Genomic DNA, 72,089 nt, shown 5'->3' on the forward strand with positions numbered 1-72,089 from the left:
GTTTCATCTCCAGATTTTCATCATCCATAATGCTCAAGGGTGATTCCTCTTCAAAACTCTGTTTTGAAGAGGAAATCATCAAATTAATGTTTATAATAAATATGTAAAGTTCTTCACCATGAATCACTTCCAAAGAATATTCTGATCATCCTTTTCCAAATTCCATGTCAGCTACCCCTGCAAAAAATTGCCAAAAATTTCATCATTTTAGTCAAAAATCCAAAAAGGGAATGGGAAATACAGAGTTGCATTAAATTGTGGAAAAAGTGCCAAAAAAAAACATTGCAAAGTGGGTTTTGAAGAAACAAAAATCAAAACCATGTCTCCATGTCTTTATACTGATTTTCTCATAAGGATCAAGGTAATTTTAAATGCCAAGGTCGGAGAGAAGAATTTCAAAGTGAATTGGGTGAGCCAACGCACGTTTTGGGTAAATTTGGAGGTGTCTTGACGGGCGCGGCGCATATAGTCTAACACCCAAAAAACGCCCGAAACTCCTCCAAATAACCATTGAATTGCTTGGATGTGCCAGGTAGGGTCGACATCTCAGTGGTTCATCCATTTTTGTGTGTTCTGTGATGGTGGTTTATGGTTCCAAATGTTTGAAACAAAATTTCCAAACCCTACCTCTAAAAATCATTATGTCAATTGCTGTTAAGTGTTGCAAATTCATCATTTTGTTACCAAGGCTCCCCTTCCATCCCATCTGTCCCTTTTTCCTTCATTCCCTTTTTCCTTATACCATATCCCTTTTAATGTCATTGTTCCCTATCCCCTAAAATTACTAAACCCTTATTCCCAATTCCCTTTCACCCATTGCCCAATATAAAACCCCAAACCCTACCCTATGCAAAGTTCCCAAACCCTCCTACATTGCCCTAAATAAAATCTATCCTAATACTCCTAATCCCTTCATATTCTCCCTCCCTAACAGTCCCTTGTTACATTGCTCCCTTGGTGACAAATTTCAACCATATTACAACAATAGTCCAACACAGTCTTGTGACCAACATTCATTTCTCCAAGCAGTTTTCATAGCATCAATTATGTCATCTGATCATTCATCTAACTATGAGGTGGAAACTCAAAATGACTCACCCACGGAAAAGCATGCACCCCGGAGGCCTCATAAAAGTGGTAGATATGTTAGAGAAGAACCGACTACCCTCACAGAATTGCAGGCCTGCCCTCTTGCCGTCTCTTGTTTTTAGTTTCAGTCATGCTATGAGTTTTGTGAAAAGGTTGCAAATGTTCAATTTCACCATGACTTGGCTCGCCTATTTGTTCTACATTTACATGGTGCTCAAGTTACTTTGGCCAGTGTTACTTTCACACTTACATCGGACTCTATCTCATTAGCTACCGGCATGCCTAATATTGGAGAGCCATGGAACAAGAGACAAAAAGTTGACTGACAACATTATGAGCCATATGTTAAACCTGGTTTCTTGAGGCAGCTTAAGAGGGTGTTTCCCTTCTGATATCTTAAAGATGAATATGCCCCTCTAATGAAGTTAATTATGAAGAATTTCAGTTGTGAAGGCCGTTTCTCCCGATTATATGCTTATCAAATCAAGTTGCTCATGCATTTCACCCGGGTATGCATGATGAACATCCCATATTTCATATGCCGAAACATAGAGAGGATGACCGCCCTTGTGCAACACAAGACCCCTGAGCAGCAGTTCAACATCATTTGTCATTTTTCTCTCATCAAGATTTTGGTGGTGCATCAGCTTGATTTACAGGGTATCACTTGGGATGATTTCATCTCTCATGACTTCTTCCGAGCTTCATAGGGACCTTCAGAGACTAGGTTTGAGACAGGGGAACCTTCTCATCAGTATGAGCGCAATGAGACCACTAGTGTGCCAGTATTCATCACATATCATAGGGGAGATAGACATTTGTTTGCAGCAGCAAAGCGAGTGTTATCTCCACCTGGGGTGGAAGGGGCCACACTTTTGACATCAGCACTACCGATATAGGACAGAGGTAAGGAGCCAATGCATGATGAGGGGCCATTAGGTGAATGAGAGACCGACTTCGTTCTCCTTCATGATGATGATACAGATACGGGTCCGCAAAGTGCACAACTTAAAGAGATAATCTAGGAGCAGCAAACAGAGATCCAAGCCTTATCCCTTGACTTGGAGAGAGCTAAATGGAATATGAATTACGTAGAGAAGAGTAACAAACAACTTGAGGATCGACAAGCTGAGATAGAGTTGCAACTGATCAAGGAAAATCGGCAACACATCATGGCAGCACAAGGCAGACCTATGGAGCAAGGAGATGAGGATCGGGAGTATGTTTTAGAGAAAGTGAACATTCACTTGGAGAAGCTGTTGGAGAAGGCCAATAGGGAAAAATTGATGCTGAGGCGGATGACTTACCATTACATGTCCCGAAACTTGAGCTTCAAAGCGAGAATCAGGAGCCTAAAGGCGAAATTGAGGAAGGTGACAAAAGGACAAAAGAGGCAAAAAGAGTGAGATCGGCTCCGAATCTTGGGTGAGGCCTCTTTGGCCCAGCATGACATTTTATGGATAGGGTACAACCCAAATTTCAAGAAATTTGGAGCACATTTTTGCATTTTGAAATTTTTGCACAAAAAACAAGGTTTTTCTCCCTGTGCATCGCGCCACCTGGTGCACACTTTTGATAGGGAGCTCCAAATGACAAAAAGTTTATATTTTTGGATTTTCCGTGGAAAATCATGACTGCTAGTGCATGGCCAAGAAGTTTGGGCAAGTTTTGAGTCCTCAGGAGGTCAAAAACACCCAAAAAATGACCTCTCTGCCCCTATTTTGACACACAGGAAGTAGTCTTGGGAGATTGAAGTTCTGGAGGGGCAAATGACATCCAAATTGAAAAATTTTACTTGGGTTGGAAAGTAGATAGGAAGGGATTTCCAAAAAGCACACTTGGGCTCAATTTTGACTTCAGGAAGTGCCTCAAAACCATCTCCAAATTGGCGCGACGCATACATCTTTTGGCACGGCGCACAGAGACCCAAAGGCCAAATCACTTTTGCTCTGCAAGAATTCGATTTGTTTCAGTGAGATTTTCTCCAAGTAAGTTTGTCAAATCCTGTTCAAAGATTTTCTGGCTATGGTACCATGGTTTAGAAGCAAAGACAGTTGAAAGTGAATATTGGTGCGTGGGTGAGTTAAACGAAAATTGTTGGTGGGCCTGTTCATTAAACAATATATGTTTTCTCTTCATTAAAGGCGCATCTTATTTAAAAGCCATGTTATTAAACTGATAGTTATGATTCAAATGGCCAAAAGGAAGGCGAACAGTCACCCCCGGAAGATCTACGTTACATTTTTGTTTTTTTTAATTGGCCATCAGAGAAATTAAATATAACGCTGCTCCTGTTACTGATGGTTGGATTTTCATTTCCGTTTGTAATGATTAAACAATCCCCCAACTTGGGTCGATCGAATTTCTCATGGTAAAGTTTATTTGTTGTATTGAAAGTCATTTGTAAAGGGTTGGAGTTTCTAGGAATAACGTGGAGAAAAACTCAGCACTTCATTGTACAATTTTGGCTTGGAAATTAATAGAATGATACAGCTCTGATTCATGAGATCCCTGTGGTGTGAGTTTAGCAAATGTTTTTTTCTTTCTATGTTTCATATGTATTTTGTTATGTTTACCATCCATTCATAATCATTTCTGGTTGAATGCTCTTAAGTAGAAGAGGTAGAATTCAGTTTATGCTCTGCCTTGTAAAGCATTCATATTTTGTATATCTTCTTCTGTCTGAAAAGGATTCATGTGTATGCCCTTTTCAGCTTTTCTCAATAGTATTTCCACTCCAATTTATTTAAATCTGATTTCTAAACCTCCCGCCTATCTTGCCTCATGAAATATCCTGTGTCTTTGATTTAATTTCCCATCTCATGCGGTCCTTTGGTCCCACGCAGCCCAGAAAATTCAGTCATTCAAAAATCACCTTTTTCCATATCTATTTACTAGCCTAAAATCAGTTTTTAGTTTAAGGCATCTCAGACCATATTGTTTATTTCTCACTGAGCATGACCCGAAGAGACCCCTCTCCTATTCTGGTAGGGCTAGCTACCAGACTGAGCGTGGTTTGTGGTTACCCTGAAATTTTGCCTTCTCTCAGCCTAAGGGAGATTTAGGCTCTAACATAGTGGCGACTCCACTGGGGAAGAAATTCTTTATTTGTTAGTCTTCTTCGTTGCGTAAACGGTAGGATTAACCTAAAAACACCCCAATACTTCTGATAATTCTAAGCTTCCGGATGATAAGTTTAGGATTTGATAGGCTGAGTAAGTTGTTCATGTCCTTTTGATTTTTTGAAAATAGCACAGTGGCTTCAAGAAGATATACCAGAGCTAATCCAGATCCAGATCCTCCTCATATCTACGAAAATCCAAATTTGATTCCAAGACTTCTTCGTCAAGAGAGCTCTATAACTCCCGTGTTCAAATCCCATTCATGTCCTGACATTTTTGAGTATCTTGAAGAGCTTGATTTTGATGAGCAGTTTGAAATATCATTGTTTGAGACCAAATCCAAAAGGGATGTTGACTCTACTGTCCCCAATCCGCAGTTTCTTGTAGACCTAGAAACTGAAAGGGCTAACCGGTCAATTGATGATTATATTGTGACACAGCTTCAAACTCCAATTGTTAATTCCCTACAAGATGCACACACTACTCCAACACCTCCAAGACCAAACCCACCAAGAATGATGGCTACTCGTTTTGCACCTCTTGTGCTGCCTCAAGTTTTAGATGATATGCCTGCAGATTATCAAAGCAAAATCCCTTTGTTTGATGGTGCTCCTAACAGCATTACCGCTCAGCAACATGTGGACAAAATGGAATATTTCTGTGACCTTCATGAAATCGATGCAGAAAATGTGACAATGAGACTTTTTGTACAAACATTTATGGGTGAAGTTAGGAAATGGTTCAGAGGTTTTCCGGCTGCATGTATCACTACCTTGGCCGACTTGCAAAGACAATTTTTAGACCGCTGGGAAGTGAAAAAGAATCCTCTTCAAATTCTGGCTGAATATGAGCAAATCAAACGAAACACTGGTGAGTCGGTCCAAGACTACTGCATTAGATTCAATTCTGTTTATAATGAAATTCCCGATCATCTAAGGCCACCTGTGGGACTAGCCATGATGAAGTTTCCAGATGGTTTTGATGTTGACATGGCTTATCAACTAAGAGAGAGAGAGCTGGCCATAATGGAAGACATGCAGAAAATCGCGGTTAGCGTTGAAGCAGATCTATTGACCAAGAGGGCTAGAGCAAAAGCAGAAAAGAAGGTCACAGTAAAAGAAGAGTCTTCCTCGATGGATCAATTACTCCAGAAGGTAGAGCAGATGCTTGAAAGGGTGAAACTTGAAAAACCTGAGCCACAGGTTAGAAATTCTAACTTCCATGGCCAGCAGCAGCCACAATATAGAATAAGGAAGAGAGATTAGTGAGCCTAAGATCAGACAGCACAGCAGCCAATACAGCCACCTCTGTAGCAAAATTTTGTGCATGGACCAGAGTCTGATGAGGAAGGGAAGGTAATAGGGAAGAGAACCACTTCTTTACTTCTGATGATTTGCCTATTTACATTACTAAAGATGAGGAGTATGCAGAAAGTTTAGCTGCACACAAAGACGCAGATTTCATTCTAGCAAGTGACACATTTTTGGAAGAAGAATCAGATGAGTATCAAATAGGCTATATGAATGCTCTGTTCGCTCAACAGTGGAAATATTCACTTAGAAACAGAGATGTGCCGGTTAACCTAATTCAGAAAAGGAAGGAAGTTTAAGCATCAAAGAATGATTCATAAGTTGCACAAAAGAAAGGCAAAGAGGCACTTGATCCTGATAGCAGAAAATCACCATCAGCAGAAAAATCAAATCAGCAAATTGTATCGAGAGAAAAGGAAAAGAAAGAAGTCCCAGTCAAAGAGGTAGAAAAGACTTCCGCTTTTAGTTTAGAGAATGAAATTTCTAAATTGAAGATATCCATTCCCTTGACTGAAATAATGAGGAACAACAGTTATAGAGGGAAAGTTTCTAAAATTTTGAATTGTGATCCAATGTTTGATATGGTGAATGTCGAAGATGATCAACTCGAAATGATTTTTGGGCCAACATTGAATGGTGAGTCTCCAGATAGTGATGTGCCATATTTTTATATCAGTTTAAGTTTGCATGATTTTGTGTTACATAATGCCATGTTTGATTCCAGAGCTTCTCACAATCTGATGCCAAAGGCTATCATGGATAAGTTGGGTTTGGATGTCACCCGGAAATACCATGATCTCCATTCATTTGATTCCAACAAAGCAAGTTGTATCGGGTTCATCAAACACTTGGTTGTGAGTCTGGATCAAATCTCAATAAAGAATGTTTTGATGGATATTGTTGTAGCATATATTCCTCCCAGGTTCGGCATGCTTCTTTCCATGTCTTGGGCAGCAAAATTGAAAGGGACACTACAACTAGATTTTTCCTATGCAACAATTCCGGTGCTTGGCCAGATGAGAAAACTGTATCGGGAACAAAAAATGAAATACATGATTACAAGCAAGGAGAAACCAATTAATCATCCGATTAATTATGTACATACAGATTTAGAGTCTTTTGTTTTGTATTCAGATAGTTTCAATGATATTGATGGTTAGTTAGTAGAAGCAGAAAGTATTCCAGAAATAGCAGCAAATTTCAGAGAAGTTTTAAAGAAAGAAGGATAAGAACATCAGAACATTGTTTAGCAATCAGCTTAAGGTAATGGACACCAAGCAGGAAAAACAGAGCCAGCAGAATTTCAGCACTTGGAAGAAGAGAAAGAAGGTTTTTGGACGATGGATTTCAATGGTGCAGTGGGAAATGATGGTGCTGGAATTGGTATTTGGGTACACAGTCCTTTCTCCGCCCCGAACAAAGTGCCTAGTAATGTGCGAGTATGTTCTTACAAGTTAGCTTTTGATTGTTCGAACAATGAAGCTAATTATGAAGCTTTGATTGCTGGCCTAAAAATTCTAAGAAAGTTGAATGCTAAGAGGATTGCAGTACATGGCGACTCTGAATTGGTGATTAAGCAGGTCAGAGGAGAATATCAAGCAAAGCATCCTTGGATGCGGGCTTACCAGAATGCAGTTCTAGACATCCTAAAATTATTTTTAGAATATACCTTGACATGTGTGCCTCGTGTTCAAAATATCATTGTTGATGTTCTTGCTAAGGTAGCCAGTAGTTTGAAGATTCCAATGAACTCCGGTAATAAATTCGAAATCCATGTCAAGCATCGTCCGACTGTCCCCGACAATCAGAGATATTGGCAAGTTTTCCAAGATGATGAGGAGATTGATGATTTTCTACAAAACAAAGGTAAGTTCAAAGAAACCTCAATTGATGTAGAAAATGATGATGGTAAAGATGAGGTGCAGATCAATCAAATGGACGTGTTGCAGCTAAAGGATAACATTATTCCTAAAGGCTTGATACCTTTATAATAACTCTTTGATCAAGATGACGTAGCTCGCAAACCAACATTACAACCAACAGAGAAGGGTGTTGAAGAGGTCAATATTGGAACATCTACTAATCCCAAAATGGTAGCTACAAAAGATAAAAGCCAAATATATCAGCTTGCTCTCTTCATTTGCTGATGTGTTTGCTTGGGACTATTCTGACCTGAAGACATACAATACCAGTATAATTCAACACACTATACCCATTAAGCCTAATCAAAAACATTTCAGACAGAAGCTAAGAAGGCTAAATCCAAAACAGTTGTCATCAATTGAAAAGGAGATAAATAGGTTGTACAAATCAGAAATCATTGTTCCCATCAGATTTTCAGACTGGATCTCTAATTTGGTGCCCATACGAAAGAAGACAAGTGAGATTCTCTTGTGCATTGATTTTAAGAATCTCAATAAAGTTTCATTGAAAGATAACTATCCACTGCCCAAAATGGATCATATACTTCAGCGAGTAGTTGGAGCATCTCGTATGTCACTACTCGATGGTTATTCTGGATATAACCAAATTTCTATCCATGAAGATGATCGAGACAAGACAGCGTTAGCCACTCCGTGGGGAACTTTTCATTATGCTAAAATGCCTTTTGGTTTGAAGAACGCGGGTGCAACCTTTCAGCGGGCAATGGACTTGGCTTTCGCAAATGAGAAGGATGTCTTTTTGGTTGTTTACCTTGATGATCTGACAGTGTTTTCCAAATCAGATGAAGAACACATGTATCATCTAAAAATTGTTTTTCAAAAGTGCAGAAAATATGACCTATCGCTGAATCTGAAAAAGAGCTTGTTTGCCATGGAGGAAGGCAAACTACTTGGGCACATTATCTCAAAAGATGGCATTCATGTTGATCCAACACATGTAGAAGCGATTCAGCAAATCGATCTACCCTGGAATAAGAAGGAGATTCAATCTTTCAATGGTAAAATGAATTTTTTACACCGCTTTGTACCTAATCTTGCTGAACACCTAAGAGAGATTACAAACATGCTTAAGAAGGACAGCCAAGTGAAGTGGATGGAAGAGGTTGTAAAATATTTCAATTTAGTCAAATTGGCTCTTTCTTCAGCTCTAGTTCTAATCAGCCCAGAATACACTCAGGATTTTATATTTTTTTCATTCGCTTCGGAGCATACTATGGCAGCTGTGTTGATGTAGAAAAAAGATGATCATGAAAGACCAATTGCTTTCTTTAGCCGAGCTATAAGAGATGCAGCCTTAAAGTACAACATCATTGAGAAGCAAGCCCTCACACCTGTGAAAGCATTGAAATATTTTCAGGTATACATTCTGCATTCTCATATTTTGTCTTATGTTCCTAACGTTGTTGTGAAAGATGTTTTAGTGCAAACAGATCTTGAACGAAGACGAGGCAAGTGGATTGCAGCTTTGTTGGAGTATGATGTGGAAATAAAGCCCACAAAGCTTGTCAAAGGACAGGGATTGGCAAAGTTAATGGCCGAATAAAACTTGCACGCCTTAGACATAAATCTGATCGCTGCTATGTCCGATGAGAATGAGGAAGGTTCGTCAATTCAGGTATCTGAAATGTTTGCTCTTTCTTCGTGGTATTCAGATATCATATATGTGCTTCAGAATTTGTCACCACCACCTGGCATGACTAGAAACAAAAGTAGAACTCTCAAATTAAAGGTTGCTAAGTTTTGCATTCTAAATTCTGCACTTTATTGGGAAGATCCCAGTGGTGTTCTGTTGAATTGCTTGGTGGAAGAAGAGGCAAAGCAGGTCATGGAGGATTTCCATGAAGGAGATTGTGGTGGTCACCTTTTTTGGAAAACAACAGCAAATAAAGTTCTGAGAGCGGGATACTATTGGCCGACATTGTTTGCTGATGTATATAAGGTTGTCAAGAGCTATCATAAATGTCAGATTTTTTAAGGAAGGCAGAAATTACAGCCTTCGTCGCTTAAGCCCATTGAGGCGAGTGCCCCTTTTTAGCAATGGGGGTTGGATTTCATTGGTGAAATTCATCCCACTTCTTCTAGTAAGCATCGGTGGATTCTCACGGCAACAAAAATTTCACGAAATGGATTGAAGCAATTCCCACCAGACAAGCTACAAATGCAGTAATTATTTCATTCCTTGAAAATAACATCTTGTCTCACTTTGGTTGCCCGAATAAGTTAATCACTTATAATGCAGCAACTTTCAAATAAAAAAGGATGGTAGAGTTTTGTCATAAATATCACATCATTTTGGGTCACTCAACTGCCTGTCATCCGCAAGGAAATGGGTTGGTGAAGTCTTCTAAGAAATCTTTAGTCAACATCATTAAGAAGCTATCGAAAATCAACAAGAAGAGCTGGCATAAGAAGTTGGTCAATGCACTTTGGGCAGATCGGGTCAGTCAAAAGAAATCCATTGGTATGTCCCCCTTTGAGCTTCTGTATGGAGTTGATACAGTGTTTCCTACCTCTCTCGAAGCTCTGGTAGTCAAACTTCTTCAGGAGGCCGGCAGCGAAGACGACCCTATGCAGAAAAGATTGGATCAAATGGTCCATTTGCAACAGACCAAAGAAGAAGTTTTGCAAAACACGTCCAAGTTGCAGGAGAAGATCAAGAAAATTTATGACAGAAAAGCAAAGGCAGACAAATTTCAGTTGGATGATGTGGTGCTAAAGTGGGATGCAAGGAATGAGGAAAAGGGTAAGCACGATAAATTCGAGAATCTCTGGAAAGGTCCCTTCAAGATTGCAGCATATCGGGGTCAGAATGCCTTTCTTCTGAAGGAAATGAATGGGGAAGATTGTCCAGGAGGGCCAATCAATGGTCGACTGCTCAAGCGGTACCATTTCTGAGTTGTTTATGCTGCTTCCATTGTCACTGTAAATACCATTTTATTTCAGTTTTGGTTTGAGTTTATCTAGTCAGTCTTCGAGTCATTTTAAGTCCAAATTTCAGTCAGTTTGAGTCAAGTTTCAGTCAATAAATGAGTCAGGAGTTTTATTTTGTTTGTCGAAATAATGACTCCATAGCCCAATGGACGAAGGCACTATCTGCTCTCCCAAAGATCTGCCGTTCTTCGCACCTCCGAGGAGCTACCATCCATTGGAGCCAATGTTAGAGTTAGTCTTGTCAGTCCTCCATCGGAGATCAAAACTCTTTCTGAATTTCATTTTTAGGTGTCTCGCTCCATTCACTCAGCTGCATTCTGCTAAGGGGCATGCCATAATCTGACGAAAGGGTCTTGTCAGTCATTACCCCTCATGCTTTGTACCTGCTGGCTCAGGCCCGTTATCAAAGTTCATTAAATGATAGTCAATATTTGGTCTTTTGATGGGCAAAAAATCATGTCATTCATAGGTCTAGGGTTTCATAAGTCATGTTTTCAAAGTACCCAATAATGCCAGCAGGCCAGAGGGAGGTTCAACAAGTTTCATCTCCAAATTTTCATCATCCATAATGCTCAAGGGTGATTCCTCTTCAAAACTCTATTTTGAAGAGGAAATCGTCAAATTAATGTTTATAATAAATATTTAAAGTTCTCCACCATGAAGTACTTCAAAATCAGATTCTGATCATCCTTTGTCAAATTCCATGTCAGCTACCCCTGCAAAAAATTTCCAAAAATTTCATCATTTTAGTCAAAAATCCAAAAACGGAATGGGAAATACAGAGTTGCATTAAATTGTGGAAAATGTGCCAAAACAAAACATTGCAAAAGTGGGTTTTGAAGAAGCAAAAATCAAAACCATGTCTCCATGTATTTATATTGATTTTCTCATAAGGATCAAGGTCATTTTAAATGCCAAGTTCCGAGAGAAGCATTTCAAAGTGGATTGGGTGAGCCGGCGCATGTTTTGGGTAAAGTTGGAGGTGTCTTGACGGGCGCGGCGCATAAAGTAGGTGGTGTGGCACACTGCGCCAGCGCGGCGCATTGCGCACGATCCTCCAGTGCAATTTTTAACTCGCGCGACGCACCAGTAGCGTGCGGCACATACAGTCTAACACCCAAAAAACGCCCGAAATTCCTCCAAATCACCATTGAATTGCTTGGACGTGCCAGGTAGGGTCGACATCTCAGTGGTTCATCCATTTTTGTGTGTTGTGTGATGGTGGTTTATGGTTCCAAATGTTTGAAACAAAATTTCCAAACCCTACCTCTAAAAATCATTATGTCAATTGCTGTTAAGGGTTGCAAATTCATCAGTTTGTTACTAAGGCTCCCCTTCCATCCCATCTGTCCCTTTTTCCTTCATTCCATTTTTCCTTATACCATATCCCTTTGGATGTCATTGTTCCCTATCCCCTAAAATTACTAAACCCTTATCCCCAATTCCCTTTCACCCATTGCCCAATATAAAACCCCAAACCCTACCCTATGCAAAGTTCCCAAACCCTCCTACATTGCCCTAAATAAAATCTATCCTAATACTCCTAATCCCTTCATATTCTCCCTCCCTAACAGTCCCTTGTTACATTGCTCCCTTGGTGACAGATTTCAACCATATTACAACAGCAGTCCAACACAGTCCTGCGACCAGCATTCATTTCTCCAAGCAGTTTTCATAGCATCAATTATGTCATCTGATCATTCATCCGACTATGAGGTGGAAACTCAAAATGACTCACCCACAGAAAAACATGCACCCCGGAGGCCTCATAAAAGTGGCAGACATGTTAGAGAAGAACCGACTACCCTCACAGAATTGCAGGCCTGCCCTCTTGCCGTCTCTTGTTTTCAGTTTCAATCATGCTATGAGTTTTGTGGAAAGGTTGCAAATTTTCAATTTCACCATGACTTGGCTCGCCTATTTGTTCTACATTTACATGGTGCTCAAGTTACTTTGGCCGGTGTTACTTTCACACTTACACCGGACTCTATCTCATTAGCTATCGGCATGCGTAATATTGGAGAGCCATGGAACAAGAGACAAAAAGTTGACTGACAGCATTATGAGCCATATGTTAAACTTGGTTTCTTGAGGCAGCTTAAGAGGGTGTTTCCCTTCTGATATCTTAAAGATGAATATGCCCCTCTAATGAAGTTAATTATGAAGTATTTCAGTTGTGAAGGCCGTTTCTCCCAGTTATATGCTTACCACATCAGGTTGCTCATGCATTTCACCCGGGTACGCATGATGAACATCCCATATTTCATATGTCGAAACATAGAGAGGATGAATGCCCCTGTGCAACAGAAGACCCCTGAGCAACAGTTCAACAACATTTGTCATTTTGCTCTCATCAAGATTTTGGTGGTGCATCAGCTTGATTTACAGGGTATCGCTTGGGATGATTTCATCTCTCGTGACTTCTTCCGAGCTTCACGGGGACCTTCAGAGACTAGGTTTGAGACAGGGGAACCTTCTCATCAGTATGAGTGCCATGAGACCGCTAGTGTGCCAGTATTCATCACATATTAGAGGGGAGCTAGACATTTGTTTGCAGCAGCAAAGCGAGTGTTATCTCCACCCAGGGTGGAAGGGGCCTCGCTTTCGACATCAGCACTACAGATATAGGATAGAGGTAAGGATCCAATGCATGATGAGGAGCCATCAAGTGAATGAGAGACCGACTTCGTTCTCCTTCATGATGATGATACAGATATGCGTCCGCAAAGTGCACAGCTTAAAGAGATCATCCGAGAGCAGCAAACAGAGATCCAAGCCTTATCCCTTGACTTGGAGAGAGCTAAACGGAATATGAAATACCTGGAGCAAAGAAACAAATAACTTGAGGATTGGAAAGCTGAGATAGAGTTGCAACTCATCAAGGAAAACCGGCAACACATCATGGCAGCACAAGGCAGACCTATGGAGCAAAGAGATGAGGACCAGGAGTATGTTTTAGAGAAAATGAACATTCACTTGGAGAAGCTGTTGGAGAAGGCCAATAGGGAAAAAAGTGATGCTGAGGTGCATGAATTACCATTACATCGCCCAAAACTTGAGCTTCAAAGCGAGAATCAGGAGCCTAAAGGCGAAATTGAGGAAGGTGACAAAAGGACAAAAGAGGCAAAAAGAGCGAGATCAGCTCCGAATCTTGGCCGAGGCCTCTTTGGCCTAGCATGACATGTGATGAAGAGGGTAGAACCTAAATTTCAAGAAATTTGGAGCACATTTTTGCATTTTGAAATTTTTGCACAAAAAACAGGGTTTTTCTCCCTGTGCGTCGCGCCACCTGGCTCGTGCTTTTGATAGGGATCTGCAAATGAAAAAAAAATTATATTTTTGGATTTTCTATGGAAAATCATGACTGCTGGTGCATGGCCAAGAAGTTTGGGCAAGTTTTGAGTCCTCAGGAGGTCAAAAACACCCAAAAAATGACCTCTCTGTCGCTATTTTGACACACAGGAAGCAGTCTTGGGATATTTCCATTTTGGAGGGGCAAATGACATCCAAATTAAAAATTTTCACTTGGGTTGGAAAGTAGACAGCTATGGATTTCCAACAAGCACACTTGAGCTCAATTTGGACGTCAGAAAGTGCCTCAAAACCATCTCCAAATTGGCGCAACGCATACATCTTTTTGCGCAGCGCACAGAGACCCAAAGGCCAAATCACTTCTGCTCTGGAAGAATTCGATTTGTTTCAGTGCGATTTTCTCCAAGTAAGTTTTTCAAAGCCTATTCAACAATTTTTTGGCTATGGTACTGTGGTTTAGAAGCAAAGACAGTTGAAAGTGAATATTGGCACGTGGGTGAGTTAAACGAAAATTGCTGGTGGGCCCGTTCATTAAACAATATATGTTTTCTCTTCATTAAAGGCACATCTTATTTAAAATCCATGTTATTAAACTGATAGTTATGATTCAAACGGAAAAAAGGAAGGCGAACAGTCGCCCCCAGAAGATCTATGCTACATTTTTATTTTTTTTAATTCGCCATCAGAGAAATTAAATATAACACTGCTCCTGTTACTGATGGTTGGCTTTTCATCTCCGTTTGTAATGATTAAAAAATCCCCCAACTTGGGTCGATCGACTTTCTCATGGCAAAGCTTATTTATTGAATTGAAATTCATTTGTAAAGGGTTGGAGTTTCTGGGAATAGCATGGAGAAAAATGCAACACTTCGATTGTACAGTTTTGGCTTGGAAATTAATAGAATGATATAGCTCTGATTCATGAGATCCCTATGGTGTGAGTTTAGCAAATGTGTTTTTCTTTCTATGTTTCATATGTATTTCGTTATGTTTACGATCCATTCATAATCATTTCTAGTTGAATGCTCTTAAGTAGAAGAGGTAGAATTCAGTTTATGCTCTGCCTTGTAAAGCATTCATATTTTGTATATCTTCTTCTTCTGAAAAGGATTCATGTGTATGCCCTTTTTAGCTTTTCTCAATAGTATTTCCACTCCATTTTATTTAAATCTGATTGCTAAACCTCCCACCTATCAATGAGATATTGCAATGATCAATGAGAGAAGAATATGTTCAAGATAAGAATATGTTCAAGTTTACAATAGAATGGTTAAAAAAAATGAAATGAGCAACAAACCATTAAATAACATCATTATCTAGGAAAGTCATTTTAAAGAAAAAACCCCACATTTTGAAGCATACTCAATGTATATTTGAGGAACTAAATGGTCGTAATATATTGTAGTCTTCTTTTTCTCAATAAGAATGCTCATTAGTGAGCTCCTTCTTACTAGACTCTTTATATCGAATAGGACATGTACTATGCACTCCAAGACTACAATAGGCATGTGGAGCTACACATGGTATGATTCTATATTCTAAAGATTGTACAACGAATTATCTTACAAAAAAATACCACAAGACATTAAGAGATTTCACATACAAATTGCCATGATAAAATACCATGGATTAATCAATATCATGAGTGCATAATCTCACCATTGATTTTTTCCCAGTCTATCCGAATTACTTTATGAATGAGTCAAGGTTAACTATACATACAACACAATATTTTATAAGAAGTTTGAGATTTGTAATTACACCGATAGGAATATCTATTTTCAAATAGGGCTTCCAGAATTTTAAATAATTATTAATAATTATCATGTTTAAGCCTATAGTAACATTTGTTTTGAAATAGAGCTTCATAATTATATGGATGGTATAGATTTAACCACCATGAAATATTCTATAATGTTCATAGTAGTAGTCACGATAAAAATAATTGAAATATTGAGGAAGAAGTTGAAGGGGCATTTGACATTGAAGAAGAATTGATTAGGGCTCTATATGCACTATGGAAGACTAGAAGGAAGAACAAATGGTTGAAGGAACAATCAGAAGATACAAAATTATGAAGTGGAGGTGAAAATGAAAGCTTTGTGGTTTTTTTCCATGCTCGTTCATACACTGTAGGGCAAAGGGCTCATTTAGGGTTTTGTCCCGCAGTCCGAAGGTGGGATCGAGGGAACTATATAGTCTAAAAACAACACAACTTTTATGGATCTGGTGTTGTCATTACGGTATACTCTCCTGAGAAGGTTGTATCGGAAGTATTTACCATATCCTGCAGGGGTATCAACATCTTACTCGTTAGAGATTCAAAGATTCGCGACATGGAGATTAATGATGTTGATTACTCTAAGGAACCATATGAGGGAATCCCAATTTGGTCAGTTCCTCCACCTTAGCATTCTGAGTCGGTAACTGTTGTCACAACTAGAACTCTGGTGGCTGGAGGTTCTCCTTCTTTTACCGACTATGCGGGTTTCTCCCCTTTCTTCTAAAATTTAGGAAGAAAGGCGGTGGGGTTCCAAAATCATGAGGCATTAGGGTTTTTGGGTGCTCTATCAGAAGGCAATGGATGGCAACCATCTCTAGGTCTGGACATCTCTACGGCTCGGATCTCACTTGATGCCCTAAATTTTGTAAAGGGATGTTTTTATTAGTCTTTTAGAAAAGGGCTAACAGAAGGGGGGGTTAACACATATGTAGCCTTAATTACCCTCAGCACACAATTTCTCTTTGGAGGTGGAAACTTAGGGTTTCATGTGCAGGAATGTGGGTCTTTGGGAGTAGCCAATGGGTTCCATCTAGACCATCTCGCATCGAGTTTCCAGACTGAACCTCAACCGACATCTGTGTATTTGTAGGGACAATGCTCACAGTCATGTGCCTTTCCTATTGACAGTGAAAATACTGGGGCACAGAACCAATAGGCCGACGGAAATCTTGTTGAATGAGTAAATCAGAAGAAGACTAAGAAATCGGAAAGTACCAAAGTAAAAGAAATGGATAGAGCACTGGTCCTCAGAGACGATCTTAAATTTGATGAGATCATGGATACTACCGAAAGAGTTTTGGCGGGTAGGGTTAGGGGACGAAGATACATGATTGCTCATTTGGTACAGGAAAACTGGAGTAAGGACCTAAAAACACTTCTGGAGATACATGTCTTTTCGCGAGGGTGGTTTGCACTCAAATTCAATAATCCAAAGAAATTTTGTTGGGTAAGTGCTAGCCACTAGTATATTGAGCAAGCCCCCATTCATTTTAAGCGACGGTCACCACTCTTTGATTCGAAGAGTGAGAATTTGGGCTGGACCCATTTGGCTCAAAATGTCAGGTCTCTCTATGCATCTCTAGACGAAGGATATATTTTGGCGTATATGAGATGATCTGGGTAAGTTTATGGACTATGATAAATCCCTTTTGGAGACTATTATTATGACATGTGCTTGTGTGCTCGTCTCACTGGATACTAGAGAGGGTTTAATGGAAAATATAATTTTGCAGTATAAGGGATATACTCATAATCAGAAATTGGATTATGAGGGAGTGTCATTTCGATGTCATCATTATCATGAAGTTGGGTGTATCTATAGGGAGTTCCCACTGGTTCAAAAAATCCATGGTTATAGGGTTGTAGGTGGCTTGACAGGCTAAACGATCTTGGATGAAATGGTGACAACTAGGAATATGGATCAAAGGTGGATGAATTTGTGTGAAGGGAAGCAGGTCACATAGGAGATGGATAACATAATTAGTTCTTAGGAGGCTCGGGTCAATATTCCTTATCATATTCTCGAAAGGGCTTATGGTTAATCACTTTCAATGACGGTTATCCCCCCCATCCTCTTATTATTAATAGTCTCAATGAAAATTCTTTGCTTGCACAATTATATGTTTCCAATATGGAGTCCATGATAGGAAGGGTCTCTTTGTCACATGTTGGGGTTATCCACTGTCTGATTGAACCAGACATTATATGTTGCCCTCCTCCCAGCCCATCCATATCCATTCATGATGATACATTGGCTGATTCATGTAGAGTGTCGCGATATAATTTGTGATCTAGATCAAAATAACGGTCACATGAAAATGATCTGAAGGAAGCAAAGGGGGGTTTAGGTAATTCATCGCCATCCAAACTTCTCAAAATCCCTTAGGGTAGAAAATCTCATATATCCAAATCCATTCATCAGGCTAGTCAAGATATTGTTGTTGGTCACTGACTTTCCTTAGATAGGATCCTTATAGCATGACAATCCCTAACCCATGTTCATAAATGAAGGTATTCTGTTTTAATTGTAGGGGTTTGTCTAGTCAATCGAAAAAAACTAGCCTTAAAATAGTTGTTACATGGGGACAGACTTGATGTGATTTTCTTACAAGAGACTTTAGGTGGTAGTATGGAAATTGAAAATGTATTAAGAGGGATGCTTCACAACTAGGAATTTATTGCATTAGATGTCAAAGGGAGATTGAGGGAGTTCGAAAGAGGGATAAACCATAAAACTATGAATATTTTGAAAACTTAGGGATGTGAGAACTTATTAGTTGTTGACATTTTTTCTGAAGAACTTGGAGTGGATATTAGAATGATTAATTTCTATGGGTCATGTGTGGATTTTTGGAATAGATTAATGAAAAAATCCTTTATGCACTAGACAAATCTTGGGATTGGTGGGGATTTAAAATTATCTTTGGGAATATCAGATATTTGGGGGTTTCATTCTCAACAGGATCAACTATCAAATTTTTTTGCTCACTGGATCAAAAACAATCATCTCCTTGACATTGTATTAATAAAGATCATGCCTACCTAGAGAAATTGTAGGATAGGAGATCAAGTGATTGCTAGAAGAATTGATCGATTTCTAATAAGAGATTATTTTCTGGAAAATATTCAACTCTTCAAGCAATGGGTAGGGTCTGGGGGAGTATCTGGTCACTCCTAATTATTTAGAGCTGGTTCGATAGTCTAGGAAACCAAAAACCCCTTTCAAGTTCAATGCTACATGGTTGAAGGAGTGGGGTTTTATTGAAATAGTTAGAAACAATTGGAGACATGTGGAAGCACATGAATGGGGATCTACAACGAGATGGTTTGAAGAGAATATGATTTGACCAAATAAAAATGATGGAATGGGTGAAACTTAAGAGAAAGAAAGATGAGGAAGACCTTAATAGAATTGCAGAAGAAATCAAACAACTAGAGATGCCTGGTGGAGGAGGATATGATAGTATTGAATCTAAAATGTAGCTTATTTAGCAAGAATTAAAAAAGAATAAATTTCTCAGGGATAGGGAGGAGACTTGGAGGCTTCGAAGCCGAGCCATATGGCTCCAAGCGAGGGATGACAATACAAAATTATTCCAACAATATGCCAAGGGACGGAGGGCAACCAATACCATATGGGAACTATTAGATGCTCATGGTTGGAAAGCCTCTTCTTACAACGTGCTGGAAAGAATGGGGGTAAGTCATTTTCAATCCATATTTCAAGCCCAACAGGATCACTCTCTCCCTGAAATCATCCAAACTGCATCTTTTTTCCCCGATAAATAGATGATGATGTTTAATGAACTAATGGCTCTAGTAACATTGGGCGAATTGGAATCAATTCTTCACTAGTTCAATAAAGACAAAATACCTGGGCTAGATGGATGGCCAGTTGAATTCTTTCTAGAATTTTATCCCCTAATTGGAGGAGATATTATACAAGTAGTGGAAAAATGTAGATCCTATCTCACCAGATTTCAAAAGAGTAGTTTGCATTTTTGGAAAATTGACAGATTCATGAAGCTATAGGAGTTGCACAAGAAGTGATGCATAGCCTAAAGACAAGGAAACTAAAGGGCATGATATTAAAGATTGATTTGGGAAAATCATATGATAAATCAAAATGGCTTTATATCAGGATGTTACTCACTCATTTGGGTTTTCATATCAATTTTATAAATTGGGTCATGTGTTGTTCACATCAGCTTCCTTTGTTGTGTTGGTGAATGGTGTTGCTACTAATTTTTTCCATACAGAAAGAGGACTCAGGCAGGGATGTCCTCTCTTCCTGTTACTATTCTTACTTATAATGGAGGGTCTTAGTAGAATTATATCAAATGAAAAAGCTAGAGGTGACTTCAAAGGAACATGTATCATTGGTGATCTGCCGCTAATGCCCCTTCTCTTTGTAGATAATGTTTTGATATTTCTTGATGGATCAAAAAATGATGCTACTGCTTTGTATCAAATCAAATAATTATTTAAAAATCCATGAGAATGGAAATAAATACACTTAAATCAACTATTAAAGTTGTTGGTTTCTCCAGAGATGAAATTTCATTCATGAGGGAAAAATATCCTTTTCAGTTGGTCAATATGGAGGATAGTATAAAATATCTGGGTTTTAGGATGAAACCCAATGATTACAGGAAGAAAAATTGGATGTGGTTGATAGAGAATATAGAAAAATGGATCAATTTATTGTGTCACAACTAGTTATCTGGGGCGAGGAGACTAGTACTGATCAAATCTATGATGGAAGAAATTCCAGTCTTTTGGATGCCTCTTTGCTAGATTCCTAAAGGCATGCTAAACATGATTTGGAGGAAATTTTGTGGATATATATGGCGTAGGGAAAAGGATGGCAAGGTATTTTCTTGGATTAAATGGGAACGTATTTCTTTACAAAAAAGGTGGGGTGGCTGGGGCATCAAGGATTTCTATACTTTTTCTAGGGTTTTGGCTACAAAAGTGGGTTGTAGATTGATTACGACTACTAGTATATGGACAAGGATTATTGTAAGGAAGTAAACCTATCTCCTATCTCTTATTGAATGGATTCGACTCCAGAAAATTTATAAATCTAATGTATCCAACATATGGAAAGTGGTGTTGGCATCATTGAACATTATTGAATCTAAATTGTCTTAGAGAATTGGATCAAGGGAACAGGCTTTGATAGGAACTGATACTTGGTCTAGCAACAGTGAAAGGTATGTACTTCCACCCGAGGTCATAAATTATCTAAATAGGCAAGGGATAAAAATAATTAATCATATATCAAGTCCAAAATCTACATCCATATGGGAGCAGGGCTAGATGACAGCTCATGATCTAAGCATACCAGATCAATGGCTATAGAACTAGCAGGTTTTTACAAATTCATTATCAAATTCACATGTTTGGATCATTGACAGGCATGATGAATTGATATGGGTACACTACAAAAGAGGTATATACACTCCCAAAGAGGGATATCTCATTGCATATAAGTATAAGGAACCAGAGGAAAAGAGCTAGTGGTGGAATAATATCTGGAAGTTAAAAATTTCCCCAAAAGCTAGACTTTTATTATGGTGTATTCTCATTAACAAAATTCCTACAGAGGATAACTTAAAGAAAAGGGCCCTCCAGGGACCTTCATGGTGTGCTTTACATCAAAATCATGAAGAAATAGTAGCACACCTTCTCATATCGTGTTGAGCAGTATAAGGTATTTGGAATCGAGCTTATCAATATCTTGATATCAGGTATAGACGGAGAGGAGGATCAGTAATTGATGCATGGCAGGAATGGTGCCAGGAGACCAAATCCAAAAAATTATGCAGTTTTCCTAGCCTTATTTGTTAGGCGGTGTGGATAGGAAAAACAAAAAGGTCTTCAAAGAGCAGTTATACAATCCTAAAAAACTAGGTGTCCGTCTACTCGCCATATGTGGTCTCATCCCTGAAGACCCACCCACTGGTAGAATTTGGGTGATCACGATCGAGGACATTGATCATTCAAAGCCCTGAGCATATTTCGATGGTGAGGCAAATGCAAATATCAGTGGTGGAGGAGCCATTCTGTACCTGTGCAAAAATTATTATTTCAAAATGAGTTTTTGCTTTCGAGCAGGTACAAATAACTTCCCTAAGTTATTAAAATTAAAATTACTCCTATTTTTCATTCTAGAGAAGGGATGTGGAAATATGCAACTATTTGGGGACTCAAAACTTGTCATTGACTCGTTCAATCAGAAAACTCATTCTCACACACAAAATCTTAAAAATTTATTGGAAGAGACTCATATGGTAATAGGCCAATTTGATTACATTGTATGTTCACACATTTAGAGAGAGGGAAACACCATTTCTGATCAGTTATCCAAGAAAGGGGTGTACCCGGTACATTGATGATTAAAGAGCATAGCGGGGAGGATTTCTACTAGTACTATCACCGTCCTTTTTTTAGATTATATTGCACAAACATCATGATTGCATACAGATCCACGAGATAAATTTTGATGAGAATAGGTAGCTATAAAGAATCTTCACATGAATTTTACTTATGATCCATCTTATCTCATGTTATGTGTTTAATTTTTGAACTGTTGTATAATTTGCACATACTCTTTTTTGGACAATGCTACGCTCCATTGGAGGTACTATATGTCTGAATGTTAATATTTTGATCTCATGTCGGAAAATTGGAATTATTTGATTTTGTATCGATGGATATGCATGAATGCATCTACTAGATGTAATTTTCATTTTATATTTTAATGGAAATTATGATTTTTCCTTTGGGAAAAGAAAGTAGTCACAAATCACAAATTGATATTTTTATTAATACTAGTTATGTAATTTATGTTATTTTAATTAAATTAATTAATAAAAAATGTCATATGAATACGGAATTGTTTTTTTTGGCATATGGTATTAGTAAGCCATGGTGTTCAACCATTGTATTGTAACAAAGTCTATTCACATGTCAAGAATCTCCATCATAGAGTGGTGGTTACACATATTTTTAAATGTATATTTTTTAAATATTTATTAATCATAATAATAATTAAAAATAAAGTTATAATTAAATTAATTTTTATAATTTTCTTTAATCATGGAAATGTGAAATATGTCACAAGAAAATTGATTTCGTAGTAGAAAAACGATGAGGTGTTCTTGGAGCTCTGCAACCCTAATGGTCACGCGGCCATGAGGTAGGCGACGCAGAAAACCTCGAAAACGAGCAGACAGGCACCACAAAAATGACAGAGGAAGTCAGGATGGGAGAGATCCCCTCCTACAGAGATGCAACGGTAAGGGAGGGAACAAGCAACAACAAACTAGAGGAAGAGAAGAGGACACCAAGACTAGTGCTAGGAGCAAGATGGTAGGCAGGAAGCAAAGGAAAATGCTTACCATGCACAACCGAAAAACCGAGATTTGTTATCCCTATCAACAAAATCGAGCATTATAGAAGTTACATGAAGTACCATGCATAAATATGCAAGTTCATCGGCGTCTAGCCATCTAAGAAAGACCTGAAAAGATGGATACAGTAGAAATGGCAACCCCACGACCACATAGAGCTGAAGCTAGGCGCACGTGGATTCTTTACGGTAATCTTCTCAAACCTACAAGATAAAGACAAAGTGTTTGAAAATGGTCCATATTTTCATAATAATGCAGGTTTATTTATGAGGTACTAGGAGGAATGCTATAACCCGGACAAAGAAAAATTCCTAGCAGCGCCCGTGTGGGTAAGATTGTTTGGATTACCCATGGATTTTTGGGACCCAGAGATCCTGGAAGGAATAGGGAATACTATAGGTAGCTTTGTTAAAATAGCAGAATCAACTAAGAAAGGAAGATATACATCCTATGCAAGAATCTGCGTATATATGAACATTGCGAATCCTATACCAGGAGCAGTAGAACTAGAATACCACGAAGAGGTGTGGCAGCAGGCACTAGACTACAAACACATCCCTTTTAGATGTAGAAAATGCCATGAATATGGGCACCTCTACAAGGAATTCCCCCTTAATGCTGAGGAGGAAGAACGAAAGACCAAGCAACAAAGGAAAAGCACAGAAGATAATGAAGGGTTCCAAGAGATAAAAAAACAGGAAAAGACCTGCAAAGGAAACCCCTAAGGATGGAAGAAAAGAACAACTAGTCAAAACAAATAAGGCAAATAGGTTTGAAATCCTGCAGGTAGAAGAAGAAGATTCAGAGATCCGAATAATGGACTATCAAGAGGAAAAAGAACAGGAAGGCAGACTAAGTCAAGACAGGAACAACACTAAACATAAAACCCAAAGAGAAACAGGGGAAAAGGTAGGAAAAGAAAAGGAGGATAAACATGAAAATGAATTAATGGAAATAGATATCAACAAAGGGGAAGACCCAACAAAAGAAGAAGAAATTATGAGGAAACTTCTGGACAAATGGAGGCATTTGGATGAGAGGTTTATCCCAGAAGAGGATAAAAAATTATACAAGGAAATCTTCCAAAAATATAAAGAAAAATAGGAGCAAGGAAACACAGGCATGAATGAGCAACTAGGAATACAACCTGAAAACAACCAAGAACAACAAAGTAAAGGTAAAGGAGGGAAAAAAAGAGGAAGAAAGAATCTCCAAGAGTCAATACAAGTAATGGGAGAAATGCTAGTTAATATGGGAAGAGTAGTACCGCTCTCAGCAGTCTTCCACCAAACCACCCCACCTACCCAATGATAATTACATCCTGGAATATTAGGGGTCTTAACAGCAAGGGTAAGCAGAGATACCTAGCAGAAAGGATTAAAAGAGAAAAACCTCAAATCATGCTGCTTCAAGAAACAAAAATAACTGGGGGAAAATGGAGGAGATTCTCAAAAAAATTAAGCCTACTTATGAGTGCATGACACTTGATGCAAAAGGGAGTGCAGGGGGAATCACAATCTTGTGGAACCCTGCAGAAGTTACTGCAGACCACTGGATAGGAATGAAGAGGATCTTCTCAGGGAGATTCAGACTGATATGTCATAGAGATGGGTTCTTAGTATCGGCGGTTTACGGGCCTCATATAACGGTGGAAAGAGAGGCCTTCCTCACACATCTGCAACGGTTGGGAAACATGCACACAGAAAAACTGTGGGTGATAGCGGGAGATTTTAATATGATCACTTCAAAAGAGGAAAAGAAGGGAGGACTACAACGGGAGGACGCAGACATGGAAAGATTTAGGGAAACCCAGGCATCCCTAAAAATGATTGATATAAACACCATTAATGGAAAATACACCTGGAATAATAGAAGAGGAGGCAGCAGGCAAATAGCTTCCAGATTGGACAGGTTCTTAGCAAGAGAACAATTTCTTGGGAAAGACATATTTTATGAAGAAACTATCCTACCATGCCAAGGATCAGACGATTGGCCCATAAAACTAGAAATTGCCATGAATAATCAAAACCAAAAGAGGTCGTTCAGGTTTGAAGCCTTTTGGCTACGAGACCCAACCTTCATAGAAAAAATGGAGAACTGGTGGCAAATTAGTGAGGAGGAAATAAAAGGAAAGAACAAGATTCACACACTCCAATTAAGATTAAAGGAATTAAAAGGAAAAATCAAGAACTGGAATAGAGAAGAATTTGGCAACATTCAAAAGGACCAAGAAAAGCTGCAAACATACATGAAAAGGATACAATAGAAAATTATAGAAGGGAGAACAGAGGAACTAGTGTAGGAAGAAGGAGGGGTTTTAAACAGACTGGAGGAACAAAGAAAACAACAGGAAATTCTATGGAGACAAAATTCAAGAGTATAGTGGCTGAAAGAGGGGGACAGAAACACAAAATTCTTCCACATAGCCATGTAGCAGGACTGGAAGCAGAATATAATTTTTTTCCTTAAGAGATACTTGAGGCAACAAGGTAACTTAGAAAGAGGAAATGGAAAGACTACTGATACAGCACTTCAAAGGCATATTGACGGAGACACAAAGCAATATAGAAGAGGAGATAGCAAAAATAAGTCAATACATTCCTAAATAGGTGAATAGGGAGCAAAACATGGCCCTCATAAGGGTAATCACTGAAAAAGAGGTAGAGGAGACAGTGAAGACAATGGCCAAGAAAAAAGCCCCAAGTCCGGATGGATTTACAGCAGAATTTTTCCAAACAACCTGGAGTTTTATGAAGCAAGACATAGTAAATGCAGTGGAAGAATCAAGATGCAATAAAAGAATGCACCCAACATGGAACGCAACCTTCCTAGCATTGATACCAAAACTAGAAAAGGCGGATGAACCCCAGGGTTTTAGACCAATAGCATTATGTAATGTCATATACAAAATTCTAGCCACCATAATGGTGAAAAGATTACAATCAATACTCCCAGAACTGATAGCAAAAGAACAAACAGGGTTTTTGAAAGGGAGACAGATAGTGGATGGAATGATAGTCGCACAAGAGGTGATTCACTCACTGAAGAATTCGAAACACAAAGGAATGATGATCAAACTCGACCTAGCAAAAGCTTACGACAAACTCAGCTGGGAATACCTCCAGAGAATCTTAAAAGCTTATGGGTTCGATGAAAGATGGACAGAATGGATAATGTCCATGATATCCACTCCAAGTATGTCCATACTACTGAATGGAACACCTACAGAAACCTTCAAGTCATCCCGTAGGCTCAGACAAGGAGACCCACTGTCACCGTTCTTGTTCATAATAGCAGTGGATGGTTTGGGCAGATTAATAAAAGCAAGAGTAAGCAGTGGAAAACTTAAAGGCCTTAGATTATGGGGAGAAAAATTAACTATTACACATCAAAAATTTGTAGATGATGTAATGATGTATAGTCAAGCTAATCTTAAGGAAGCGAAGAAACTACTGGAAATCCTTGAAGAGTTTACAAATGCATCAGGAACTGAGATAAACAAGGATAAAACAGAAATATTCTTCTTCAATACCCCAATGTTGTCACAAGCATTCCTAGCCAGAATAATGGGGTTCAAAATTGGGAAGTTCCCTACCAAATATCTCGGAGTACAGCTGAGCGACAAGCAGAATAGAATAGCGAGCTAGGGAGGCCTGATAAGGAAAATCCAGAAAAGAATGGATAACTGGACATTCAGAACGCTAAATATACCAAGTCGGCTTATCCTCTTGAAGTCAGTCCTCCAAGCTATGCCAATATATCAAATGGCCAGTCAAACTATCCCAAAAACTATATGTTAGAAAATGGTGGAAATTTTCAAAAAAATTCTATGGCAAGGAACAAGCAAAACTAAAAAGTGGGCGCTGCTCTCATGGAAATGGCTGAGAAAATCTGTTACAGAAGGGGGTTTAGGGTTGAGGGATCCTTACATATTAAACCAAGTCATGGGTGAAAAACTATGGTGGAGGTGGATTCAAGGAGGAGAAGACCTATGGAAAACGTTATGGGAAAAGAAATACGAGATGGAAAGGTCACCCGAAGGAAAACTCCGAAGCCAATCAGAAAAGAAAGGCTCAGCCATTTGGAATCTAGCAAGGTTAAATAGGGACCTGATAAGAGAACACAGTTTTTGGGAAATTAGGGAGGGCAACAAAGCAAACTTCTGGCAGGAGGCGTGGCAGTAGCGAGAAACCCTCAACCAGCAACCTCAACTCCAAGACATTCAACAGTTCACCACCCAAATGGAGGAAGATGTAGTTAGAAACTACTGGCTGCCTGAACAGGACGGTTACTAGAGAAAATGGAAAATGAAAAATGACTGGCAGGAAGCACCAGAAACAGAACAATGGGAAAATTACCAAAAGGAAATGGAGACAAGGAAAATTGTAGTCAAAGACGGTCGAGATATAATAAGGTGGGGAAAACACATCAAAGGAATGTTTACAATAACAAAAGGATATCATATAAAGGCTGGAAGAACTAGCAACCAAGACATAAAAAAATGGGATAGAATCTGGCAATTAAAAACTTGGCCAAAAGTGGCGTTATTTACTTGGACATTGCTGCACGGGCGAGCCTTAACCTGGGACCAATTGAGAAGGAAGGGGATGCATGGACCTTCATGCTACGCCCTATGCCAGGACCAAGAAGAAACTATGGAGCATGTGGAAAACTCCTGTAGCATCAGCAACAACCTATGGCAAAACCACCATCAGCTCTTCGAGATTAGTGATAGGAAAACTGGTAGCATAACCACAACAGTAGAGAAATGGAGGAGCAAGCCATACCGCAACATAATCTTGAACCGAGCCTAGAATCTCTCCATAGGATTCCTCCTGTGGAACCTATGGAAGGCAAGAAATCGAGTGATATTCAGGGAAGACGAAAAAGCCAAAGAGGAAATATGGAGTCAAGCCATAAAGAACATAAGAGAAACAATAATCCTTGAAAAATAGAACGAGGAAGATTGGAAGACTGACGCAACAGAGACACACATTATGAACCGCCTGCAAATCAAAGCAAGCACAACATGCATGACAGGAAGAGAACATAAGGTAGGTAATGCAAGAGCCAAAGACCGCTATAGGAACCCGCCACAGGGATTCACCAAGCTAAACTTCGATGGCGCGGAAAAAGGAAACCTAAGGGAGGCTGGAATAGGAGGGATATTCAGAGATGATGGAGTAAAAATCTATCGGGTCTGTGCGATGGATTGTGGAATTGCCTCCAACAATGAGGCAGAATTCCACGCACTGAACAGGGGGTTAGAAATAGTGATCAGGGAAGGGTACCAAAGCCTGCAGATAGAAGGCGACTTGATGCTAGTGATAGAAACAGTCAAACAACTACAGCAGGGAGTGCTAGCAGAGAAACTAAGTAAAAGTTGGTGGACGACATGGATAGTAATAGAAATAAGCCTTCAATTGAGGAAGGTAGCCTACACCATACCTTCTCATGTGAAGCGCAAAGGAAATGCTCCTGTAGATCACCTTGCAAATTGGGGATGTCGAAAAGGAGAGCAACAATTGGACGTGAGCACGGAAGAACTTCATTAGAAAGAGGAAATGGGACAATTGATCAAGATAATAGAACAAGACAGGTGCCAAAGTGAGCATCTAGAGAATTCCCCTGGATTTGACGGGAGTAGAGAAGGACAAGGGCAGATGCAAGAGGGACAGAACAGGACAGAAACAGAACAACACAGGACAGACGAAAGACTGGAGCCTGGTAGGATGATGGAGGGGGGTAGAGGAAGGACAACCCATGAGAACACGGGGGTAGAGATGGCAAGGAATGGAAGAGGAGAGGGTAGGACAACAAATCTGAGGATGGGCAGTGAGTTAATGCCAAGTGATAGAGTGGAGTCAGTGACTCGACAGCAAGAGCAGCCGGGAGAGGGAAGAAGTAAATGAAGGATGGTGGACAGGACAGGAGGGCAGCATCCCAAGGCAGGCGAGAAGGGAGGCATGCCAAGGCAGGAGGGAAGGGAGGACAACTTGCGGTAAAATCACGAAGGGGTAACGAAAAAAGGATAAAGCCTAAGGAAGAGGGAAACCAGGCATATTGCATGTGGATGAGAAAGGAGAAAGGTGGTGAGAACGAAAGAGAAAACAACAAGTGGGAGTAGAAGGTGGTAGAGAAACATAGAACAGTAAAAGGGTATGTGACATTTCTCACCCCAACCTATGAAAAAGTAATCAGTCTAAGTCATAGAGTAGGAATGAAGAATGTTATGCAGATCTGGGTTGATAATAGCAATTGTCATAGAAATCCTAGAAAAATGAAAGGAAATTACCATGAGGAGCTCCTGGGCTTCAAGGACGGAGAGAAAGGTAAGAGAAAGGGTGAGGAGTAAGAGAGCAATGGCTTGTAGAACCTAATTTCACCTGACTCCCATCGTAGAATAGAGATCCTAGTCAATCATAGTCTAGGAAAAGGAAGAAGGCATGTTGCATTGAGAAACGACAGACGGGATAGGAAAATCCAAAATCCCGGGGGGATGGAGGTGCACCTCATGGAGAGGGGCGAAACCATAGCTAGCCAAAATGTGGCTAACCATGATGAAAGATCCATAACAAAGAGAGGGGCCTGCAACCCAATTCACACAAGGAGAAAACTTTCGAGAAAGAAAAAGCACTCGAACCAGGAAAGGGCTTTTCGTATGAATTGGGCAAATCCAAGTAAACATGGGTACCCCAAAACCAAAAGAACTATAACGGCCATAGCTATTCCTATCAAGGAAGGGAACTCGAGTTTAGAAACTCAGAGGGTGGGTAACCAAAGGAGTGGAAAGAAGGGGGGGGGGCGCAGAAAACCCCTGTACAAAAATGAAAACTTAATTGATAGGACTGACAATTGTGTGTATTCTGTTATAGGTCTCGCCTTAGCATAGGCAAGACTATGAATCAGAACAAAAAGCAACAGGCAAAGAGAGCTAAAGGCCAAGAGGAAAGAAGAATGGTGCCCAAGAGAAGTAAGAGGATGATTAAAAGAGAAGAAGGCACCAACAGTAAAGGAAAGAAAAGGGATAGGAAGACTGATAGTGAGAAAATGGAGAAAATCATAGACTCCTATATGGAAGGAAACCTGAAGGAGGTTAGAGACCAAATTTTGAGCTGGGAAAGAGACTTAAGAAACACCCTCAAGTGCAGAGACCTTCCTATGGAAGAATGGGAAGGAATGTTGCAGGACCTAGGGACATCAAATGGTAGGCAATCGTTGTTCAAAAAGAGTCTGTAGCAATACTGGATCATGAAACACGTCGTAGTCCACGCTATGACTCTTCACCAAGAACACATGGAAGGTGAAGTTCTAGACAAATAGGAAAGAAGCAAGGAGACAGACCTAGTTCGGGCAAAAATTCTCAAATATATCACAACTATACAGATCCAAACCTATAGGAATAATCCCGCACTGGGCCGAATCGAGCAGACTCTGTCAAAGATTAAATGGAAACTAACAGAGGAACGTGAGCTTCCAGGCCCCGGGTAAAGGCTTCAGGCTCTGGTGCAAAGGATTCAGTTTAGATAACATCCTTTGATCAGGATTAATATAGTTTAGAGTCTAAGTTTTGTCTTTGAATTCTGTTTTAGATGCAAAAAATAAGTAATTATGTTATGATCTGTAGATACAATAGTAGAGACAAGCATTCTAGAAGTAGATGGTTTCTGATGAACTTATTCAAATTTTGGAATGGTTATAATGTTGACTGGTGGTCACCTGGTTTCCTTCGGGCAAGTGACTAACCGGAGGATATGGATGTAAAACATTTTCTAAAAAATTAAATACAGAGAGCTCTACAATGTTTACAAAAAAATGGAGAAATATATCACAATAAAAGTATTGATACCCATAGACATTTACCATCCATTTAATCTATATTATTGCCCTCTCATTTAGCCCAATTTTAAGAATTTGAACATAATAAGCTTAAGACATTTTGAAGAAATTAATATTTAAAACTTTTTTGGGAATGCATGGTGGAGCACTATTATAGTTATTTGTCACTCCTAATATGGATTGATGACCAAACATAGACATATTTGTGAGATACAAATTTTCCTCAATACCTTGAACTCTTCCGACCCATAATAGCATATAAATATTAATATGAAACCCTTTAAATCAATATAAATGTTGACAACTTTGACATCTAAGTTGATCTACTCAATGAAGATCACTTCTGTCATTTAAATTCATAAGGTATTAAATACATAAGATATGGATGGGAAAATCATATAAATCTAATATTCATAAGAAGAGAAACAATACATCGACCAAGTTTTCCTAAGGTATTAAATACATAAGATATGAATGGGAAAATCATATAAATCTAATATTCATAAGAAGAGAAACAATACATCGACCAAGTTTTGTTACGTTATTCTTCTCATACTACGTCTCGCCTAAGTTGTTTTGTGAATAGCTAAAATGGCTCTAAATCATCAAGACTAATTGAATGGTTAATTGAATGGTTTTATATAGTTTTTTTTACTTGAGCATTTAAGATGGAAAATAATTTTTGGGACATATTCATTAGCATATTTCATGATTAGCTTTCAAGAGCGAGTGTTCGGTACATTGTACTGAGTAGTTCAATACGACCACATCATGATCTACATTATGGCCATAATTGGAGACTATTCCATACATTATTAGGGGAAAATATGACCACTTTTGATTCACTATTAAATATTTCTGGTTGTAACATCCCTCCATTATATGGAAAACTTGGCTAACCTAAGCTTAGAAAAGCTAGGTCTGATGTGTAACAAGGAAAGTAAATACATTATTATTAAATAAATAAAATAATTTAATCACTTGGAAAAATGAGACACCAAGAGATGAGATTCTTGCCAAATCCCATTGGTGAATGGGAAGGGATAATTCTTTCATGATAAGGCTTCTAGATCCAATTCTAGATAATCTTAATGGATTGGAGATAAATATCCATTAAGCTACTTAGCTGGAGAAAGATGCTAAGTTAAGAAAAACATAAAAGCCTTGTGGGAGAGAAAGGCAATATTTTATGAGGAAAAGCCTCGCGGGAGATAAAGGCAAGCTTTTCTGGGAAAATCCTAAGCAAATGGATAAAGAAGATCCATAAAAGTGAGAGGCTACTAATGGAAACCATATCATGAAGAGGGTATTAAATACCCTTTGAAGATATCAACAAGAGGCAGTTGATCCATGGCAAGAACTCTTGGCTCGTGGGTGAACTAGAGAAAGTTGATTCTAGGTTGGGTGGCAATGCTCGGTTTTCTAAGTGACGTTATTTCCATTTTTCTTGTCGGATTCCATTTCGTGGGATGTACTGTATGTTGTTTCTTACCCTATATATTTTTGAATTGTCTCAACATATATGTATAGCTGCATGTGTGATCCTTGTGTAGGAGGATGATTGAATAATGATGCATGAGACAACTAGGTATGATGAATAATTATTTTTTTAAGATTATCATCGTATAGCCAGTGGTTCAGGTTATTCATGCTAGGCCTTTTGCACCATGAATTTCATCCACTAAACGTTGTCTTGACTATTTATTCACTATGAGTCATATTGCATAATATATATGTCAATGATACTTTCGACTATCATAGTAGGACTATGAACATGTTATATGGCAAAGCTAGCTACAATATATTTATGACATTGTCTCCATTAATTCTTGTGTTGAATCCTTAAAGGAAGGAAACTCGAATGCAGGATCTTGAATGATCATGATTGATTCTTTCCTCTGCGATGTGATGTATAGAATTTCCCATGTTAACTTGGTTTTTGAGATGACTATATATAGATGCATGTGACAACTATTGCATATAATCCAAGCTAAATTTAGTGAAAGAACATTATGTGGTTTTTAATATTCTGTCAAGGAGGTATCTACCAATAATATGTGGTTTTTAATATGGTTTCAAGGAGGTACGTGACAAATGATATCAGAGCTCTAAGTTCCAATGTTGTGGCCTATAGGCCAATTCACCTCTATAAGATATAAATGAATTGTAGGTCCTAAACTAGGTTTACACAATAAAGAATTTCAATGAAGGGTTCCGTTATAAATTTCTATAAGGCAAATGTTTCAGAATTCATAACAGTTGAAATTAAAATGATTTATTTTGACAGTGTGAAACATAAAGTTTGACATGGAAAAATAGATATGTTTGTTGACCAAGAAGACACAACAAACCCAACCTTCTCTAATCTAGTCATCCATGCACTAATCTAGTCACTAAAATTATTCCAAATAAACAAGTAATGAAACAACATCGTGGCTAATTCATATCATATTGAGTCATACTTAACTACACCCTATGTACCTCAACTAGAAGTTGTGAAATCCAAAATTTGTTTCAACCAATGTGTTAATAATAATTCATTAAGATGAGTCTGGTTTGAGTAGCACATCCTCATTTCATCATTTGATTGGAAGTGTATTCTCATAGTTGTGTTTTGAAATCAACCTGGGTGCACGGATTTAGAATCTCATGGAAGATTAGTTTTTTTTCATCTCTTGCTAGCTCTTGTAATGGAGGAGAATAAAAAAAAAAAAATATTCACCAAGGAGATTCAAGGATAGTTTTAATTAGACGTGGATAAATTTTAGAGAGATTTCTCTACTTAAATTAGTTTCTAGTTAATCTCAATAATTCCAGTGGGAGACATGTTCTACATAAAGAATTGCAGTGATAGCCTAGCTGTGCACCTCCTACAGGTTTTGTATTAATCATTAAATGCATAGGGAGTGCCCTCGAGCGCTCCTCCCTTCACTTGTCGCTGGCGAGGTTGGCGCTGAATTAATGACTAGGGTTGACCATTGATGGGATGAGGTGTAAAGTGTGTTGGCATGACCATTTATGCAGTAAGGCCGAGAATTTTCCACTCTCCATGTGCTGGTGAGAGAGTAGCGCCTTTCTCAAGCTAAATCCATGCTCACGAGATTTACAAAAAGGAAAAACCCCATGCCTTTGAGCCTTAAGGAATGCTTTAGGAGCATGTTTTATTGGTATATCTAAGCAACAACACTTTTCGAATTAAAGGTATAGAGAAAATAAATTAAAAATTGTTGTTTCCCTTTTGATCCATAATACTGCTTGTCTCCGTGGCTTATTCGCAGATCTGGAGGCGTGCGTCACCCATAAAGTAGTCAGTATTGTTAACATGTCTGATCAATTGATTGGAAGGTTCTCACACAGCTTCTCGATCAATTGGAAGAGCCAACAGATGATAAGCATATCTATTTCCCTCTGGGGGAGAGTACTTTTCACAAGTACTGACATCTGCAATTAATCATGTCTCATTTATGTTGGCATGGATTAAGTTTTCTCTCTGTTAAGTTCTTCTCAATACATGCTTGCAGTATCTTATAAACATACATATGAGAGCCAAAGAGTGATAGTGGCCCAAGACCTCTCCCAAATCCTTTTACATTCTCCCACAATTTCTCCTACCAAGGTGATCGAGATGACCTCCATTATCTCTTGTTCGATCTACCTCAGCATAGATGTCGGCATTGGCAGTGCACTAGCATGGATCTCTGATGAACATGGAAATATTTTAGGTTGAACCAGCAGTCCTTTACATGTATGGAAGGAGGGAAACTATATGGAGGTAACGAAAGTAACAACTACATAGCTCGTGTTTCAACATCAACATCTTTAGTACCTTTTTTCCTCTATGTAATCTGATAATAATTTGTTGATGTTAAAACGGTTAATCCATATCAACTTGTATAACAAGAAAAATTTCTTGTGTTAAAATCTATAGAAATTTGTTGACAGCTAGTTGTTGATATTGTCACCCTATCCAAATTAGCAATCATCAACAGATATATGGCATGCAGTTTGTGCAGCAACCAGAGCAGCATGCAAATTGGCAAAAGTGTCTGGTGAAAACATTCCAATGTGGGTTTTACTGCTATGTGCTCTCTTGTTGTTGTGGGTGCGGATGACTCTCATGTTACTGTTTCTTAGAGTGGTGATGCAAGATGAAATGTAATAGTTTGGATGGATCATAGAGTTGTAGAACAGGCAGAGCGGGTCAATGCATGCAATCCACCTGTGTTACAGTATGTTTGTGGTGCACTTTCCCCAGAAATGGAACCTCCTAAGGTATGATGTGATACAAATTGCATTGAATGTTAGGAGTAGCTACTTAACTAATGTTTCTTCTACTCATACACTTTCTGAACATTGAATCTACAAAATATCATGAGGATTAGAGTCTAATTTGCATGGGAATCTTGTGATATATATATTAAGTCATTTGGTCTCTCGCACTAATGGTGTAGCTAGTGATACATTTCTGAATCAATTATCATAAATGTATTTATTTACACATTGGTGTAAAATCCATGATGCTCTTGGAGTGATTCACAAAAGGGTTTTTTAATAAAACAGGTTTATCTTTTCTTATTTGACTCTAGAAATCAGACAAGATTATTCGATTTCTATCTTCATGAAGAGGCATTGAAGTAGTGGATAATTGGTGGAATCTGTTACCATACAATTTCGCTGCTAAGGGAATGAGACTATTATAACACCAAACATGCTATAACAATACATTGCACTACTTTTTTCAACATTGTAGTGAGCATATCAGTTCTAAAAGAAAGGTAATCTTGTTTACAATTTCAACAATAAATATGTTCCTAAACCACTAAATGCAAGCTATCACGCAAAATTTAAGGATTTCATTTGTTAGGGTTGTAAAATATTCCAACCATTTTGTGTACCTAAAATTTTTTACAACATCCAAGAAGCAAGAATTATAGCATACACGGTTATGTTGTTGTGTATCGTGAGGAGAAAAGAAGAGTTGTAGGGTCTTAAAATAAACTTTCTGAGGTTTCAATCAAATCACTCAAGGCTATTAATATAGATCTGGGTGATTTCTAATAGTGGTATTTGGTCAACCAAAGGGGGGACAACCTTGTAATTCCTTTATATACACACAAATTTATTGATATTCAGGATCTCAGGATCAATCTAACAAAAGTCAAGTAAAAATAACTCTTGCAAGTGTAAATATGATACAATGAATTTGAATGAAAATAATGTAGAGAAGGTGTACATCAAATATTGCATCGCATGGTGTGACTCAATAGAAAACTATTTTGGTTGCCCTATAATTGTAATGATATTGAACACTCCCGGTGGCATAGATTCAAACTGTGGATCATTCTTTTAACACTTTGTGATTCACGTTGCGTGCTATTGGAGGAACCTTAGAATATCGGTAGTTTGTATTGAACATATATGACATTTGTTGTCTCTATATACTATCCGGTGTGGCTATATTTTGTGGTGGGATCATGATATATAGGACAATGACATCAATCTAGATATTAGTGATCGCATAGATAATAGTTTCTAGACTAGAGATTCTCATCGCTCTTCAATAAACCCATTATGCAGAATTATTGTAATTACAGTAATCGATATACTCTCCCAATGGTTCGAAGACAGTTGAGTTTGAAAGTTTAGATTTAATCCTTGCACTTTAACTTAAGTCTAAGTGTGGTATTTCATACACCATGGCGGATAGCTATAGTAGCACTATGGAGAGGAGAAAACTGGAAAGGTTAGATGGGAATAAACAATTCTGCATTGTGGTTATATAAAATATAACTTTGCAGTGATGTGGTGGAATTGAGAGTAATACAATGAAATAACGACAAATAACATGTTGATTAATTTTCATACGTACAAATGGACAAATTGGTCACTGTTTTATTTTTCCTAATTATTAAGTGTTGGGAATTGTGTTGAAGGTAAATTTTTATTTCATTATATGTTCCCCAAAACTTAAGTTATAGTTGAATTGTCTTGGAAGGGCACAAGGACACTATACCATAATGTAAAAGTGGTTTAAAATACTTTACATGATAGACCTTGTTCATAGTTGAGCTTGATAAATGAACAAATTGTAGGGTATGATTATTGTATTAAAATTTTTGATGAGGAATTCTAGTGATATGGCCATTATGGGTTATAAATATACATGTAAGTGTTGAAAAGAGTAATGAGGAATAAAGAAAGTTGAATACTACGTTTAATTGTGTACCAATAGGTCTCTTCTGTTATACCATCACCATATTACTTTACTCATATTAAAATTAAAATTATGAGTTGCACAATTGTTATGCAAGGACACATCTTAATAGAATGAATAGGATACTTATAAAACGAAAAAGATAAAACGAAAAGTGTCATTTCCATAGATCATGGTCAACATGAAGAAATATTTAAAATAAAAGTATATAAATGGACACTATATAAATCTCCAGAAATTGATGGTTAATTAAGTGGGTTACCATCCTAAAATAAATTCTGAAGATTTTACTCATGGAAGATATGTCCTTGTAACCTACCGAGACTACGTAATTTTATTATTGTGATGATTGGTACATCTACATGTAATGATGCAGTTCATTTTTGATATGGTTTTGCCAATAAATGAATTATTTAATCCACCCTTAGTGGGAAAATGATCCACATATACACTATTGGAGGGAACTAAACCTTACCAAGGTATTATTCTGATATTCAAAAGCAATATGCGTAATTAATTGGACATGCATAGTTTGGAACTTTCAAGTTCCATTGAGTAAAGAAATATCTCAATAATTATAACTAAAGTAGATAAGAGACACAAATTATATTCCAATCTGGATGGAACTAGGGTCAAAGTTGTGAAGGAAATGCAAAAATGCAGTACAACTCACTGTATGCATGTTGTAGGAGACATCATACATTAATAAATTTTGACTCTAATAAGAAGGTCAATGGGACTGACACCAAAAGTACATGTAGTATAAATACATAATGGGAGTGTAAAACAAACTCCTGGTGCTTCTCGGTTAATAGCAGAAAGACAATATTAAGCTTAAGAGCACATACTCTAAGGCTCACTGAAATTCTAATGTGTAAAAATTTGCAACTTAAAGTGTGAAACCTCAAACTACACAACCGTAATGTACATATATGTTTAGCTATAGATGGGGTTATGTTAACATCTCTCAAATAAGAACCTTTCAAAAAATATGCTTCCAGTAAAATGATGGAAGATATTACAAATGTACTTCTTGTGGAAATTGATAAGGTAAAAATGATCAATGTGTTTCTACTTTATAGGAATAAAGTATACTTGCAGATTGGAGATGGTGGTGCTTAATGCATTAGAACAATTCAGAGGAGCCTAATGATTAATAGGAATTGTACACTAGATTCAGAACATGACTGGTCTGAATTAATAAACCAATCTTTATTAAACCAAAAAGTTTTGCAGTAATACAACTTAAGATAATCAAAATATCTTAGGGTGGTAGTAAAATAATGAATGCATCAAGTAAAATGGAACATATAAAATTTTCTAGACGAGGAAGAAGGAGGATAACAAATCATGCAACAACTTGGTGCTAATTTAAAAAGATGATGGCTAAGTGGCACTGTAATCAGGATTGTTGTGCACAAAGATATTGGGTATCTGGCAATCTATTCAAACAATCTGGAATAGGTCTTCCAGTTAGATTGCATTAATATTGTTGTTTGGTTCTGAATAGGACAACATAACAAGTAGTGCAGAAATGACGCATGAATTCAGGGTAATTGATAAATGAGTTATATTATCTTGTAGTCGAGGGGTGATTTAAGGTTTAAGGTGAGGTGTAAACATATATATGACCTAGGTTCACACTTGGGTACGCATAGTGCCTAAAAACTTGGAGGGTGTGAAATTGAGAATATTGTAACCTTCATTTATAACTCATGTATGGGAAATGTATGTATTTGCATAGTGATTGCTCAATTGGTTTTAGGCATACATTGAATTATTCATGGCCAACAAGGTGTTGGAAGAAGTGTAAAAAGAGCAATAATAAATCATATGGCATGATTAGTTAAGTGTGGAGTACTCTGAGTACCAAACACTTATTTTCTTGGTTAAAGACAAAGTTAAGGTTGTTATTAGACTTCAAATATAACATTGAAGTCCATACTAGACTAACTATCACAGTCAATAGTTTGCTTTATGATTAAGCGGAGGTCATATTTTGGTGTTGTTAAAACCTTGTCTAAGTGATAGATTTAATCCCAAATCTCAAAGTTATGGTATGATAAAGTTTTAGTATGCATGATTACCTCTATGGTACTATTTTGTTGAAATTGTACTGCAACCACAAGATACATGAAAATTATTAGCTAAATAAAAGCACTTGAATACTTTGACATAAGAATTATTTACGTATGATCTGGTTGCAGAAATTGAACAGGTCCATGGAATTCCTTATTCTCCAGTCGACAAACCAATCATAGTTTGATCAGACTTTCCTAAAGGTAATATGAATAATTGAAGGAATTTTTGGCATAATACTAACATGGTTGAAAACATGTGGATGAAGGATATGTCATGTAGGTGATGTTATGGACATTAATATTGGGTACATGTGTACATGTGGTACTATGTACAAACGGTACATATGATATTGGTATGGATGCACATATTGCATGATAATATATGACATGTATAGTTGTGTGTGTGTAATGTACACCATGTGTAGGTGCACATGATAGAAGATAAGGAACTGGGTGATTGTTTGGTATGGCAACTAACCCAGAGTGCATATAGAAGAAAGAAGATAAGAAGTGATTCAAGGATAAGTATCAGTGTTTTATTTTTGTTTTGTATGCATGTGATTATGATTCTGATCTATGTGGATTACATATGATCTATAATTGATGGGTACATATGATTTATAGTTTATGGTTATTTTGAGCTAACCTAATGTGATATTTTTATACCTGTTGATTTGTCAAATGTGCTAGTTTCACTTGTTGTGACTAATTCAGGGAAACTGTAAGAAGCAAGTGTTCGGCAAAAACACAAAGGAATTGGAGGAATGCATTAGAAGAACATGCATTTTCTTTAAGTACAATGAACATGAGTAATCATATTTAAATTGTGGGCAACATAACCCACAGTTACTCAAATAGTAGTACTGTATATCAAGTTATGATATTAACTATGGTAAAAAAAGTTGAGTTTTTGCATCTTAAATCTCTCACAAAATTGATTTAAGAAAATGTTACAGGTAACAATGGAAGGAGATTTTTTGGTAGAACTGTTTTGTAACCGATATAAAATGGAAGACCTGATTCAGGTAGCAAGGCCATGTGAGTATGTAAAGTAAGAAATAACTACCTGTGAATGAGAAATAATGTTGTAAAATGCAGTAATACACCGAGGACGGTGTAAATTTAAGGGGGGAAGTATGTAACACCCCTCCATTGTATGTAAAACTCGACTAACCTAAGCTTAGAAAATCTAGGTCTGATGTCTAACAAAGAAAGTAAATACTTTATTATTAAATAAATAAAATAATTTAATTACTTGGAAAAAACGAGACACCAAGAGATGAGATTCTTGCCAAATCCCATTGGTGAATGGAAAAGGATAATTCTTTCATGATAATACTTCTAGATCCAATTATAGATAAGATTAATGGATTGGAGATAAATATCCATTAAGATACTTAGTTGGAGAAAGATGCTAAGTTAAGAAAAAGAAAACATAAAATCCTTGCGGGAGAGCAAGGAAATCTTTTATGAGGAAAAGCCTCGCGGGAGATAAAAGCGAGCTTTTCTCAGAAAAGTCTAGGCAAATGGATAAAAAAATCCATAAAAGAGGGACACCGCTAATGGACACCATATCATGAAAGAGGGTATTAAATACCCATTGAAGAGATCAACAAGAGGGATTTGATCCATGTTAAGAACTCTAGGCTCAGGGGTGAACTGGAGGAAGTCGATTCTAGGTTGGGTGGCAGTGCTCGGTTTTCCAAGTGACATTATTTCCATTTCTCTTGTCAGATTCCATTGCATGGGATGTACTGTATGTTGTTCCTTACCCTGTATATTGTCGAATTGTCTCAACACATATGTATAGTTGCATGTGTGATACTTGTGTAGGAGGATGATTGAATAATGATGCATGAGACAACTAGGTATGATGAATAATTATGTTTTTAAGGTTTCCATCGTATAGCCGATGGTTTAGGTTATTCATGCTAGGCCTTTTGCACCATGAATTGCATCCACTAAAGGTCGTCTTAACTATTTATTCACTATGATTCATATTGCATAAGATATATGTCAGTGATACTTTCAACTATGACAGTAGGACTATGAACATGTTATATGGCAAAGCTCGCTACTGTGTATTTATAACATTGTCTCCATTAATGCTTGTGTTGAATCCTCAAAGGAAGGAAACTCAAATGCAAGATCTTGAATGATCATGATTGATTCTTTCCTCTACGATGTGATGTATAGAATTTCCTGTGTTAACTTGGTTTATGAGATGACTATATATAGATGCATGTGAAAACTATTGCATATAATCCAAGCTAAATTTAATGAAGGAAAATTATGTGGCTTTTAATATTTTGTCAAGGAGGTATCTTCCAATAGTATGTGGTTTTTAATATGGTGTCAAGGAGGTATGTGACACCAGTTATTCAAAAAAAATTCTATTTTTAAATCTCTTTATTTTTAGTAAGTCTATTTTAAACATAAGATGCCACCTATGATGACATGTGTCACCGATTAGGCATTGGTTGAACAATAGTATAGATAATTCCACTCCATTAATTTAAATTATCCCATATGTAGGCCTTCTATAGTGGGTACACACTTCCTCTCTGATTTGTAGCAGTAAACCACCATCTTTTTCTCTCCTCCCCTTATTAGTTGACTTTTAGTCTTATTTTGTAGTTTAACTCCACTTACTTCCAACTCAATCTATTTTAGGATATTTTTCTATTGATGACTCTCCTAGTCAAATTTTGACTCATTCTACAACTAGGAAAAGTCGATTTTGAGTTATAGTAAGTGAATGCAAATGAAATCCACAACTTAATTCAAATTAGTTGACCTGTCTCCTTCGTTTATCAATTAAATTTTCAATGGTTTCACTCTCTCTTCTTTCCTATTTTGCAAGTAGTTAATCTGGTATTTTTTACACATGGTTCATGTGACTATGCTTGAAATCAAATATTTTGACCTCATCAAACTTCACATAGAGAAAGCACAATTTCATATCCCATTGAAAATTTAGCAAACTTAATTGTCTTTAGGATTTCAAGATTGATGAGATTGCGACATTTTCATTGAATTCTATCATATATGAATGTATGTGATTGTAATTTAATTAAGAGAAACAAGCTCTACATGAACCCCAATGTTGGTGGTGTTGATTTTTGAAATCCTTTCTCATGGCTTTAATAGAAATTACTTTTCACTCAATCCAAAATCATTGAAGATGCATATTAAGTTTTTTCTATCCAATTTTGAGGCATAGATTAGAAAGTTTTAACAAAATTAAGCGGTGTTCATTAATGTCCCTAAAGGATCAATGTGAAAATAAAAGATGGAAAAGAGGCAAAGTGTGAAGATGAGGATCATGGTATAGGTGATGGTAGAAAATTTGTTGTGAAGATGTGGAAGAACGTGCATGGTAACACTACCACACAACTACAACATTTGCTAACATGGGTGATTTTGCAATATGTGAACTCTTTTGTAGAGGTGTTTAGTGAGTGGCCCTTCTTATTGCTTTGACGTTTCGATCTTCATACTTAAGTGTAGAGATGGCCTATTTTGTAAACAATTAACTATTGATTAATGTTATGGTTGATAGTTTTATTCCATAATTTAATGATATAATTATAGATTATTTATTTTGAAATGATTAATAATTACCATGTGTACTATAATAATAATATATAATGTAAATGGAATAGAATACAATGTATAAAACATAAAGCGTGGCTACCAAAGAGTTTTTTGAAAATGACTCTTCTCCAGGTCTGTGCACGAGCAGCTATGTTCTCTATTGTAATAAATATGGAACCAACCGTTACAAAGGAGGAATGAAAAGATGAAGTTTGCTTACCTGCTTTAAAGGCACTTATATCCGTTCAAAATGTCCATGGTCACAATCATATTTATGCGTAATTGTACTCTGATAGGTAATTCAAATCAAATCTACATGACTAAAGACTAAACATATTTAAGCACTCATGTTTTAGGATGTCGTGAATAAAACAATCCAATACACTATCGAATCTTCAAAGTTCAATTAACAATTTATGTGATGCTTCCCTGGATGTAGTGTAGGGATGTGGTGATTCTTATGTTCATAGTAGATTTTAGAGTTGTAATACATTTGTTATATGTTTTCGACTTTTCCACTCCATATATTTTGGTTTAATTGGTTTATAATTTGGTTTGGATTTATTGCCATTGTAAGTTTGATATGTGAGGAGTTTTTGGTTTAATTCGTTTATAATTTAGTTTGGATTTATTGCAATGGTAAGTTTGATTTGTGAGCTTCCTCTAATTTGAGTGTTTAGAGGTTTTTTTTGAGTATTAGATTTATAAATGTAATTAAAAACATATTTTATATTCTAAAAGATAAAGATTTGATCAAGAATTATTTGACCAAATTACAATCAAAAATTTTGAAATTTATAATAGTTGGAAAACACATATTTTGAAAATATAAATAACTAGCACAACCTTATTAGCAAAAGTGGTTTATATACGTTGATAGACATCATTTTCATACAATGATTAGCATATGAAAGGTGGAAAATGACATCAATCGGCGTATATCAATCACATTTACCAATGTGGTTATGCAAGTTGATCACTGATGTGTGTGGGGTGGATTTGTTGACCATGGTGGACAATGGTTGCAAATGGTTGATGCTTTTGATCATGGTTTATGAGGTTAACAAAGGTTGAATACGGTTTGTCCATGGTAAACCATTAATGTAATGACATTTGAATGTTACATGAACTTAATAATGCTACATTAATGTTGACCATTGTTAAGTGAGGTTGAGGATGTTTGACCATTCTAACCATGGTTGATAATGGTTTCCCAGGTTGAGCATGGGTTGACTATCATTATCCAAGGTTGACTATGGTCAACTAGAGATGACCATGGTTCGTCATGGTTGATCATCATTGACCATTGTTGACGATGCCTTTTGATGGCTAACTAAAGTTGATGGTCGACTATTGTCCACCATCATGAATTGTCAGCTATAGTTGATGATTGACAATGGTGACCATAGATATCTACAAGCTACAATAGTTGATTATGGTCAACCATAGTAAGACATGGTTACCATAACTAACTATAATTACCTTATATAGTGAGCCTCCCCCTCCGCCTCCTAGTTATTATTATTATTTTTTAACTTTATTATTATTTTTTAACTTTCTTATACTTATTTAGAAACCCTAATATATTAATAGCATCGATAAATCTTATTCATGTTAATACAACTAATATTAATATCAATAATATTAGTAATAATATTATGGTTAATAACAATAATAATAATAATATAATCAACCTTAATATTAATATTAATACTCATCACTTTTATTAATATTACTATTTTTAATATTAAATATTACACCTTAATCACAAATCTTAATAGGGTTTTTCAATAAGGTTGGCCAACCCTGTAATATTGTTATTATTATTATTATAAAATTGACCATGTTTCATCATGCTCAACTATTAATAATATATGCAATGATATAATAATAATAATATAATATAATCAACCTTAATATTAATAGTAATTTTAGTACTCATCATCTTTATATGCTTATTTAGAAACCCTAATATATTAATAGCATCCATAAATCTTATTAATGTTAATAGTACTAATATTATTGTTAATAATAATAATATAATATAATCAACCTTAATATTAATATTAGTACTCATCACTTTTATTATACTTATTTAAAAACCTTAATATATTAATAGCATCGATAAACCTTATTAATGTTAATACAACTATTATTAATATTATTAATATTATATGTTAATAATAATAAGAATATAATATAATCAACCTTAATATTAATATTAATATCAGTATGCATCACCTTTATTATAATTATTTAGAAACCCTAATATATTAATAGAATGGATAACCTTATGAATGTTAATACAACTAATATTAAATTTAGTAATATTAATAATATTATTATTGTTAAGAATAATAATAATATATAATCACCATTAATATTGATATTAGGACCCCTTGCCTTTATTATGCTTATTTAGAAACCCTAATATATTAATAGCTTCCATAAATATGATTAATAATAATAATAATAATAATAATGAACCTTAATATATGTTGTTGTAGCAAAATAGGATTCACATGTGCTATTAACATTTCTTCAACTTGAGATGATATGTTTTTGAGTCGGGCATTATGAACTGATTAGGGTTCTGAGAAACTCTGTGACGGCGCAGACGGAAACCCACTGGACACACTCAAGAACCGGACCAGGAAACCTGTAGCGCAGCAGCGTTGCAGGGTACTAAAGGAAGAAAATGGAATCTCCTCAGGGGAGGGCGTCAGAGCCCTCCCCCAGCGCAAACACCACGCGGCACGATCCTGAACAGGATTTTGTTTTTGGATCTATCGACAGGGAGGTAATGAATCAAGAAAATAGGTATCAGCACGGAAATAAGGCAAAAGAAGGGCGAAAGGACAAAGCCAGCGCTGAACAAGATAATGGGGAGAAACCTAAGGAAGCTCCGAAAGTTTCTTCGACCACATGCAAGCCCATAGCCAAAGAAAGGCCCAGGATAGAGCTGTCGGGACACAAGATTGATCAGCGAATAGAGTACATGCGGGATCATGCCCTCATTGGGAAGTTCATAGGGTTCTGGCCGACGGAAAGAGCCCTAAATGGATGGATTGCAGCGAAATGGAAACCCAAAGGAGATGTAACCCTGCAGCTAGGGCCGAAAGGCTTCTTTACGGCGATTTTCTTCTGTCTTGAGGACAAATACAGAATTCTGGGAGCAGGGCCCTACTTTTTCAACCCAGCGGGTCTGTATCTGAGGGAATGGATACCAAAATTTAACCTAGATAAGGAAGATCTCACATGGGCGCCAGTCTGGATTCGAATGTACTCACTTCCAAACGAATATTGGGACGAGGACATTCTCAAAGGCATAGGAAATGGAATAGGAGAATACATTAGAGCAGCAGAAGAAACAAAAATGCGCAAATATACCTCTTATGCCCGCATATGTGTCTTTATACGACTGAATGAAGCTTTGCCAGAATCGGTAACACTCTCTCACCGTGATGAAGAATGGGTTCAACCTCTGGACTATGAGCATGTCCCCTTTCGTTGCAGAAAATGCCATGCTCTTGGGCATCTCTTCCGAGACTGTCCGCTGAATGCCAAAGCTACTAATCCTGATCCCTTGGATGCCCAAACCCAGGACGGTTTCACAAAAGCCCCAAGCAGACGGCGTGCGCACAAGAAACCCTCTAATGGGAATAAACCCCAGCAAAACCCTAACCATGGCGCAGCCACAAAGAACAGCTTTGAAATTCTCACGAGTACCTCTGATGAGCCTCCCTCGATCCCTGAAGCCACCCAAGCCCCTCCGTCCTCATCCTCCCCCCTGCCTCCATCAGCCTCCTCATCCAAATCTAAACCTCCCATCATCAATCCAATAACCCTCAATGATGGACAGAAAGAAATGGAAGGGAAGTGCAAGGACATGGAAGTTGATGGGAAGTCAGACCCCCCACAAAATTCAGAAATCAATATGGAGGGGAGCAATCAAGTACACAAACGGAAGAAGAACCAGAGAGCATAGATCTGAATGGATTAGACATTCTAGAACTGGAAATGGCATGCAAAAAGAAAGCTTATGATAGTATATCAGAGTATCAACTCAATAAGCTGGAAGTGGTCATTTCCAGAGCCTTTCATCAACATCAACTAGGCATTCAGCCAGGAAGCCAATGGGACGGTAGCTTGCCCCCAAAAGACACCAAGAAGAGAGGAAGAAAAACGGATCTTCAGCGAACGATCGAGATTGGGAAAATCCTGGTAGACTGGGGCAGGTATGCTAAGTTGACGAAGTACTACAAACCCTCTCTCAATAGTTAAATCATGAAGCTGGTATCATGGAATGTAAGAGGGCTCAACAGCCCAGGAAAACTCAGAATGTTAAAAAACATGATTAAAATGGAAAAACCGCAAATGTGCTTTATCCAAGAAACCAAATGTAATAGCTCTACATTAGGCAGTATTCTCTCCAAGGCTTGGCCAGGTTGTCGATCGGTTGCGGTAGATGCCTCTGGAGCTTCAGGAGGGCTGGAAATAGCTTGGAGTACACAAGTGATTACTCTTTCAGATTTTCACGCCTCTCACCACCTCATCCAGGCTGAGTTCCACATCCTAGGTACGAACATTCATGGAAACCTCTCAAATGTTTATTTCCCACAGGACACAGGAAGCAAAATTGCTCTTCTTGATACTATAGAAGCCCTGAACAACAATAGGAGGCACCCGCTATGGATAATAGGAGGGGATTTTAACATGATCACCAAGCTAGAGGAGAAGATTGGGGGTAGAAATATAATGGAACAAGAAAACTCCCACTTCAAGGATTTCATTCAGAATACTTCCCTCATAGATATGCCTTTCTGCAATGGAACTTTCACATGGAGCAATCGCAGAGCAGGCAAGCATCAAATCGCTTCCAAACTGGACTGCTTCCTCATATCAGACAATGCGGTTCACCTTGGAGGAGATTTTTCAGCAGCTATTCTTTCCCACATTGGATCGGACCACTGGCCGATAGCCCTCCAGTGGCAAAGACCAGGCAACCAAACCAGAAGACCCTTCCGCTTCGAAGCATTCTGGCTCTCGCATCCCTCGTTTAAAGACTTTGTCAAAACAACATGGACATCCTTCATCCCGCCGGAAGGATCCAAGATGTATCAGTTCCAACAGAAGCTTAGGTTCCTAAAAAGTCAATTAAAGCAGTGTAACAGAGAGACCTTCGGCAACATATTTACAGCGCAACAGGATTTAAACAAGGAACTAACGGACCTACAACAAAGGATAATCACAAGGGGGCACACTGAAGAAACTCTGGAAAAGGAACGACGCATCCAAAGCCAACTGGAGGAAAGGAGGAAACAAGAGCAAATATATTGGAAGCAAAAATCCAGAATCAGATGGTTGAAGGAAGGAGAGCGAAATACCAAATTCTTCCACAGAACCACTATTCAGCAAAGAATGCACAACAGCATCCCTTACATCCAAAAACGAGGGGCAAAAATAGAAAAGCATGAGGAAATTGAGGAGGAATTCCTCAATCACTTCAATCAGGTCCATTGAGAGCCTGAAGGAGACAGGCGTCCGGCTATTGAGAAAATAACCAAAAATGTGCCAAAAATCATCACGGAGGAGCACAATGAACTTCTCCTTCGCCCCATTCTATCTCAGGAAGTGGATGAAGCTATGGCCCAGCTCAAAGAAGGAAAAGCCCCTGGCCCAGATGGATTTACCACAACATTCTTCCACACCTTCTGGGAGCTAATAAAGCAAGAGGTCTGGCAAATTGTAGAAGAATCAAGAGCTCTCCATTGGCTGCTTCCCTCTCTAAACTCAACCTTCATTGCTCTCATTCCTAAAGAGGAAGACTCCATAACACTTGACAAGTATAGGCCGATTGCTCTTTGCAATGTCATATACAAAGTCATATCCAAAGTAATTGCGAATCGGCTAAAGCCCCTCTTGCCCCTGTTTATCTCGCCGGAACAGTCAGGGTATGTGGAAGGACGACAGATTATGGACGGAATTCTCCTCACGCACGAGATAATACACTCTCTCAAGCAAACCAAGCAGGTAGGTATGATTCTCAAACTGGATCTCTCTAAGGCTTTTGATAAACTCAGCTGGACTTACATTCAGCAAATGCTAATAGCCTTTGGATTTTGCTCCATGTGGGTTCGATGGATCATGAGTTTAATCACTTCTACTCACTTCTCCATTCTAGTGAACGGCATTCCCTCCCGCCCCTTCAAACCCTCCCGAGGAATCAGGCAAGGTGACCCCCTATCTCCCTTCCTCTTTGTTCTTATGGCTGAGGGTCTAGGGCATCACATAAAAAATGCCCTCCACTCTCATAAGCTCAAAGGCCTTTCTGTTCACAACACCCCTGCTAACTCCCATCAGCAGTTTGTTGACGACACCATGCTATTCGGCTACCCCTCTGTCCAGGAAGCCTCCTGCTTCAAATCCCTGCTCTCTGATTTTACTGAAGCCTCAGGCACTAATGTCAATTGCACTAAATCGCAAATTTTTTTCTTTCACACCCCTCCCTCAGTCAAGTCCGCGGTGACCCGCATCTTGGGTTTTCCCTCTGCCACCCTCCCGTCCAAGTACCTTGGGGTTCCTCTCACAGCCTCAGCCATTAAGCATTCCTCCTGGCGATCTCTCCTTGAAAAAATCGACTCACGCCTTAACCTCTGGACCTATAGAACTCTAAATCTAGCCAGTCGAGTGGTCCTCATCAAGTCGATTCTTCAGGCAATGCCTCTCTACCTGTTCTGAATCCTAGCAGTGCCAAAGTGGGTGTTAAAACGAATAAGGAATCTTCAGCGTGGCTTCCTATGGGGAGGTTCGGCAACTAACCGTAAATGGGCTCTAGTAAAATGGGCTACTGTTTGTACTCCCAAAGATAAAGGGGGCATTGGACTGAGAGACTCGGAGCATAGCAATTCCATCATGAGCGCCAAGATCCGGTGGCAATGGGTCACTAATCCAGATAAGCCCCAGGTCAAGCTATGGACAGCTAAATACGCCAACAATAGACCTCAGGAGGAACTCATCAGGTTCACTCCCAATGTCAAAGGCTCGCTAATATGGAATGCAGCCAAACAGCACTTCCACCTAATTCAAACACACAGCTTCTGGGAAGTGAGGGATGGCAGAACGACAAGATTCTGGACGGATGCATGGAATCAGATGCCAAAGCTCAACAGTATTCTGCACCCAGTTCCAGAATTCAATAGGCAGGAGCAGCAGCAAGAAAAGATCCAACAGTTCTAGCTGCCGAACACGGAGAACGGCTTCAGGAAATGGAAACAGGGTTATCAATTAATCCATAACACAAACCTTCAAGACGCTGAGCAGCTGGAGTAGGAGCTGCGGAAAAGAAATATTAGACAGAACGAAGGAAATGACATACTTCGTTGGGGGTATCAACCAAAAGGTACCTACACCCCTTCAGAGGCGTACAAAATAGTAAGTAATATTAACATCCCGTCTGACCCAATATGGCGCAAAATATGGGAGCTCGACTCCTGGCCCAAAGTCTCTCACTTCTTATGGTTAGTAGGACATAAAAGAATACTCACCTGGGATAAATTAAGAAGAAGAAACTTTCATGGTCCGTCCATTTGCTATAATTGCAATTGTAATGAGGAAACTCTTCAGCACCTCCTAGACTCCTGCCCCTTAGCCAATCAACTATGGGAAAAGGCAAGCTTCAGATGTCAAAGAAGATGCAGATTGGAGAACGACATTACCAACTCTTTAAGACAATCGCCTCAGAAACCTTACAAAAGCGAGCTCCTCAATTGTCTTTGGAACACTATCCCTGGTCTAATCCTCTGGAGCATATGGAAGGAAAGAAACAAACGAATATTCAAAAACCAATGTTCCCCAATCGAGGACGTATGGAGGAGGTTCTATGGAAATCTCAAAGAAACGATATTGCTAAGATCATGGGCACAGGAGGATCTACCCTCTCTAAACGATGAGAAAAGCATCTTGGACAACTGGAAACTGCATCTTCCTAAGGAACTTCATAAGAAAGGCTCTGCCAAAAGTAGCAACAACAACAAAGGTAAATGGACACCCCCTCCAAAGCACTCCTACAAGCTCAACTTCGATGGTGCTTCCAAAGGCAACCCTGGTATGGCTGACTTCGGAGGCATTCTAAGAAATCACGAAGGCTCTCCCATGCAGATATACTTTGGCAATATAGGATGGGATACTAATAACTCAGCTGAGCTAGAAGGACTATGGCAAGGGCTCACTCTTGCATGGAATCTCAACCTCCAACCATTGGTCGTGGAAGGAGACTCCCAAATTCTCATTAACATGGCCAAGCGCATTCAGAATGGAACCCAAGCAAGGAAAATCGCCACTAGCTGGAGGCTAGAAGCAAGATTGGAGGCTATTGAATAATTGCTACGCAGCAACAGAGCTATCTCTTTTACTCATATAAAAAGGGAAGGCAACAAGGTTGCTGACCTTCTCGCCAATATAGGAGTGGAAAGCGAGAACACCCTTCTCACTGGGAATACCACCATAATTCCAAATACTGTCCAGGCTCAGGAATATGATAACCTGTTCCAATGTGATACTGATGTCCCGGATGCGGGTGATAGTACGGGTGGCAGGGAGGAGCCACATGCCAGCCATGTGGAGCCTTAAGCTCAAGCTTAAATGCTAGTGCGTCTCTCGCCGCCGAGGATTAAAAGCTCAGGTGAGGGTGATGGGAATTCAATGCAACGTCCGGTTCATTGGTGCGACTGCAATCTGCAATTATGGAAAACAAGTATCGAGGGAATGTTGAGGTTATTAAGGTGGCTGAAGGTATGGAGCAGGGTCAAGCTCAATGTTGTGGTAACAAGGTTCAGGCTCCTGTGTGTTGTTCTGTTCTACAGGCCATAGCTCTTGCTGTCAATGCCAGTTTTCAAGGTGGAGAGGGTTGCCTCCAGGTCGGAAACTCTGCTGGTTGCCGCCCTTGCTCTGTTGAGTGTTGTCCCAGGTCTGCTGAGAGCAACGCTAACTCAGTTGGGGGCTGTATCCAGTTGGGAAGGTCTTCAATCGCAATACTGCTTCAAGCCGCTGGTACTCCTGCAACTATGGTTAGACCCCGGCAAAGACTACTCAGTCAACGAGGCTCTGCTCGGGGAGGGTCTTCTCGTCCTCCAGCTACAGAGCCCCATCTCCAATGTTGCCACTGTAATTTCCATAGAAGGGCAGAGGCCAATCCCCTCCAGGCGAGCCAGTTCATGGATGCGAGCAGTCCAAGCTTTGAACCAGACCCTCTTCCTGCGTTTGGCTCAGCCATCTTCACTTTCGGCAGCTCGAAGAATAAACCACGCATTAATGCTCACATTTCGGTCTTATTCATCGAGGAAACTCAGGATGGTGAAGGTGGCTCGCGCAATCAGGAGGAGGTCCCAGACGAAAGCATGGAAGGTGACGAGGAAAGACCGGCGGGGGCTCCTGTGCAAGCTTCCATCAGCCCTCAGGCTCAGCAGGCGTCGACATCCAAGGAGAACACTGCTGAAGACTGGGACTCCTTCCCCACTGCAGAAGAGCGAGAGAAGTATGGATGGTGCAGAATTGTCGAGGAGAAGCCGGAGGACTAACCTCCACTGGTTCAATCTGTCGTTTTCCACAATTGTGCAGGTCCTGTTCCGGTCCTATATCTATGTCTATGTCTCTCTGGTTTATGTTTCTGTCTATGTCTGCTATGGCTATGTCCCTCTTGTTTACGTTTATGTCTATGTCGGCTCCGGCTATGTCTATAACTCTTTTGTCGCCCCTGCAAGGGATGTTCTACTCTGCTCCGGTGCCCCTACGCGGGATGTTTTTTGCATGGTAAAGATTCACTGTCATATTTTAATGTACTGTGAGGATAGTTTTGTCTGGTCGAGCAGCCCCTGCGAGGGCGGGTCTGGTGTTGAGAAATCATGTTCCAAAGAGCCACAGTCGACCTTGGGCAATCTGAATATATGCCTGTAATGTTTTTCTTCTGTACACAATAAAATAGAATAGATTTACCGAGAAAAAAAAAAATAATGAACCTTAATATTAATATTAATATTAGTACTCATCACCTTTATTAATATTACTATTTTTATTATAGTGTTGACCAAGTTTCATCACAATCAACTATTAATAATATATTCAATCATATAATAATAATAATATCAACTATTAATAATATATTCAATCATATAATAATAATAATAACAATAACATAGTCAACCTTATTATGATTATTCTTTTTATTCAACTTTATTAATATTAATAATATTATATAGTCTTGACTAAATTTAATCATGGTTAACTCTTAATAATATATTCAATCTTATAATAATAACAATAATATAGTTAACTTTATAATTGTTATTAGTAATCTTTATTTTTATTAATATTTTCACTATTAAACATTTTAAAGTCTTTATTGTGATTGACCAAGGTTGACTTTGGTAACTCATATATAATATTTATTGGAAAATTGTAAATCTTGATTGTGACCAACAAAGGTTGACCTTAGTCGACTAAGGTTGACAATATTTGACTTTAGACAACCATAGTTGATTATAATTAAAACCCGTGAATATAGTAAGATATATTGCTATGAGTATTATTATTATTAGTAAATTTTACTAATATTAATAATAATGTTATAATTTCTGTATTCAAGCTTCTGTGATCCATAAGGAATTAAGCAAAGCCTTTCGGTAGAAATCCCTTAAGAGAATTTCTTTTCCAACGCATTTCGAACCAACAAGTATTGTTCGTCATGAGGACCTTCGAACCAGATAAGGTTCACCAAGTTTTGACCATGGTCAACTATTAATATTAAATTTAAACATATAGTAATAATAATAATATAGTCAACCATATTATTATTATTAGTCAACTTTCTTATAATTATTATTATTATTAAACATTTTTAAATCTTGATTGTGACCAACTAACGATGACTTTAGTTGACAATGTTTGACTTTAGTCAATCACATTTGATTATAATTGAATATGATTGAGTTACATTGACTTAGGACAACTATGAGTGAACAAAGTTGTTATTCAATCTAGTAACCATAGGGTTGACCAAGTTTGATCATTGTCAACTTGTTAAGCAATGACTATAAAGGTTGACTTTATTTGACTAATGTTGTTCACTATGCTTGATTATTAATATGAAACAATAATATTAATAGACGATTATGTCTGACTGAATTTTAAGAGTCTTAATTGTCAACCATATTAAAAAGAAGTTGAACATGATCAACCACATTATTAAATGTGCTTCGCTAATTTTGTAATGTTGCATTGTGGCATTGGATAAATTGCAATGTAATATAACATTGCAACACTGTTTGTCACATTACGATGCTTGACAGATTTTTTACCATTGTGACGTCACACGTTAGATTCTTAATATTGATCAATAATATTAATAGGCGATTATGTTTGACCGAAGTTGAAGAGTGTTGACTCTAAAACATTGTCGAGCATAGTCAACCACGTTATTAAATGTAGTTGACTAATTTTTGTAATGTCTCTTTGTGACATTGGATAAATTGCAATGTAATGCAACATTACAACATGGGATAGATTTATGCATCATTATGATGTCACAATATTAATATTATTATTATTATTATTAGTCGAACTTATTAATATTAATATTGTTATTCTTAAACATTTTTGAATGTTGATTGTGACCGACCAAGGATGACCTTAGTTGACTAAGGTTGACAATATTTGACTTTGGTCAACCATCATACACTATAATTGAATATGGTTTAGTTATGTTGACTGAGGACAACTATGAGTGAATAAGGTTAACTATTGTTAAATATGGTAAATGTAAGGTTGACCAAATTTAATCTTTGTCAAATATTTTAACGTCAACGAAAAGCATTGACTATGTTTGACATTATATATTGATGAATAATAATAATAAGTTATTATGTTTCACTGAAAATAAATAACATTAACTATCAAACATAATCAACCTCATTAACAAACCAATATATTTTAGACCATGTTAATATTATTATTTTTAAACATTCATAACATAGTTTAACGATGGAGGAAAATGACTTTACCAAATTCACCGTCAATGAACATGGTTTTGTGATGATTGTAGCGGAAATTAATGAATTTGACCGGCAATCCTCTCGAGGTGATGTTCTTGGAGAGCTGTAACAATGGATTTGTGTGCCCCGTTGTTTAGTATGGCAATAACATGACGTGTGCATTAAGCCTCTCTCTTTGCCGTCTCCATGTCTATAATGCAAGAGTTGCAATTAGGCATACAAATTTATAGAGTAGAGGTAGGAATTGAGAATAAAGCTCGTGAAGATAGATCATAAAGAAGTCTCCCGCTGACGCTTCGTTATTCGTTTAACAAATGCAACAATAAAACTTAATTTTCAGCGAATGCGTTCGAGTTGGGATAATTGGATCGAACTGATCGGGGAAATCCTCAAACACTAGAGTCGGTAATATGTGGGACTAAACCTACCCGCTGTTTCAATAATGTTACTGCTGACGAGATCCCAAACACAACTAGAGCAAAAATAAGGTTAAAATGAGGTTTTAACACATGTTATTGATGACAAAAATATGAGATTCGTGAGAAAAGTATCGGTCATATTGTTTTGATAATGTGTGGGTTTGTCTCCGCAGAAAGGATAAAAGAGTGCCCCTTCGTTCTGAATGCGTTTGTCGGTTTTTGTTTGACGGGGACCTATTTGGTCGGACTCTTAGCTTTATCAGCTCACATTTGATTCACAACTTAAATGTAAAACTATTAGTTTACATTTATTATAATTCCGATTTATCAAACTTCCAGATTTATCATAATTCTGGATTTATGAAGTTCTTAGAGGGATCAAATATGTCAAGGTGCAAATTTCTTTTATGAGGGCAAAACTTGAAGGTAGGCTTACCTCTTTTCTGAATGAAAAAATTTGAAGGTAGGCTTGCACCTCCAGAAATTTGATCCCTTTAGGAATTTGATAGATAAGGGGTTAAAATAGATCTAAACTTGTTTAATTATTAATTTTATATTTTAAGTTTAATTTTTATTTTTATATAATTTTTTTGAGTCAAAATTTTTTAATTAATATTTTTATTTAATTTGACTGATTCAAAATATTTAATTAACATAATATAAGTGGACATGATACCAACTCTTCCATACTAGAATGGAGATTGTCTCTTGGCCCAAAAATGTAATAAAATTATATATATATATATATAGTGAAATGAGAGATGGATTTTGGGCACGTGGTATTGATGAGCCATGGTATTTGCCTATGTTATGGTATGGTTAATAATATTCATGATAAAGTGGGGTGAGTATCCACAGTTAAAAATTTTGTTAATTGTAAGTATTATTTTGATTGTGAATGAGGGATGGTTTTTCTGCATGTAGTATGGATGAGCCATCATATTGACCCATGGTATGGTATGGTTAATAATATCCATGGTAAAGTGGTGGTGAATATCCATGGTTAAAAATATTGTTATAATGTAAGTATTATTTTTTTTTGTGTTTATTAATCAAATTTAGATATTGTTAAAAATTTATTGTTTTAATTTATATGGTGAGATGGATTATAATTTATAGCTACTATTTATATCTTATATATTTTCATATGGTAGAGGTGTAGATATATCTCAAAAGTAATTATAATGTTTTTTCTTTTAAATTTAATAAAAAAATGTTATAAAATTAAATGCAAATAAAATATTTATAAAATATTCTGAGTGTGAAATGAGAGGTGGTTTTTGGGAATGTTGTACTGGTGAGCCATGGTATTGTACTCTAGTATTGTAACAAAGCCTATTTACAAGTTAATAATATCTATGGCTAAGTGGGTTGAATATCATTAAACCTATTGTTATATTGTAAGTTTATGTGCTTATTACTTAAATTTGAATATGGTCACATAATCATTTTTCTATTTTATAAGGTAAAATAGATCTTAACTTATTGTTGCTATTTATACATTTTAATGGAATATGTATATTATGATTTTTTAAAATCTAAAACGTTATTGTGATTTTATTAATAAAAACAAAATTACAATGTAACAAATTTGAATTTTATTATTTTTATTTTTTTTAACATTTTACAAATGCTACAACATCTCCCTTGGGCTCCATATTTATTTTAACCGACATGCAAATGTTTACCAATTTAGGTATTATAAATTGGACATATTAATATAAATTTAACCTATTAAGCCTAGTTGTAAAAATGTTTACAATCTTTTTTACATTACATCTACACATTATCCCTATAATAGGTTGTAAAGCGCTTTGGTTCAAATATATAAAAGAGAGTGTTCTACGATCACTGTATCAACCAACATCGTAACGTGACTTTTCAATAGGAAAGTAGATTGCAATATGATGCACATGGGATAGATTATTTACAAGTGGAGAAGACAACCTGCTAGAAGTTATGTGAAAAGGTGTTACCGAGACAGTTTATTTATGCAGATATACAACAAATCATGCAGAAACACCCTCCATAACATAGTGAACTGCTATAATTGGGGAAACTTAGTTAAATGGATAGTACAATAAAGTTACCAACTAACAAAATGCAGAGAGTTCAACAAATATCAATTATTATATTCTCTGTATTTGGTAGTGGATAGTAATATGTTGCTACTCAATATTTCTATGCCATAAAGTGATGTCGCTAGTGGATTGACAAGGCAAGTTGCAAAGAAACAAGTTTTAACACCTAGTGATACACACCAACAACTGTTGTTATCAAGTTTAATTTACCACTGTTATTTTATTTTAGTTTATTCTGAATTGTTAAAACATTTAGGCTGAAAAGCCAAAAGAGAAATTGTTAAACATTAATTAAAATATTCTAATTCAGTTGAGAATGGAACTAGAAAATCAGTTATATGAACTATTGAAGAAACAGTTACAAATAGTTCTCTCACTCTCTTCCTTGAAAAGGGAAAAAAGAGAGTATCCAGTGGGGGGTTGGAAAAGAAAAGCAAAAAATTGTACTGTGATTAATTTATTTCCCAGAGCTGAGCAAGTTAACCAGTGGGAAGGAATTGAGATAATAGTTAAGGTACATGACTTGAGGCTGGATTAGTTTCCTTATGCCCAAGGTACCAAACTGTCTGTCCTTGACAGAAGTGGAAGAGATCGGAGGGGGATTCTGGATGTAATTTCCAGATCCGAGGCTGGGTGGTGAGACCTTCCAAATCAAAGGAATACAGGCTTGAATCATACTCTTTAGATAGCCAAATAAGTACTTATTATTGTTTAGAAGCTATTTATTATTAGGGAAGTATTTAATGTTTATTGTCATGATAGAAATTTAGATTAATAAATTGGTATGTTGTAGTAGCATTGCTCTATTATAGAAAGAAACATAAATGAAATCTTTAATAAGTTCTAATGCGAACAAAAAACACATAGTTACTAGAACATATAGGAGAAAACAAATATTGCTACCTTTATGATGATATTGTTTACAGAAAGAATTCTAATTTACTCACAGAGGAATCATAGATCTAACAGTCAGGCATTTGAGACAGAGAGTTAACATTCGGGTCTAGAATTCTCATACTTAACAAGCCTCTAACTCATTCGTAAACAATTATATTGTATATTAAAATTATGTACCAAGAATATATTAATAGACTTCTAGAAATCACAATAGCAATCGATGTACATTTATAATGAGCAAATCATGTATATTGATGACCCAAATCATATATGGTGTGAAAATATGCATACCGCCGAAGGGTTAGGGTTATCGGCCTCGATCGAGTTCTGCAAGAACCCTCCAAGAGCCGAATACCTAAGCTCCTTAAAAGCTTCGAAACCCTTAAATAATATAACAGAGACAACAGTATAACAAGTTTGACACATTTAGAATCATTCAAAATGGAAAACAATGATTTATTTCATTCAAATATTAAGCCATTCTAGATAAGTAAAAGATTAATCATGCTCGGAATTTAAACAAAACTTAATCAATATGTATAAAAATAAAGCTTTATAGTAGTTTGGATCACAATAGCCAAATAAATTACAACATGTATATAAATGCAAATTCACCGTCCGGTTCCCATAGAATACTAGAGCTAAGCCAAAAATCAAAGTCTAAACAATGGTAAGACACAGACCGACCCTATTTTTTTAAATAAAACAAATAGCTAAAACCTTCGAGCACAGGTATTCCAGCCGCAAGGCCTAATTCCATCATAATACAATTTCAAGCTCTCTGATCACAGGAGGAAGCTTTAATAACTCAAAGAAAAAGGAGTTTCTTGGCCCAAACCACCTGGAGAAGAGACGATAGAACAATACTTAGAACGTTGAAGCCCAGAAGGTCATGCCACAATGCCGAAATGAAACCATCGAAATAATTACATGTTCAAGAGAACAAGGAAATAAGAACCAGTTCTAGTTTAAGAAACTCAAAATTAAAAACAAATGATAGGTAAAGACCCTTACTTGAGCTAAGACCTGCACTCCTCAAGGCTGCGACAAATTCTTGTAGAATACTTAAACCCTTAGCAAATATTCAGGAAAAAGAAATTCAACTTAACCAAGAATGGGTAAGATGTTACCTTCCGCTGACATGTGAAGTCGATTGCTCCATCTGGAGGTCACACCCATTTGAAAGACGAACCCTTTTGGTATCAGGAACCCTTGCACAAGAGCGGCAGTGAGAAAACCCCCATCTCATATGCATAGACAGCAAGGAAAGGACAATTATGAAAATGCTCAAACAACAGTAAAGGCTTGCCATTACCTGGTGGTGAAGAATGCAGCCATGGCAGGATACAAACAACGAACACGGAACCAAGATTAACCTTCTACCAACAGGACCACAGAGGAGAAGCACCGCAGAGTAGAAGCACCGCATAGTAGAAGCACCACATAGTAGAATTAGGAACAAATGAATGTTTCCTCACAGCCAGAAGGCCTTAACTCTATCCTTCAACCTCAATCAACCAAGACCGTGGATCAAATGGGATCTAATGACGAATATTGCACCAGATGCATAGCCTCCAAACTTCTCTGAATGACCAAAGTTAATGCCAAGTTATGAAGCTAGCCATGGAAGGGACAATGATGACAGCGGAGGACCTCGAGGTTCTCTCGCCTTAATGAGGTGGATTGGCCTGAGGCAAGGACCAGGAAAGCGAATTAATTGCCATTCATTAACAGAGTTTACGTGGAGTCCAACCGGGATTGGGTGGCACATTGTCCCCATGAAATAGCTCTGTAGATCATGAAAGTTATCGGTAGTGTAAACTCCCATTGTTAATAATCAATTTAATTTATAGCCCAACTCTTTACTTATGTAGTGGTTAATTTTTTTTTTTTGATATGGATGTTATAAATGGTATCAGAGCCCAGGCTCATATACTGAGACTTCTGGGTTAATTTAGTACAATTCATCAAGTCTTTTATCTATGTGTAATCATGCAATAAACAAATTACATAAACTGAGTTTGGATGTATATGAACACAGAGAGAAAGAAGAAGGAATAGAAGTCAACACCAAGACAAAAAATGCAGAGAATCCCTAGACCAGCAAGCCAACCAGAAACGTCTTATGTGGAGACCAACTCGGAACAATAGGTACAATTGGGAGAGGAATCGCAATAAGCCAACGCTGCTCTGCTAGAAACATTGCAACAACTACGAGAAGAAATGATGAACTTGAGGATAGACAACGAGCGACTATGGCAAGAGCAGGAGAATATCCTTAAAAGTCTGTCCGATAGACAGAATCAGCATGGTCCCAACTCCAATACAAAAAATAGAGAAAAGACCCCAAATGCCAATAATGGGGAGGATAATGCGGAATTAGTAGAAGGCCATAAGGAGGAAGAAGAAGGGTGTTCAGATAATGTTTCTAATCAAAAGAGGACAAAAAGGCAGAAGACAAAATTACAAGGCGAGTTCAAAAAAATCAAACCATCGTTGTTTGAAGGAGAATCCGAAGAAGCAGCGAAAGCCTAGCTGATCGACATGGGTAAATATTTTCAGATTTATGAATATACTGAAAAACTTAAAGCTCGACTAGAAGTTTACCAATTACAGGGGAAGGCCACCCTTTGCTGGGAAGAAATTAAAACCGTGAGGAAGATAGATGAGGAGCAAGTAACGTGGCAGGAATTCCAGAAACATTTTAAAGAATACCTAACTAAATGTTACTATGACAAAAAAGCAAAGGAGTTCCATGAGTTAAGAAGGGAGCCTTAACCATGGATGAGTATTTGAAGCGGTTTACTTCCCTGTTACGGTATGTTTCGTATATGCAAGAAGAAAAAGCTAAAATTCAGCTTGCCAAACTTCATGAAGGAAAAATTAAAATTCAATTATCCTAGAACAATGGATGATGTAGTATGTAAAGCCCGCATCTGTTATCAACATATGAAATAGAAAAATGAAGGACCTAAGGGAGCCATTGGAAAGAAAATGAGGAACTTACCACCAAACACACAACCAAAAGTCATAAATGGCAGAAATAATCAACAAAGGACTTTCAGAAAATTTGCAAGAAATATGCCCAGAACTCAGACTTATACTAAGAATAGATAGCCGGAAGGAGTTAGCAAAATGGCTACAGACCAGTCACCAAAGCTGCCACTGCAATGTTGGGGATGTGGGGAAGCACATTATTACAAGAATTTCCTGCACAAGGCTCGAACTGAACAGTTGTCGAACATGCAAGAAGCATCTACAGTGGGAGATATCGTAAGAAGCATGCCCGGAATCAATGCTGCCTTAGACGATCATCAAGCGGAATATCAGCCCACCGTGATCGAATGTGAAGGTATGATTGTTGATCAACATGTTTTTATTTTATTTGATCTAGGCAGTAGCCTAAGCTACATTAGTCCTAATGTGGTAGAAAAATGTAAGTTGCAAAGCAGTAAATTTAAGAAACCTTGGCTAGTTCAACTAGCCACCAGGACAAAAAGGAAGGTGTCTGCAAAAACAGAAATTTCCCTATAACACTTTCAGGACAACCCATTCATGTTGACTTGAACATCCTCCCCTTGGGATCACATGATGTATTGATAGGAATGGACTGGTTGGAGGGTCGCTGGTCTCTGGTGGATTGCAAGGAAAAATCAGTTAGTTATCTTACCGAGTTAGGGCAGCGAAAAGAAATTCAGGGAATCAAGAAGAATGTCAAACTACATCCTATTACAGCCAACCAGCTCAGAAGATGCATAAGGAAGGGCTGCCAGATTTATGTTGTCCAAGTAGGGTACAACAATGATAGGAATAAGATGACCTCCTGAGAGAGCATTCCTATAATTCAAGAAGTTGTGGATGTATTCCTTGAATCCATTCCTGGATTGTCACCAAAGATCAACATCAATTTTACCATTGAGTTAGTGCCTGGAGCAGCTCCTATTTCTAAATCCCCTTACTGCATGAGCATTCCTGAATTAATAGAATTAAAAATGCAGCTTCAAGAACTGTTAGATAAAGGTTATATTCACCCTAGTGTGTCCCCTTGGGGAACCCTTGTACTATTCATACAAAAAAAGGATGGGACATTAAGATTATGCATCAATTACCGTCAACTAAATAAGCTGACCATCAAGAACAAGTATCCTTTACCTCATATAGATGATCTATTCGATCAAGTACAGGGAGCTAGCATATTCTCCAAAATCGACTTAAGGTCTGGCTACCATCAAATTAGAATAAAGGATGAAGACATCTGCAAAACCACATTTCAAACTCGTTATGGACACTACGAGTTCATGGTACTACCTTTTGGCCTTACCAATGCTCTGACCACTTTCATGAGCCTGATGCATGGCATTTTCCAGCCATTTTTGGATAAATTTGTACTAATTTTTATTGATGATATCCTGATCTATTCAAAAAATCAGGAGGAACATGAGCAACACTTGAGAACAGTATTGCAGATTCTGCGAGATAACCAACTGTACGCAAAATTCAGTAAGTGCGATTTCTACAAAGATCAAATCCAATACTTAGGCCATGTAATATTAGCAGAAGGTATAGTGGTGGATCCAGAAAAGATCAGAACTATCATGGAATGGACCACATTGAAAAACATTGCTAACATAAGATCCTTTTTGGGCATAGCAGGTTATTATCACCGGTTTATCAAAGGCTTCTCAAAAATAGCTTTTCTGATGACTTCATTGCAAAAAAAGGGCGTGCTTTCCACTGGACAATGGAATGCCAACAAAGTTTTGAACAACTAAAACAACTTCTCACAACCTCCCCGGTGATAAAAGTGGTAGATCTGGAAAAGTCTTTTGCAGTATGTATAGATGCGAGTAAGGAGAGTGTCAGTGGAGTATTAACTCAGGAAGGAAAAGTCATAGCCTATGAATCACGCAAACTGAAGGATTATGAACAACGTTAGTCTGCTTACGATCTGGAGCTGACCGCAGTTGTGCGTGCATTAAAAATGTGGTGACACTACCTTCTAGGAAAGAAATTTCAGTTATTAACTGACCACAGTAATCTTACAAATTTCTTTAACCAATCCAGTTTAAATTCTCGGCTGGCCAGATGGACCACATTCTTGAGTGAATTTGACTTTGACATGAAACACCTCAAAGGAAAAGAAAATCGGGTAGTAGACTCTTTAAGCCGAAAATTACATTGCATTTATGAAGTACAATTTAGCCAAGCACAATCCAACCTGCCAAAGGTTATCCGAGAGGCCTCCCTCAGAGACCCAAAATATACATTATTATGGCAGCAAGCTTCGGAAGCTCAGGAAAAAGGGGAACAGTCTGAGTATGGAATTAGCCTCGATAAAATGTTAACATTCAAAAATAGAATTTATATTCCCAACCAAAAGTCCATCAAGCAATTGTTATTAGATGACTTTCATAGAAAGCCTTACGCAGCTCATCCAGGATACCAAAAATTGTTTTCTGCTATCAAGAAAAGTTATTTCTGGCTAGGCTTAAGAAAACATGTGGCAAAATACTTGTCCAAATGTTTAGAGTGCCAATTGGTGAAGGTGAAACACCAACATCCTGTCGGTTTGTTACAATCCTTGCCCATTCCTAAATGGAAATGGGAGACAATCACTTTGGACTTCATTATTGGATTACCTCGTACAAAAAAAACAACATGACTCAATCATGGTTGTGGTGGACAACCTGAGAAAAACCGCTCATTTCATTCCCGTAAAATCCACTTATAAAATGGTGGAGATTGCAGAGATATTTATGAGAGAAATCTCCCGACTACATGGGATACCCCAAGCGGTGATCTCCAACAAAGATGTAAAATTTACATCTGCATTTTGGAAAACCCTCTTTGTGGGTTTGGGCACTCAAATTCAATTCAGCACTTCCTACCATCCACAAGCAAATGACCAAACAGAATGAGCAAACCATGTCTTGGAAGACATGTTGAGAATGTTTGTAATGCAACAACCCCAGAAATGGGAGGATTACCTCCACTTGGTGGAGTTTGCCTACAATAATGGACATCATGAATCATTAGGTATGAGCCCTTTTGAAGTGCTATATGGACGAAAGTGTCAGGTACCCATGGATTGGAATAGTCCAGATAACAAATTAGCATTGGGTCCTGATATGTTAGTGGAAATGGAGGCCACTGTCAAGAAAGTTTGCTAGAATTTGAAGGCTACTCAAGATAGGAAAAAGGTGTATGCAGATAAGAAAAGAACCCATAAAGAATTCCAGTTAGGAGATCACATATATTTGAAGGTTAAGACCCAGAAAAGCACACTGCAATGGAAGGGTTGTGAAAAGTTGGCACCACAGTATTGTGGGCCTTTTCAGATTCTGGAATGAATTGGACCTGTGGCATACAAGCTAGCACTTTTAGGCCACATCCGAGTCCAAAATGTCTTCCATGCATCCTTATTAAAAAAACATGTATACAACCCTCTACATATTATTAACTAGGAAAGCATTCAGGTAATGATATAATGAAGTATAAATATTAATAATTGTGGTTTATAAAAAGAATTTGACAGAAGGTTATGAATGTGCAGGTAGAACTCGAGGGAGAATTTCTGGCAGAGCCTCTTCATATCCTAGATCGGAGAGAAACCACCCTGCGGAGGTGAGCCATCACCCAAGTTAAAGTATAGTGGAAGCACTTTGGCCCAGATGAGGCGACTTGGGAAGAATAGGAAGCCATGCAGAAAGTCTATCCACACTGTTTACTTAAAGAAAAAGAACACCAGGGACAATGTTCCTCTCAAGGGGAGGAAGCTGTAACACCCAATGACACACATCGACAACTGTTGTTATCAAGTTTTATTTACCATTGTTATTTTATTTTAGTTTATTCTGAATTGTTAAAACATTTAGGCTGAAAATCCAGAAGAGAAGTTGTTAAACATTAATTAAAAGATTATGATTCAGTTGAGAATGGAACTAGAAAATCAGTTATATGAACTATTAAAGGAACGGTTATAGACATTTTTCTCACTCTCTTCCTTGGAAAAGGGAAAAAGAGAGTATCCAATGGGGGGTTGGAAAAGAAAAGGAAAAAATTGTACTGTCATTAATTTATTTCCCAAAGCTGAGCAAGTTAGCTAGTGGGAAGGAATTGAGATAATAGTTAAGGTACACGACTTGAAGTTGGATTAGTTTCCTGATGCTCAAGGTACCAAACTTTCTATCCTTGACAGAAGTGGAAGAACTCGGAGGGGGATTCTGGACGTAATTGCCAAATCCGAGGCTAGGTGGTGAGACCTTCCAAATCAAAGGAATACAAGCTTGAATCAAACTCATTCAGATAGCCACATAAGTACTTATTATTGTTTATCAGCTATTTATTGTTAGGGAATTATATAATGTTTATTGTCATGATAGAAATTTAGATTAATCAATTGATATGCTATAATAGCATTTCTCTATTATAGAAAGAAACATAAATGAAATCTTTAATAAGTTCTAATGCGAACAGAAAACACATAGTTACTAGAACATATAGGAGAAAATGGATATTGCTACCTCTATGATCATATTGTTTACGGAAATAATTCTAATTTACTCATAGAGGAATCATATATCTAACAGTCAGGCATTTGAGACAGAGAGTTAACATTCGGGTCTAGATTTATCATACTTAACAAGCCTCTAACGCATCCGTAAACAATTATATTGTATATTAAAATGATGTACCAAAATTATATTAATAGACTTCGAGAAATCACAACAGAAATTGTTGTACATTTATAACGAGCAAATCATGTATATTGACAACCCAAATCATATACAGTGTGAAAATATGTATACCATCGAAGGGTTAGGGTTATCGGCCTCGGTCGAGTTCTACAAGAACCCTCCAAGAGCTGAATACCCAAGCTCGTTAAAAGCTTTGAAACCCTTAAATAACATAACAAAGACAACAGTATAACAAGTTCAGCACATTTAGAATCATTCAAAATGGAAAACAACAATTTCTTTCATTCAAATATTAAACCATTCTCGACAAGTAAAAGATTAATCATGCTTGGCCTTTAAACAAAACTTAATCAATATGTATACAACATAAAGCTTCGTAGTAGTTTGGATCACAATAGCCAAATAAATTACAGTATATATATAAATGAAAATTCACCATCCAGTTCCCATAGAATACCGGAGCTAAGCCAAAAATCCAACTCTAAACAACGGTAAGACACATACCGACCCTATTTTTTTAAATAAAATAGATATCTAAAACCCTCGAGCAAAGGTATTCCGGCCACAAGGCCTAATTCCATCATAATACAATTTCAAGCCCTCTGATCACAGGAGGAAGCTTTAAGAACTCGAAGCAAAAGGAATTTCTTGGCCCAACCCACCTGGAGAAAAGATGAAACAATAGTACTTAGAACGTCGAAGCCCAGAAGGTCATGCCGCAAGGTTGAAATGAAACCATCGAAATAATTACCTGTTCAAGAGAAAAAGGAAATGAGAACCAGTTCTAGTTTAAGAAACTCAGAATTAAAAACAAATGATAGGTAAAGACCCTTACCTGAGCTGAGACCTGCACTCCTTGAGGTTGTGACAAAGTCCTATAGAATACTTAAACCCTTAGCAAATATTCAGGAAAAATAAATTCAAGCTAACCAAGAATGGGTGAGATGTTACCTTTCTTCGACATGTGAAGCCGATTGCTCCATCTGGAGGTCGCACCCATTTGACAAACGAACCCTTTTGGTATTAGGAACCCCTGCGCAAGAGCGGTAGTGAGAAAACCCCCATCTCATGCGCATAGACAGCAAGGAAAGGACGATTATCAGAATGCTCAAAAAACAGTAAAGGCTTGCCATTACCTAGTGGTGAAGAATGTAGCCATGGAAGGATAGGAATGATGAACACATAACTAAGACTAACCTTCTACCAGTAGGGCCACAGAGAAAAAGCACCACATAGTAGAAGCAGGAAAAAATGAATGTTTCCTCGCAGCCAGAAGGCCTTAACTCTATCCGTCAACCTCAATCAACCAATATTGTGGATCAACTGGGATCCAATGATGAAGATTGCGCCAAATGCATAGCCTCTAGACTCCTCTGAACGGCCAAAGTTAATGCAAAGTTATGAAGCCAACCATGGAAGGGACGGCAATGACAGCGGAGGACCTTGAGGTTCTCCTGCCTTAATGAGGTGGATTGCACCAAGGCAAGGACCAAGCAGGCAAATTAATTTCCATTCATTAACAGAGTTTATGTGGAGTCCAGTCGGGATTGGGTGCCACGTTGTCCACATGAAATAGCTTTGTAGATTGTGAAAGTTATGGGTAGTGTAAACTCCCCTTGTCAATAATCAATTTAATTTATAGCCCAACTCTTTACTTACGTAGTGGTTAATTTTCTTTTTTGATATGGATGTTACAAAAGTGCCTCCCCTTATCCAACCATGCCAAAAAAATAAATAAACATGTCCAAAAACGTTGAAGTGCATACGCCAACTCAACCTCCACGTCAATCCAGCAAACCCACTACAGGCTTAGAAGTTGTAAATATTGTAACATCAAATTCTATTATTTGGATTGTGTTTGGAGCCTCTACTTCTAGTTCATGCGGTGAAATTAGCTTAATCAAAAAATAATTGATTGCATTTGGTATCACCCATGGATTTTGGATGACCAGCCATGGAAAGTCTCTTGAAAATTTTTCATATACATCTAATCTATAGCTGCTACTTCAATGCACAACTCAAATCGATATAATTTCTTAATTAAATTTCTCTTTGCTATTTAATAGAGTTGAATCAAAGATGCAAGGCATAACACAAGTCCATAGCCCTGATTTCTAATATGATAGCTTTTCGAGCGGGAGTGTGGAGTTAAACACAATGAACTTTCTTTGGACTCTTAGCCCAACCTATAGTGTTAATAAAGGTTGTCTGGAATGCATTTGATGTCTAGAGGGAGATTAATTCATCACAGAGAGTCCTTGGATTGAATAATTTTGTGATGATTGTAATGAATGTGACCAGTAGTCCCTTGTAGGCGATGTTCTTGGAGAACTACAACATTGGATTTGTGTGGCCCATTGTTGGGTATGACAATACCATGACGTGCACCTTAAGAGTTCTCTTCACCATCTCCATGTCTGCAACAACAAAACATACAAATTTATAGAGTAGAGGTAGGAAATTGAGAGTAAAGCTCATGCAGAGAGATCACGTAAATGCATTCCATGTGAAACAATGAGAAGAGAATTCTCGTCCAACACAAATGCAAGTGAAGTTTATGGCAATAATATCGTCGTAAAGATTTTTTTAGTTGACACTAAATCATTTGTTTAACGAATGAGACAATAGAATTCGAGGAATATAGCTTCTACTGTGTTGGTTAAGGATAAAGACTTATCGATGGTCTAGCAGGTTGTAATTGTAGAAAGGATTTGATAGGGAAGAGTAGTTTTAAATTATTTTACAATGTGATCCTATATTTTTGGGTCTAGGCAAGGGTGCTCAATTTTCTTACAAGAGGATTGAACCTTTGGTTTCAATTATTAGAGTGAGTATAATCTGAAGATTACAATCACAGTTTTTGTGCATGGAGCTATGAAATTGAATGCTAGAGCTTTGAAATTTTGAAATACTTGACAAGATTTATAAGGAGCAAACCAGCTTTCCACAGGCCTCTCGTAGAGCATTGTCGAATTCGCTGAGCTTGAATTTAGGGCCATTGTGAGTGTGTGCATGATAATGGTAATGCTTACATGATAAACTAAATTCGTTATGTGCTTTCGAGTGGTTGATTCATAAAGAGTTATTTCATAGCATCTACATCCAGGCTCTATGAATCATTATGTGGAGTTTTTATTGTGTGGAGGAAGGTTTTTCCACACAGTGAAAGATCCACACAATGAAAATTTGCCTACTTTGTAAAGTAACTGGGTCAGTTCTGGTATAATTGGGTAGAGAAGTAGCATAACAATGTGGTGCCAATGTCAGAACTAGCAACTCACAAAATTAGTTTTTTTTGTTTTTTTTAAATCAATTGCCAAGCACTAATACTGAAAATAAAATGCCTTCAACCAAGGTAATTATGTTACATCATAGTTCATTCAATTAAAAATTAGAAATAATAATTCTTCAAAAGTAAAAAATTATTTTTGAATTTACAGAAAAATAAAAATATTTAACATTTTCCTAAAATTTTGGTTAAAATTGAAAAAACACACCAAAAAAATACAAAGCCAACACACTCCAAAACCGTTTAACCCCTAAACAAATGTTATGAACCCTCACGAAACAAAACTAATAACCCACAAAATTAAGTACAATACATATCACTAGAAAAAAGAAGTCAATTGCATGCAAATGACAACAATGTATTTATGCATTATGAATATGTTTACACAAGTGTATTTTAACTTTGTCATAGTATGCAAAATGGGTTCTTCACATAAAATGTATAAGAATTAATGCAAAATAAAAAATAACATGAGATCAAGCTTATAAATGTTTCACTATGTAAGAAAAATTGTAAAAAGATTACAAATTTAAATTAACATCTTCGATTACAATGATTAAAGAGTTGTTAAAAAGTTATTTCATAGAATATGAAATTAAACAATATTATACACCATAGGTGAAATATAAATCTCGAGCAGATAAGTATTATCACAAAAAGAAATCAAAAGTATCTAATAAGTCTCATATATGAATCATATAAGTTTGATTAATAGGTATTAGAATTAATATACTTATGTATGTAACAAATAAATACAATAATAATAATAAAAAAAAACTCCTTACCCTGAATTTATTAACCTACATATTCATAATAACTTGGATTTCACATATGGTCAATCCCATTAAGTAATTAAAGTGCTAATCCATGGATACGGATTGCAGATGGCTTAAATTACTTACCATTACGATTAAAGTCATAACCTCATGTAAACAAATATTTTGAAATAAATGAAAGGATGTGGCACCCTTCCCAACCTGGGTCGATTTCCAAGTCTACCACGGAAAGCCATGGGCTAAACAAAGAGACAAGGGTTATTAATGACCAGGTACAACAAGGTAGCTCCACGCTGACTGTCGATCTGAATGGATATGACGATGCCATATCATTAGGGTTATACCTAACAAACTTACCCCTCTTTGGCCGATATATTGTCATTCTTCACCGATTAAGTTTGGGTTCTTGCTCAATAGCGGATAGCCTCTGTGATAGCCAAGAAGGTTCGAACTCTCGCCTCATGGTCGATGGCTTCTCCTCACGACGAAACAGGTAAGGGAATTCTCTTAAGGTTTATCTATCCACTGCATTCATAATATGTGCATTTCCTTTCAAGGGTTGAGGCATGGTGATTGACTATGCCTGGTGGTTTACAATGCAGGCTCTGGGCATGAGGTTGGAATGATCAACTCTCTGGAGGCTGGAAAGATATACGTCACTAATGGCCAGGTAATCCATTCACAGACTTGTGAAAGATTGTTCCCTTTGAATGTATTCATGGTGTCGATTAAAGATCTGAGCTGGGGTAAACTGGTTTGAACTATCAGGATGGCAATGAGGTTTCGAGATCACATTTCATCCATAGGTATGCCTTATCGGTCGTTCACTTGTCTTTCTTTTGTTCAGTTTAAGATTTCGGGTTTCAAGCCCTCAACTTAGAACATATTTGCTTGATACAAGTATGTTGTTGCCCTTGGTTTAATTGGAAAACAACACCCGAAGATCGAATCCTCACCAAGTTCTTCGTCGTATGTACAGGTTGGGTCTCCTCTAGCTATGATACTACTCCTAAATTGCTCTGAGGTTGGGGATGGGATTCGATCGCCGTTTCATGGTTATGGCTCATGGGTCTAGTTTAAAATTAGGGTTAAGGGTTTTTTAGGGTTTTACATCTATTCATATATCAACTCTTTGATACTCGGTTAAAGATGTTAGTTCAAACAGAGTAGGTCTGAAGTAATGTTTATTATCGGTGTCTTTTAATTGCCCTACGCGACCGAATGTTGAATTAAGCTCGGATTACTTCCTTGCAAACAAATGTTGTATAAATTTTTATTACTGTTCATGAGGTTTCTTTCGCATTACTTCTCTGTTTCTAATTAAAGATATGCATATTATGAAAATCAAACATCTGAAGCCTCATATTCATAGTATTTATTGATTGTAAGGGATATTCTCAAAATTTGCTGCCTGATAGGAAATATTTTCTATTTCCAGTATCCTGTAGGAATACGATAGAAATAACATGGTTTGAAAAGGCTAAAACCTTCTGCTTGATCTTGTAATTTTCTATTATATATATGAATATAAAAGATACTCGGTTATGCAGGTTATGAATCATAGTTTTTGCTTATCTTTGCTCATTCTTGGATCAACTTGTTTTAATTTTCTAGTTGATTCCTTATCTCTATTAGCCAATGAATAATACTATAGTAGCGATTCTGAATCTGCATAGAAATCTCTTTTATCTGATTTAGTTACTTGATTGGTTTTTACTAAACAAGAACCTACAGCTTCCTGTTCTAATTCGTTTATGAATGTATATATGTGTATGTACAGTCATTTATCTTATTTTTACAATCCTAAATCTATCAATAAAAAATTCAGGCCTGCGTCAGTTAATAGTTAACTAGTTCACCACTATACTTTCTGTCTAGAACATCTGAACTTATTAGAGAGTTGAACAATTACTCATGAGAGTTTAATATTTACTTATCTGTTTGGTGGACAATTATTCTTCAGAAGATCGTTGTTTTACCTATGTGTCTGAAAGTCTCTTCCTCCCAACCATGAGTCTAGCAATTACGTCTAGACTCTCCCCTGAGCACTTTCTGTGTTCCGCACTGGATTAACCAGCTACAGTCCGTACATTGGGCATCAGGGTTTCTACCCAGCCTCAGGTCCTGTACTTTCTATTGACCATTCTCGTTCTGCAAAATCCCACTGGCTTTTCCTTCTCCCTCCCAACTCTAGGATTCTTTTTCCCTCTCTTCCCTTTTTCAAGTAGAGAGTAACTGTATTTT

General features: G+C 37.4%; 3 protein-coding genes across 3 annotated transcripts; all 3 read left to right on the forward strand.

Annotated features, from left to right (window-relative positions):
* Positions 1 to 24,343: 24,343 nt before the first annotated feature.
* Positions 24,344 to 25,174, forward strand: LOC149230279 (uncharacterized). The gene has a single exon (XM_089381261.1). The coding sequence runs from the start codon at positions 24,344 to 24,346 to the stop codon at positions 25,172 to 25,174; it is 831 nt and encodes a 276-aa protein (XP_089237387.1).
* Positions 25,175 to 27,941: 2,767 nt separating this feature from the next.
* On the forward strand, positions 27,942 to 28,463 carry LOC149230280 (uncharacterized). The gene has a single exon (XM_089381262.1). The coding sequence runs from the start codon at positions 27,942 to 27,944 to the stop codon at positions 28,461 to 28,463; it is 522 nt and encodes a 173-aa protein (XP_089237388.1).
* An 18,538-nt stretch (positions 28,464 to 47,001) lies between these two features.
* On the forward strand, positions 47,002 to 48,162 carry LOC149230281 (uncharacterized). The gene has a single exon (XM_089381263.1). The coding sequence runs from the start codon at positions 47,002 to 47,004 to the stop codon at positions 48,160 to 48,162; it is 1,161 nt and encodes a 386-aa protein (XP_089237389.1).
* The last annotated feature ends 23,927 nt before the right edge of the window (positions 48,163 to 72,089 follow it).

The sequence above is a fragment of the Pinus tabuliformis genome, chromosome J (genome assembly GCF_031772625.1).
Source record: "Pinus tabuliformis cultivar Carrire ecotype Pingquan chromosome J, CPIR1, whole genome shotgun sequence".
Taxonomy (NCBI): Eukaryota; Viridiplantae; Streptophyta; class Pinopsida; order Pinales; family Pinaceae; genus Pinus; species Pinus tabuliformis.

Excerpts from the sequence above, each read along its gene's own strand:
- LOC149230279 (XM_089381261.1), top strand. The coding sequence starts at position 24,344 with ATGGAGGAGATTCTCAAAAAAATTAAGCCTACTTATGAGTGCATGACA.
- LOC149230280 (XM_089381262.1), top strand. The coding sequence starts at position 27,942 with ATGACAGGAAGAGAACATAAGGTAGGTAATGCAAGAGCCAAAGACCGC.
- LOC149230281 (XM_089381263.1), top strand. The coding sequence starts at position 47,002 with ATGGAAAAACCGCAAATGTGCTTTATCCAAGAAACCAAATGTAATAGC.